The 71622-nt window shown below is 37.3% G+C and overlaps 7 protein-coding genes and 1 long non-coding RNA gene across 8 annotated transcripts; 5 read left to right on the top strand and 3 right to left on the bottom strand.

The window, feature by feature from the left end:
- Positions 1-6130: 6130 nt before the first annotated feature.
- LOC122639160 (NAC domain-containing protein 68-like) lies at positions 6131-6625 on the top strand. The gene has a single exon (XM_043831989.1). The coding sequence runs from the start codon at positions 6131-6133 to the stop codon at positions 6623-6625; it is 495 nt and encodes a 164-aa protein (XP_043687924.1).
- Positions 6626-14836: 8211 nt separating this feature from the next.
- On the top strand, positions 14837-15952 carry LOC122640793. Its single transcript, XM_043834039.1, has 4 exons — positions 14837-15183; positions 15256-15399; positions 15477-15629; positions 15758-15952. Exons 1-4 carry the CDS (start codon positions 14857-14859, stop codon positions 15854-15856), a joined length of 723 nt encoding a protein of 240 aa, XP_043689974.1. The 5' UTR covers positions 14837-14856; the 3' UTR covers positions 15857-15952.
- Positions 15953-25623: 9671 nt separating this feature from the next.
- On the bottom strand, positions 25624-28109 carry LOC122639467 (LOB domain-containing protein 4-like). The gene is made up of 2 exons (XM_043832337.1): positions 27788-28109; positions 25624-26178 (listed from the first exon to the last, which is right to left on the bottom strand). Exons 1-2 carry the CDS (start codon positions 27962-27964, stop codon positions 25852-25854), a joined length of 504 nt encoding a protein of 167 aa, XP_043688272.1. The 5' UTR covers positions 27965-28109; the 3' UTR covers positions 25624-25851.
- LOC122639468 lies at positions 26502-40499 on the top strand. The gene is made up of 3 exons (XR_006329514.1): positions 26502-26887; positions 37778-37779; positions 40484-40499. It is a non-coding gene; the product is annotated as an uncharacterized LOC122639468 (long non-coding RNA).
- Positions 40500-51620: 11121 nt separating this feature from the next.
- Positions 51621-52367, bottom strand: LOC122640999. The gene is made up of 2 exons (XM_043834308.1): positions 52294-52367; positions 51621-52199 (listed from the first exon to the last, which is right to left on the bottom strand). The coding sequence occupies exons 1-2, from the start codon at positions 52299-52301 to the stop codon at positions 51632-51634; spliced, it is 576 nt and encodes a 191-aa protein (XP_043690243.1). The 5' UTR covers positions 52302-52367; the 3' UTR covers positions 51621-51631.
- A 223-nt stretch (positions 52368-52590) lies between these two features.
- LOC122641000 (proteasome assembly chaperone 4-like) lies at positions 52591-66422 on the top strand. The gene is made up of 7 exons (XM_043834309.1): positions 52591-52595; positions 56818-56829; positions 64831-65014; positions 65721-65789; positions 65888-65963; positions 66043-66107; positions 66267-66422. Exons 3-7 carry the CDS (start codon positions 64877-64879, stop codon positions 66348-66350), a joined length of 432 nt encoding a protein of 143 aa, XP_043690244.1. The 5' UTR covers positions 52591-52595; positions 56818-56829; positions 64831-64876; the 3' UTR covers positions 66351-66422.
- Positions 58928-59604, top strand: LOC122639159 (zinc transporter 6, chloroplastic-like). The gene is made up of 3 exons (XM_043831987.1): positions 58928-59194; positions 59279-59428; positions 59542-59604. Exons 1-3 carry the CDS (start codon positions 58928-58930, stop codon positions 59602-59604), a joined length of 480 nt encoding a protein of 159 aa, XP_043687922.1.
- A 2792-nt stretch (positions 66423-69214) lies between the features above and the next one.
- On the bottom strand, positions 69215-71131 carry LOC122639477 (pentatricopeptide repeat-containing protein At1g62350-like). The gene is made up of 3 exons (XM_043832347.1): positions 70737-71131; positions 69383-69810; positions 69215-69232 (listed from the first exon to the last, which is right to left on the bottom strand). Exons 1-2 carry the CDS (start codon positions 71100-71102, stop codon positions 69394-69396), a joined length of 783 nt encoding a protein of 260 aa, XP_043688282.1. The 5' UTR covers positions 71103-71131; the 3' UTR covers positions 69215-69232; positions 69383-69393.
- Between the last annotated feature and the right edge of the window lie 491 nt (positions 71132-71622).

Genomic DNA, 71622 nt, shown 5'->3' with positions numbered 1-71622 from the left:
TTGGCAAGCTTAGGATTTTTTTTTTTAAAAAAAAATTTCTAATAAGTTTTTTTTTTTTTTTTGGTGAATAAATTTCTAATAAGTTGTCCATGGAATGGTTGGAAAACCAGGTTTTTTTATTCGACTCGTCTTTTAGAAAAACCTGGTGACTCGACCTTGTCAAACCCAGTCAAGACGAGTCATGTTTTTTAATTTTATAATGCAATAAAAATATGTATAAATTAGTAAAAAATATAAAAATACAGGAAAATATTGAAAAAACAAGCAATCACATTTCAATGCATTTTTGAGTTTATACCATTGAACAAGAGAAGGGAGTCGAGAAGTTGAGGCTTTCTTATTGATTTAGATTATGGATTTACTATTTAGTTAACTCCGTTTCTAAGTGAACTAGTTTTATAATTTTTTTAAAAACGACTAAACTCGTCGATTTTGTCATGAATCAGGTAAAAATTACCGAGTCTTATTTGACTCAGGACCATTTATGACTCAGTCTCGCCAATTTTTACCTTGGCCTAGTTTACATGACTCTTGACTAAGTTTTCAAAATTTTGACTCGACTCGGACGACTCACCCCAGTCAAAACCCAATTTTCCAACTATGATCCATGGATAAATTCCTCAGCCATTATCTTTGAGAGATTTTCATTTAGTATCATATTTGGAAGTTACCTTGTTTTTCTAAAATGCATGAGAAATTATGATAAGTCCTAATGGAATATTGTAACAACGGGGATACCAAACACATTTTTCATGCCTAATCCAATTACAAATTGTCCAAGCATGAATAGCTTTTATTTCTGATAATAAGTGGTTAAATTTTTTGGTCTCTGAATGGAATGATAGCCAAAAGCCGTGATTTATATAGGTTATTTTTTAAGCAAAGTATATGGGTTCTATCTTGAGATATATGTTTCCTTTGTTTATCTATCCGCAGGGTAATAGCTAGTTGGATCCTAAGCAGTTATGAAATAATGACTTCGGATGTACAAATTCTGAATTTGAGAACGATGATCAGTCACATAGAGACAATTAGTCCAACAAGAAGAGGAGACATTTATAGAGAGCTTCCCTTGTTTATGGAAGCCTTTATTCAAACATTTTTTTCTCTTATCCCTTAAGCTAACTACTATACTTCAAGTAGCAGTTGGTAAACAGTATAAAAAATTTACCAGGTCAAGACAAATTGAGGTCTTCAATAGTTCTGTAGTTGATAAGAATCTACAATGGATATTAATGACCGCAAAGTTATTCATTATGCCATCCAGGCATTGGTTCTACGATTTAAATCAGTATAGAGATCCCCTTTTAACTAAAATAACTATAGGTAACTAATTACCAAATATGAATCTGTTGGAATTTTCAAATAATAGATGTGGGACTTTTCGGTTATGGAAAAGATTTTCACTTGGCGTATATATGATTGTGAGCTTTTATCACATGTTATGTTTGGAAAAGATTGTTCGGTGCACTTGCGAGCGAGGACGGTGACCGTCCGAGCGCGTGCGTGTACGCGTGGCAATGTGACGCTTTGATGGCGCACTTTGCACTGCGCATCGTCGCCATTGGGCGCCTTAATCTTTTCGGGATCAACGGTCTATGATCCAGTGCGATGGTTAGGTTCCAACCATTGGATCGTGTCTGATCAAAGGGATGGTTATGATCCGACTGTAGGATCAGTGACCGGTTAAAGGGGGGGGGTGCAACCCTTGGAATAGTCACTAAGCCTAATAGTTTTACCCATCAGAAGTTCAGAACAAGCCATATGAGCCATTGGATGTGACCCATCCGAACATCTTCATGGGTCTATAAATAGCCCACGAATTCTGTCAATCAATAATATTGCAAATTCTCATAGTTTCAAGGTGATTACTGTCTCTGCAAAACAATAGTCAAGTCCAGGCTTGTTTTATCTTGGGAGGCAGATTTGTTGCAACCCAGTACAGTAGTAAGGGTGCAAATATTGTCTTAAGGACAGAGCGTTCTCGTTCCACTCAGGCTGCCTCTCCGTCCTCTCCTTTTTGTATCAGATTTTTCACAATCTAACATGGATAACCTTAAAGGTTAGGCACGGCTTCAAACCTCACTTCTTTCTCAGATCTCTTTGTTCATCTACTGATCCACACAAGTGCAGCAAGACTGACCTGATCAGTTGATCTATGGTGAAAAGAGATTTTCTTATTCCATGGGTTATGGTGGTTGGATGGGATTCCTAAAATAGTGTCAAGGACATTTTCAACTTTATACAATAAATGACATGTCTTGGAGCTTACAATGGACTGTGGAATGTATATGGATTAATTTTGGATGTTACAATTGTTTTGAACATTAAATAGAAGCATATATTTTAAATAAAAATTCATCAATTTATTTGAGAATAGTGTCGTTTTTTTTGTTTTATGTTTTTTCTTTTTTTAAATATATACGTTTAAAACCCGTACCATCCGTTTTCCGTTTTTTTGACCGTCAATTTACAATTTTTTACCGTTTAAAACCTATACCATTAGACTCCATTTTTTTTTCCATTCCCGTTTTTGCTAACTATATCCCAGCCTAAATCCATTTCTATCAATTTTGGATGAACATGGTTTCAAAACTTGGACCGGAATCAGTGAAAATCACATGAATGTGCAGATGAGATGCATGGCTTGATATGAATATGAAGATGGTATGCATGAGAGATGTATGATGGGCATGCTGATGGATGCATGGATGTTGATATTATAGATGCATTAATAGTATCATGTCACAGCAGCATGGGCAGCATCATCACTCATAAGGCTACACTATTGCACTGGGTCACCATGGCTTGGTCAGCTATCAGGGTCAATGGTCGTGGGCTCGTGGCATCCCAGAAACTTCACTTGTGTTGGCACGGGGGCAAGGCCCTCCCTCGCGCTGGGCGGTAATGCCAGCAAAGGTCACCGCGCGCGAGTGGCATGTCGGGCCAGCACCTTGTGGCAAGGCCGTGGTGTTCACGTTTTGTAATTCAAAAAATTTCCAAGCCCTTGAGCTCGCACATGATGTTCGATCCTATGTCTGGGAAAAGATAAAAATCTTGTAGCTCTCTGTTAGTAAATAGTGTTGAAAATTTTCTCAAGATTTGCAAATGTGATATTGAAAATTGGCAGGGTAAGAAAAGAAAATTAAGTTTAAAAAGCAGAGTGGGCTAATTTGCGAATTTCAAATTCGCTAGAGTCATGAATGGCCTGGTGCAATGACCTCCATTAACGGACGACACATGGATCTTTCAAGTTAAATTAGCACATGCGTAAATATTCATTTAAAGATTCCAAATGAATTAATCTCAATTGTCAAAGCCGATCGAGTTGTTACGGTTCTCTAATAGTGATACAGGAAATGTCACGACCCTCCAAATGGACAGATTAGACAATTGCCATATCTTTGTCATTTGGGGTCCAAATGAGGTTAGGTTTTTTGAATTGTGTTGCCGCTTAAGGTGGGTGACCTATAAGAAAGATAGAGAATGGCCAGATGGATCCGAGGTTAACTAATGGTAACTTCGATGATTAAGTTAGAATCGAACAATGATAAATATGAGTGAAATACGATAAGAGTAATAAATGCGAATTCCTATCTGGATAAATGATCCCATACTTTTTTGTTTTTTTGTTTTTTCGGATAAATAAATGATCCCATATTTTATGAATACCTTATAGAGAGTTCTAATAATTGATCGATGAATTGAATTGAAAAGGTAGTTTGACTTTTTTAATTTTAATCTGTTTGATTGTAGTTTAGACAGTTTGATTGAATAAAAAAGAGGGGCAATTATTATCACTACCCTATACTTAGCCTATATTTATTAAAACTATCCTACCTTAAACTTCTTTTCTGAAACTACGTTGCTTTTAAACTTTTACATCTCCTTTTACCCTCATGTTTTTAAATACCCAGACTACCATTCCTTTTCACCTAGTAACCTTTAACCTACCATTCTTCTTTTATTTTTTACTATTTTTGTCATTAAAATAGTAAAAAATGAAAGCACTCACCCAGTTCTTCTCTCTCCCATTTTTTACTCCATTCTTTTTTATTTATTTTTTGTTTTTCTTCAATTTTTCTATTTAATTAATTTTTTATTCAACATTTCATCCTCATCGTTCTTCTTCGAATAGATCATGGTTCTAAGTATCGGTAACGTATCGTCCATATCAAGCGATATGTACCATGCCGATACTGTATCGATAGCACGGTACAGACAAGGGGTAAAATGGTTAGAAAATTCATTTTTAAGGAGATTCAGGGGTAATTTTGTCCAATACAGCCGATCCAGGCCGAGTATCAGTTTTGCAGGTTACCGATACCCATTCCGATACCGTGCACTAAAACCATGGAACAGATCGACTCTCTTCAAAACACCCCACTTCTTCTCTCTCTTCCTCTTTTATTCAATTTACCTTTCCGTGTTTTTAATTTTTCATTAACTTACAACGCGATTCTCGAGTCTTCACTCTTCTTCTCCCTCTTCATATTCGTAGAAGCAAAAGGTAACCCTCCGTCCCTCCCTCTCCATTACAATTGATCTTTGCACGATCATCTTCATCTCTCCTCAACCTCGCAGCCATGGGATAGAACGGCATAAGATCAATCATCGGATTCTCTCTGCCTTCTTGGCGATTTCAATTGAGAATCCATGAAAGATGGATCAGTTTCAAAGAAGGGAATGCACCTATAACGGAGACAAAGGAGAAGAACTGGATCACGGTGAGGATCAGGTCGCTCTGTTCGAAGAAGAACGATGAGGATGAAATGTTGAATAAAAAATTGATTAAATAGAAGAATTGAAGAAAAAAAACGAATGGAGTAAAAAACGGGAGAGAGAAGAAGCGGGTGGGTGCTTTCATTTTTTACTATTTTAATGACAAAAATAGTAAAAATAGAAGATGACTAGTAGGTTAAATAGATTAGCTGGTTACTAGGTGAGAAGGAAGGATAATCTGGGTATTTAAAAACATGAGGGTAGAAGGAGATGTAAACGTTTAAATGCAGGGTAGTTTCAGAAAAAAAGTTTAAGATAGGATAGTTTTAATAAATATAGGCTCAGTCATACCAAATAAAATTATACATTCTAAAGTCAAAACCAATGATTTTTGGTCTATAACCAATGATTTTTGGTCTAAAACCAAAATTAAATCCTACCAAATAAAATTTTACATTCTAAAGTCAAGACCGAACCTAATTATTTGGTTCAATTTAATTTAGTTTTAAATGGCCAATTTGGAAATTTTTGATAAAATTTTTCAATCTAGTTCTAAATTGACACTTTTACTGACAGTTCCGGCCAAGGTTCGTAATCTCAATATCGATTGAATCGGACCATATTGGATTGGATCGGTTGGATCAAATCTAGATCGCCCAAACTCGGGTAAATATGAAACTTTTGCCCCTGTTTTCTTATTTAAAAAGAAAAGAAAAAAAAAACTGATTTTTTTTTTACCTTTTTACCCTTATTTGTATAGGTAGATCGGATCGATCTCGGCCGATACCGATCTGATCTGAGATTCCGGACCTTGTTTCCGACCAATATTTTTATATTCTTTATTTTTCACTAGACTATGCCTCATGGGTCATAGTATTGACCAAAGATCACGTTGGATTAACAGATGAGATTTTAATTAGTAGTTTGTTACGGTTACAAATGTAAGACCAAAGTCGAGATTAGGTAAAATTCCAAGAAGTTATCTTCTCTTGCACTGGTTAGGATTAACTACGCTATTCACAACACATTTGCAAGAATCTGACCATCCATTGTTTTAATCTCCCAACACTATAAAAATCCGACGTTTCATAATGATTCCTAGTACATCTTGGGGAACACGCATATTTTATTTTTTTTATTTTTAATTAAAATTTTCTTCTCTTGCGATGGTTAGGATTAACCTCGCTAATCACAATACATGGCAAGAATCTGACCATCCATTGTTTTAATCTCCCAACACTATAAAAATCAGACGTTTCATAATGATTCCTAATTCAATTAAGATTACTAAAAAGCGTTTTAGTAATATACAAGTATATAAGAATAGGTAGGTTTTCCGACCAGTTTGCTGAGAAAAAATTTTAATCAAGAAAAAGACGGGAGGAGATTGAAAGAAGAAATTTTTAAGATGCCAGAGAGTTCAGAAATTAATATTCCAGTTGGGTTTAGATTCAACCCAACTGAAAAGGAGCTTGTTTGTGATTATTTAGCCAAGAAGGTTTGGAGTTGTTCAGGCAACCCTAATTATATTTATAAGCAGTTCTCTTCAACGGCGGTGATTGAGTGTAGTGAAGTATACAACAAGCATCCATGGCTTCTTATGGTTTCTACTGAAGGTGCTGCTTATAGAATGGAGAGAGATGGAGCTGTTTACTTTTTTGTTCGAATGACGAAAAAGAACGCAAATGGTTGGAGACCTAATCGGAGGATTAATGGTGATATGGGTTTTTGGAAATCAACTTCTTCGGGGAAACCAGTGGTGGATAAGCATGGAAATGTGTTAGGTATGAAGAAAAGTCTTGTTTATTATGTCCTCAAGGAAGGTGCTGATGATGAGGATAAGAAAACCTGCAGTTCCCATCAAAATGGCGGGTCTAAAACAAGTTGGATAATGCATGAATAGAACTTAGTGGATCCTAAAAACCCTAATAAGAAAGAGTTTCAAGAGTGGACATTGTGTAGGATCAGCAACAGTGGAAGAAAAAGTAGTTCTTGCAATACTACTACTACTTATGGTTCAACATTAATGGAGGAGGAGATTCTTACACACCAACCCGGAAAACAAAACAACCTATCTCAGCATCAACAAGTTGATGAAGCCATAGTTTCATTTGAAACTAACCAACAACAACAACAACAACATGAGCAGCAGCAGCAGCAGCAAGATGATGAAGGCATAGTTTTCTTTGAAACTGACCAACAACAACAGCATGAGCAGCAGCAGCAGCAAGTAGTAGCAGTTCCACCTTTGATGAGCTCAGAAGAGTTGTGGTTAAAAGACAATGAGTTTATTCAGTCATGGGAAACAGCAGCACCAGAGAGCTGGAACTGTTCTTCATTAATGTCTATTGAATCTTCTGAATCAGGAAATAAACTCTTCACTGATGAAGACAATGAGTTTATTCAGTCATGGGAAACAATGGAGGAGGGGATTCATCAGCAACAACAACATGAACAGCAACACCAAGATGATGAAGGCATAGTTTCGGTTGAAACTAACCAACAACAACAACAACATGAGCAGCAGCAGCAAGTACCTGACCAGCAAGTCTTAGCAGTTTCACCTTTGTTGAGCTCAGAAGAGTTGTGGTTAAAAGACAATGAGTTTATTCAGTCATGGGCAACAGCAGCACCAGAGAGCTGGAACTGTTCTTCATTAATGTTTATTGAATCTTCTGAATCAGGAAATAAACTCTTCACTGATGAAGACAATGAGTTTCTTCAGTTTTCAAATGATGCTCTTGTTGATGATGACAAGTTCTTACCTGACAAGGAAGAATCCCAATTACCTGCGTCCAAGAGGATGAAGACTGTTCCATGATCGAGGAGAGATCATCTTTGTTCAAAGATCCCTTTTGTTAATTTGAAGAAATGAAAGCTATTTAGTTCCAAATCCCTACTTGTACCTCCTAATAGTACCCTTATTTTTTATAATTCTTTTAAAAAGAGCGTACCTACTGCATGAGGCTCCCGCCACTGTAGGATCTGGGAAGGGTCATAATGTAAGCAGCCTTACATAAAGGTCAAAGGATTTCAACTGATTAAGCATGGGAAATCTATTGCCATTGCTGGCCTTATGTAGAGGTCAAAAGATCATCCTTTTGAGTGAAAGAACTGTATTGCCACAAGGAGCATGGAAATCATGCTCGAGTCAGAAAAAAGAAACAAAAACAATGGTTACCATTAAGGCACAAGATTCTATTTTAGATAAACTCCATTAATTTCTATTGATTGATCAAGATCAGTACATGAAATGAAGTGATAACAAAAATGGGAAAAAAATAATAATAAATGGAAACACCTAAGAAAATGAGCTTGTATAATCAAGCAAAACTGTAGTGGGCGAGCCTCAGTGCAATGGTTAAGTTGCGCTATTGCATATTATTGATTGCGGATTCAAAACTTGGAATCTCACCTAGAGCCTATAGTAGCAAGAGCCTTGTGCATTGGGCTCTTTTTAATCAAGCAAAATTGTTCCAAAAAAAAGGCTCATGACGAATCTCGGGACGCAATAGCTGTTGGAATATATGTCCATCAAACCCGAATTTCATTTGAATAAATAATTTTATTTCTATTTGGCATGAATTTATTTAATGGGATTATAAGTTTGTTTTATGGGGTTTTCACCCAAAACCATTCTTGATTAGGGATAGGACCGGAAATCCTATTTATATGGTCATTACATTGCATGTCACTAGAAATGATGATTTCAAGCATAAATGTAATTATACATTGTGTATATGTATAGAATAGAATCTGCTACAAATCACACATGTGTTACAGCTTGTAATATAAAGACGAGATGTGTACCTGTCACCGATTGACCCTTTAACCTGAGAGATCCTTATCGTTACAGTGTTACATTATGAGTTTTGGTAGACCAAAAGGTTGATATCTCTCGGACTACATATCGGTGTGTTGGATTTGTGATGGCGCATTGTGAACAAAAGAAATGTTCAGCATGGAATCCACTACCCTTAATTGTGTGTGTGGGTGTGGTTTTGGGTTTTTTGAACCCTGATTTTTTGTGATAGTTGATCTTCAACAGTTTGCATTGAATTAAGGGCTCAAGAGTTGATTGCGTCAACTCCAATCGTTGCTCACGTGTGGAAGAGCTATTATCTGGGTTGATTTCAAATTTGAATGCTAAGGTTCTATACTCAATCTAAATCTACTACACAATCAAGTCCAATTCCCAAGAATAGCTATTAGGGTTGCAACAGGGTCGGGTTGGGCCAGGCCTTATAAAACCCCAGCCCAACCCTGAGTCCCCTTAGCTGGGCCTAGGCCCAACCCGGCCCTGACTCAGGGCCAGAAAAATCCAACACTGACCAGCCCTCAGGGTCGGGTCAGGCTGACCTTGATTGGTCCTGATCTGAGGGAAGGGAGATGCATGGGCTGGCCAATCTAGGAAAGGGAGATGAATGGGCTTGGAAAAGGGAGATGCATGGGTTGGCCAGGCTAAGAAGAAGAAGAAGAAAAACAAAAAAAAAAAAAAAACCAAAAAAAAAAAAAAAAACCAAAAAAAAAAAAAGAAAAAAAAAAAGAAAGAAAAGAAAGAAAAGCAAAAAGATCATGAAGAAGAAGACATGGTCGGGTTGGGACAGGCTGGGCTCAGCCCAATGCCTCAACCCTGACCCGGCCTGGCCTTGACTCAGGGCCGGAAATTCCTGACCTTGACCCACCCTCAGGGCCAAGGTATCTCAACCCAGGCCGTGTTCGGGCTCAGGGGGGGCCAGGTCAGGCTGAGGCTGGGCCAGCGAGGGCTCAGGCCGTTAGGTCAAACTAGCACCCCTAATAACTGTTATGAAAATAAAACGTATGAGCTGAAACTGAAGGGGTACATTAGCCCATTAATGGTAAAATAGTCCATAGATCACACTTAAGCCCAGCTCATTTTCCATAACTTCGGATGCAACAGCAGTCCTAACCGAATCTGGCACTACACATGCAAGTTTTATCCTCAAATTTGTGGTGTGGGTTTGAAATTTGAGTTTCTTCACTTAGTACTTAAGATTGGATTTAATGTGTACTAATCCTTAATGATATGTATGAAAAAAAATATGAATCTGCTTTCTTTGTTTACAGAGACTGGCTTTGACCAACTTGCATCTTAAAGGATAGTACGTGTTGGACAAAGACTAGACAAAACCCATGAAGAGATGAACCCCAAGGGAACCTCTGTGATAACAAGAATATTTGTAGATGAGAAGAAAGCAACAACACAAAATCTGTAGTGATCTTATGCCAAAAAATTAACAACTTTTAGATCAGAGATTCACTTCTAGGCAACATGCATGCACATGAGCCTAAGTGAACATAAAACCCACTTGAGGAATCTTGTCAGGTTTGAGATTACATTCTCATCTCTTTGGGTTTCTCTAATTTTAGTAGCTGGAAAATGTAATAAATATGCAGCTCTTCCCTAAAAGCATAGTTTTCTCAAATTTTCCTCCAAACAAGGAAATTCAAGAATTCCATATCACTATAGAGAGAGAGAGAGAGAGGGGGGGGGTTATATCTTGGAAATAGGCTTCTTATGCAAGTCCAGTTTCTCTGCACGTACGTGTAAGAGGTAACCACCTGTCCCATTTTTTTCCATTTTCAAGGGGAGGAGAGGTATTTATGAAAACAAAAAGGACAAGTGATTACCACTCACATGTACGTTCACCTGCACGTACGTGCAGATGATCCATACTCTTCCTATGATACCAGTAATCAAATGGTTTTTAGTAGTTGTGTTTTTAAAAATAATTTTATTTTTTAAATAATTCTTGAAATATAATTTTGACAAATGATCGACTGATTTTAGATTGAAAATTAACACATGATTAAATGATGTGATTTAAAACATGTATTGAAGTTTAAATGCTAATCAGACTGACTTGTGATGGATATAGAGAATTCGATATGGATTGAGGTGTGGAAATTCGATCGATATGGATTTGAGGTAGTAACTCTTATTTCTATTGCAATCCAAATCCAACTTGAATTATCATTGGTTGGAATAATGGGACTCAAATCCAACCCAAAACCCACTTGGAACAAACCAAATATGCCCTATATAATCTGGCCCCATTGCCATCCTTAATGGGTGATCTAAGTAAAGGTATGTTGAAAAGGCATAGAAGTTCTATTGACTGGATAACTAAGAATGAAATGAAAAAACCTAATTACATGACTCCAAAGTTATCTTTTCTTTTATAGGTAGGGTCTTTTATTTTTTTGGAGGGTGATTATATTTTTTGCCCTGGTTATAGATGAAACCAAGGGCACCTGATGCCAAGGGGTTTGAACCAAATCTTCCACTCCTCTGATTTGGTTTTGCCTTTTGAAGCAAATGGTGAGACAAAAAAAAAATTTGGTGCGCCAAGAATCAAAACTGCCCTTGTCTCTATTACATGAATCCCTAATTTATCCTATTTTGTAATACATTTTGAAAGTTTAGTTAGAAGGTGCTTTGTTATAATCCCTAGTAATAAAACTTAATGAATCAAACTACAAACTCACAAAACCAGTTTAATGCGATTGAAGAACTCATAACAAATTGTGAAAAATATATTGGGTTGCACGGGAGGATGAATTTTCCATCCTACTTTGTAATGAGTGTTGACAAAACTGTTTGAAAACTTGTAACATAACCTGGTTTTTCCTATTAATTTGTTTTGGGACCAAGTTTCCCTTCACCCGATCCCATTCATCGCAGGGCGGGAGAAGGCGGGAAAGGGTATCAGGAGGGTATTTTGGAATATACTGATGAACTATAAAAGCAACCGCCAATCAGAGAACGACACGTGGTGAGACCAAGGCTGGTGGAGGAACCCGATCGGACCAGGTTCGGCATCGACCAAACAAGGTCGGACAAGACAGAAATAGAGGCACATGTGGTCGAGAGGTAAGGACAACCCATATAGGGTCAGTTGAGGCCAAATTGTTGTGGATCCGAGTGCTTCACACTCGGGCGGTGAGTCGTCACCTAGTGAGCTCGGCGTCGGAAAGTCCTTGGCCAAAGTCACACCGGCTCTCTTGTGCTAACCTGATTTTTGTAGGCTCACCAGGGTCACACTGGCATCGGAGAGTCCTTGGCCAGAATCACACTGGCTCTCTTGTGCTAACCTGGTTTTTGCAGGCTCATCTGTGAGTGGACCAGACAACGAAGGTTTCCAAACGCAACACACATGTACGTGAACCTTATGATGGTGGGTGCATGAACCGTCCTCTATGGGTGGAGGTAAACTCTAGTCCTTTGTTTGCCATGTTGTTTTTAGAAGTATGAAGGATGAAACTTTCATCCTACCACAGGATATGCGCTTGCACAACTCTCTTGATAGAAGTCCAGGGTCCAACCGGCTGGTCCAACTGTTTAGTGCATATATCGTTATGGGTTGGGTCAACCTTCAAAATGCCCAAACCTGAAAACCCCCCTTGAAAAATCCTAACGGTTGAACCATTTAACATGAGGCAATTAATTAATCCAAGTTTTATTTTCAAATCGCTCTATCGAGTCAAACCTGATCAACCAGCGGCCAAATGGGGTCAGTTTTTGGTTCAGATTTGGTACTTAATTACTTTGGTTAATACCTTTCAAATGATTAAAGGAAATTCTTTGTGAGGAGAGTCTTGTCATTTCATCTTAGGGCTTTAAAATACCCGTCATTTCATCTTAGGCCCTCAAAAGTGGCCGCAAAGTTGGAAGGGATACTTATTGTAGTGATAGTCTCAGCCCAAATCTAGCAACCCATGTGTTAGATTCTTTGAGATATATATAGGACTCATCATCTTTGATTTGGTTTTCCTCTTTTGTTTTTTATGTTTTTTTTGGGGGTAATTGTGAGATATGCGATTATTAAAGGCTCATCTTTGAGTTTATGTGGTTACCTTCCTTAAGAGCTGCATAGTGTACATTTTTTCCCCACTTGTGTGTAAATTGATTTTTACGGATCACATTTTTAGGAATCAGTCTCAGATATGAGATCGGTCTTGACTGATATTGATCTGGGTCACCATATAACGAATAGATTTATCTGTGTCTTTTATTTAAAAAATGTTTTTTTTTTTTTTTTTTTTTTACATTTTTACCATTTATCTATAATATCCATCGGGGACCATCGATATTGGTCTAGATCGAGTGATTCCACCAATCTACTATCGATCCCTTAAACCATGGTCAATATGTCAACCTAATGATCGATACCATCTAGTTGACTTTTCTCCAATTTTATGACCAACAATATAGTGAATGAACCGTACAACTATCAATAGACACATAAACTCCATTATTGAACGATACACTTCCCTGGGGAATCGTAGTGTTTGGGTCAAAGAATTCTCCCTTGACCATGACTAAAGGAAAATTTGGTGCAAAAAGAAAATTTTCACATCTGAATTGGTCTTGGGGAGGGAGGTGGGTGTCAATCACCCCCAAAGAAGTTACTCTTTACTCCCAACAAGCAGTACCATGAGCTGCCCATTAAAGTCCTTTTCCTCAAGGACTGCCCTGATTCTAGACATGGTAGGTCTAGGGGTGGTCTATAGCTACTAAAGTGGTCTCCTTAGCATTTCTCTTAAAGATGATATGCTTTATGGCCTGTTTGTTAGCAAGAAATATAACAGTTTTCTGTTTGGAAATGTGGCTATGGGATTGTCAAGCGAAGTATAGCCTACCAAAGTGAGAAGTAAAAGCTTAATGCGTAAGCAATAAGTGAGTAACAAGTACAACTAAAGTTAACCACTTTTTGTTACTAGCTTCTTGATTTAACCATGGTGCGAATCTCTCTCTCTCTCTCTCTCTCTCTCTCTCTCTCTCTCTTACTTTTCTTTTGTGGCAAAAATGCAAACATTTAAGTAGCTTAAAGTTTTGCAATTCAAAGATATCATATGAAATTAAATTATTGGACAAAATTTACTTTTACCGCACATTAAAGGTTTACCCCACCATCCTAAGCTTCACAAATCCCTATCGGGTTTTAGTATAAGTATAAAAATACTCTTTTTATAGCCTCTTTCGCGCTATCTAAAGCCCACTGTGAATGGTGATCCATTCACTCACACTGGTTGAAAGAAAATTTGATCTTAAATCATTTTGTACATCCAAACAGTCCCTAAATAAAATTCTGTTATGTATAAAAATCTAGAAAGAACTACAGTACTACTTTCCTAGTTTTTATCCAAAAGAAAAAAAAAATTAAGAGAAGGGGAAACCCTCTAGATTATTCCTATTTCGAAAGCCCTCAAAATATGGCATAAATATATGCTATGTTGAAGATCATGTAGGGTCTGAAATTTTGGACCAACAGATCTGAGATCTCTTGTTTACATGTCAAATTTTAGTTTGAATAGAATTTGCGAAGTGACAAAATAAGTTTTAAAATTTTAGGGACTACATGAGGATTCGTGCACGAATATATACAGATAATTTTAAAAAATTATAATAAAGATGCAGGGATATACAGGATCTTTATCCCCTCCAGTTCCCAGTACCCCTAACAAAGGGGGTGCAATGACCATTCCACCCCTGCTTGATTGGGGTCAACCCCCCTACTTATTAGAGTCACTAGGGAACTGGGCTGGGCAAGAAACTGTAGGAGATAATTTTCCAAGATATACATGCGAAGTATTTAAACGAAATTTGACAAGTGACTAATCCATAAGGTTTACAACTTATCCAGAAATTAATTGAATAAAACTAACCCTTCATGTGGCTCAAAATATTGGTGCACCATTTTGGAATTTCCGGAACAGGTTCATAGAAAGAGAACAAATACATGTTGAAAATGCCAAGTCATTGGTTCTTTGTATACGCGCTTACAGGCTAAACATAACAATTAGTCAATAATGTGGATTAGTGCTGGTTAAGCTATCTAGCTAGTTACACTGTTACACAAGTAGCTGCCCCAACAGCACAAAAAAGCTAATTATGGTAAGGGACTAACCAGTGATGGTTGCGTTGGTTAAAAAGCTGCTCAAGAAAGTTAATTATATCCCATGGACCCACAAAAGCCCAACTATACCAAACCATGCACAATGGTTAATTATTTCCACAAGCCTATATATTTCAAGCCAAAACCCTCACTCACATATAGAAACACAAACCAAACACAAACCCAATACAACCTTTAATTTCTCTTATCTTCTATGGCTTCCATTCCTGAATTCTATTCTGATTATAATTTCTCCACTGGATGCTGTGGGACCTTGCCTTACATTCCGGTACAAAACGTCGCCGGCGGCGAAGTAATGTTAGGGGAAGAAAGCTTTCCTTTCTTTGGAAATGAAGCTATCATCAATGTAACCAAGCCTGAAACTTACACCATTTCACCATTACTAGGGATGTCATACCAAGAACAGCTTGGAATTCCAACCATAGATGTCACCCAACCTGGTGGTCTAGAGCAATTTCACATAGGATCTGAAGGTGGATATAGACAAGTGGTCTCAGATTTCAAGCCTGTCTATGCTTTGGTAAATTTCTTTATGGCCTTAAATCTCTGTAGAAATGGATTATGAAATTAATTATTTTTTTTAATTTTGTAGGGAGTGAGAGATAATTCACCTTCATCAACAACAGAAGAAGAATCAAATGGAAAAGTTGGTCGATACACAGTAGAAGAAAGGAAGAAAAGAATCCTCAAGTACCTGAAGAAAAAAAATAGAAGGAATTTCAATAAGACTATTAAGGTAAGCTCTTTAAAAAAACATATAATTTGGAGTTAATTTTTCTTAAACACCCTTTAATTATATATACATTATTACAGTATGCTTGTCGAAAAACCCTAGCTGATAGGAGGGTTCGAGTTCGAGGTAGGTTTGCAAGGAACAATGAATTGAATGAAGCATGCCAAGAAGCCCCAACCATGCAAAACAGCAACTGTGGATATGAAGAAGGCTGGTGTGATGATGGTGAACAGGTATTTTTTCTCCATATAGGAAATTTAGGGCTCTGTTTGGTATGCATTCTTGGAATGTATTCTAGGTCGATTTTGAATTCTTGGACTATTTTTATCATGCTTTTGTTGGATTTGGGTTGTGTTTGCAGATGAAACTTAATGGGGAGGAATGGATGCAAGAAGCTGTGGCAAGTCTTATGTACTTCCCAATTTTCACTGATAATCTTGGGGAGCTAATCTCAAGTTGAAATTGGAGTTAGAGTGCTCTTGAGAGAGATACTTAATTGTCATTTTTTTTCTAGATATCCCTAGCACAGCTAGAACTCATTTGATATTCTAGGAGTGATTGTGGGGATTATGTACTATTACTTCATTAATTAGTAAATGATTAGAGAAAGTAACCTTAAGCAGTTTATGTAAGAACTTGAATAATATATTTTGTTCCAAGAGTATATATGTTGTAATGTTTGCATGCACTAAAAAAGGGGGTATCCAATGCACGAGGCTTCCGTCATTGCGGGGTTTGGGGAGGGTCATAATGTATGCAGACTTCCTCTGCTTTGCGGAGAAGTTGTTTTCTGACTGGAACCTGCCTCCATCAGGTTGCAATGGAGCAACCTTACCATTGCACCAACGTCTGCATCCATTACATCACAATGTTTACATGCAATAAAATTGTTTTAGTTTGAACTTCAATAAAAGTGGGGGGAGGGGGGGAGAAGAAAAATGGAAGTTTATCCTCTCAAGTGCGATGTATTGCCCAGTACACCTTTAAAGTGCATCGTACGGTGCATTTTTAAAGTGTATAAATTTTTTTCATAAGTGTAATGGCTACTGTTCGATACGCTTTAAAGATGCACTAGATAGTGCACCACACTTGAGAGGATGAAAATCCATGAAAAACTACAATTCACTATGCTTGGTGATGTGTTATGATTTACTATCTGCCATATAGTATATGGGCTGGGCCCACGTGGCAGATAGTGTGAAGTGTTTAGATATATGTATAGTGAAGCTTATGAGGACCCACCCTAAGGGGGGGGGGAAAAAGGTATTTTGAACTTTAAAGGGTAAATACAAGATTTTTCTCTCTAGTGGGCAACCATCAAAGGTTTTATCAAGAAAACAAAGGCAACCCATCAAAGGTATAATAATTAAGGAGACCCTATTCGCTAGTTCTCAATTATTTCACTTAGAAAGAAAGATGCTAGCCTTGTCAAAAATGTACTTCTTTATTCTATTCTCTTTAACTAGCCCAAGTACAACAAGAGCCAAGCAAGAACAATCCAAAATAGTCTTTTTCAGATATGAAGATCATATCTTGTCTAAAACAATAAAATGGCAACAAAAAAATTTGTTCATATACAAGGATCAAATTAACCTATATTAGCTGTTGCTAGAAAGAAAAATTTGCAATTCATCTTGATCATAATCTCTCTTGGGGAAAAAGGTAGCAGTGAGTCCATCAATCTGTCATTGATTTTTTTGGGCAGGAGACAATATCTCTGCCATTGATCTCTGCATTTATGTTTTCAAGATCTTGTCTCATGCATTAATATGGTAATTTCTCTGCCTGGGAGTGCACGGGGGTACAGACTGCGCCCAAACACATAGGGTGAAATGGGATGATCATTTCGGTCATTTGGAGGGATGGGACGGTCATTTTGATCATTCAAAGAATTTAGTCTTCTACAAATTTTCATTATGAAAGATAAGTGGCTAGGGTTTCTTATGCAAGACCTAATCCCATTGATTTGATGTCACAAAAGTTACATGGAATGAGTACATGATACTAGTATGACCTGATCCCTAGAGCATATGTATGGCAAATAATGCAGTTGACTGTGGAATCTTGCACATGGTAACTAAATTGATACCTCAAAAGGCTTTGAATGGTGTCACCAATATAATGGCCCCTTTCTCTGGTGGCTTGTGGAATTATCTTGCAAGAAGCTGGTCTTATGTTCTCTAGGAACCTAAAATCTATCATATCACAATTACACCGATACACCGAAAGTTTATGTAGTTGAGTTAGATTAACTGCACATCTATGGTGAGATGAAAACTATTTCACTGACAATGGAGAATATGGTTATAAACGTACAACCATTTATTTTCATGTCTCTTATTGTTTAAAGAATTACCTCACTATAAATGATAGCGAAACAAACATAAATACAATTTATCAAAATACCCATATAACCCTAACAAATACAAAGACAAACCATTGGCAAGACATCCTACCCCAAACAGATTCTAGTCCTGTTATAGTGAGACAATGTTGATGCCCTGCTCTCTCTCTCTCTCTCTCTCCCCCCCCCCCTTTAAAGTTGCAACCCCTGTGATTATTGTATTGTACTATTGTTCTTCTCCAACCCTCTAGATGTAGCCCATGTGACACTGTTTTGTACTTCCTTTCCTTGAACCTCAAGGACACCCCCCCCCAATCATGGTTTTAGTGCACGGTATCGGAATAGGTATTGATGACCTGCAAAATCGATATAATATCGATACGGTATCAGCCTAGATCGATTGTATCGGACAAAAATACCCTTCAATTTCTTTTAAAAATGAGTTTTTTGACCATTTTACCCTTTGTCCATACCGTGTTATCGATATGATACTGGCACGATATCGATATCGGTGACTAGTAAAACCGATACGAACGATACGATACCAATACTTAGAACCATGCCCCCAACCCAAAAAAAAAAAAAACTTCAAATATTGGCCGTACTGTCTCCTAAGCACGTGCTAGAATTAAAAAAAAAACTTCAAATGTTGGCCGTACTGTCCTCTAAGCACGTGCTAGAATAAATTTAAAAAAAATTCAAATGTTGGCCACACTATCCCCTAAACACACAGAATTTAGCTCAAAAGTATTTAATCTAATATGACAATAGATACGTTTTCTTTTGAATATTATTTTAGAATCAAATTTAAATGAATTTTAGTGGGATATCAAAGAACTTTTTCTTGTCCTGGTAATGGAATTATGGTATTTGAAATAGTATCTAATGTAGAATAGATTATCTTTTATTTGTATATTGATTGAGATAAAGAGGGGAAATATTCCAGACACAAGGATATAAGTGGTTTGTTTCCATGCATGGGAATATAAGTTCTTTCCAATTTCAACTTTTAAAACATAGGAAAAGAAGTAGTGAATCTGATCAATAAAAATAGATAAATAATTAAGAAGTGGGTCATATTATTGAGAAGGATTAAGAAATTCTGTTTTATGGCCACCTATGCGAACAATTATTTTTTTCTGCAAAAAGGAAAAAAATCCTTATATTTTCAAATATAATCACCTCCTAGGTATGATCTAGCTAGGACCCAAAGTATTAATTTTTTTTTTATGAATAACTAATAGGGATGTCAATTGGTCCGGTTCTAGGTTATTTATTTGGTTCATTAACGGTTCCGGTCCTAATGGCTCAGGGCTAGAACCTGACCAATAAGCTAATCAGTTCCAAACTTGATATCCATGACCATTAACTAATTGGTGGGCAGGTTCCGGTTCCTAAATGGTTCCAAGCAGTCTAAAACAATAAAAAACAATTCTTCTAACACTTGTTACATATATTAAATAATATTACAATAAGATATTAAGTTCATTCACATGAGATGCAACTTACCATTATTTTTTATTCTCAAATCTCGGAACTAGTCTATATTACCTCTTGTTCAATTAATAAGTAAGAACACCACCACGCTCATAAGTTAGGATTATTTTAAGATATGTTCTTAAGTTAGCATTTGCAAATGGACCTTTAAATTAACAACCAAATCTTTGGTAAAATAGCATATGAGAGACAAGTGGTACCAATCAAACTTTAAGATTAAAAATAAAGGGTTTGACCTTAGCTCTCATGACCTTAAGTCATAAGAATTATATAAGATATAGGGTTAGGATGTGAATTTGTTTCGATTCCAACAGTTCCTAATTGATCTATCGCTTCTAGAATCATTGGGAGACCAATAATTTATTAGATAGATCCGAAACCGGACCACCAACTTATCGATAGATCCAGAACCGGACCAATAAATTATTGGGTGGGTCGATTCGGACTCCAATCTGATTCCTGGTTCCAACCCAAAATTGATACCCTTAATAACCAATATATTCAACGAAGTGTAAATAAAACAAGAACAAATAAGTAATTGCAGAAAAAATAGGTTTACCATGGAGGATGAATTTATCTTGTTAAGCAAGTTGACCTAATCAATCATCTGATCAGATCGGGAACAAGGGAGAAGGTCCTCTATAGACTCTATGATCCGAATACTATGAATGAGTGATATTAGGTATAACATTTGTAAAATGTAGTTCTCTCTCTCTCTCTCTCTCTCTCCCCCTCCTAAATTCTAGCAAAGGAAGGTTTCCTACAACAAAACATTCATACCTACCATGTTTGATCCAAATCAAACCCGACCAAATGTGAACATTCTAAAACACTAAAATGGGGTAAGAAAAGTGACATGGGATACACCTCCTGACCACGGAAAGGTGGGACAATCATGGAGGGAAACAAATGTGTATATATATCAGCTGATAACAACGGCTAGTTTTGTGGTTGAAAGATAGCTTAGGAATTTCAAAATTTTTACCATGAATATGTTATTGGTGAAGCCTGTTCTCAGTCCAGAAAGTGTTGTGGTGATTTTTTGGCGATCCATTTCACCTTCGAAACACACTAGAATGGTCAAAAATTACATACATCCGTATCATAAGCACTATTTATTATAGAACTCGTCGAAATCTTTGATTTGATATGTATTTTGACATATGTTGATTCAGGTTCAAACTAGGCAGGTGAATCTCTAGGGGTAGTTCTATACTTTTGTTTCACAGAAGTAATGAAATCATTCTATCACTCGACCGTGGATGTAGCCTTCCTTCTTAAAAGTGAACCACGTAAATCTTATCCCGTGCTTGTTGTTCTCTTTCACTTCATATTTCTTTGGCAAAATCGCCATTTCTAGCGTTGTGTTTAGATCCCTTTTTTAACAGAATAGTCAACATGAACATGGCAGAGGTAAGAGAAAGAGATGTCTTATCATTTTCATTTTTTATTTATTTTTTCTTTGCATTATCTCCCTCCACAATTAAGACTTTCGGTAAAGGGTTGAAGTAAAGAGTGTTACAAGCACACATTCCTCCTTCCGTAAGAAAACACTATGGTAAAGTGAATGAAACATCCTTCTCATCATGAAGGTGAGCCCCCACAGTGCAAGTGATAATGTTTTGACTTTTCGATAACCTTTTAGCTGATTATAAAGGAACTGTAGTGTCCTTTGAAGGGAGGAAGAGCTACAGCTCTAGTGCCAACAAGATATTCAAGTCAATAAATATGGTTTTTGATCCTCTTAAAAAGGCGGTAAACGCTTTATCAATTCAAAATCCAAGTCATGATCGATCAAAGGACCCGGAGAAAGATTTGTCGGGTTTGAAGGATTAGTCATTTGGGAGATGTTAATATCCACATACTAAGGAAATCGATAATGGTAATCTACATTGGTTGACCATGTCTCTTCAATTGGATATTGAGGAAACCATTTCTCTATCAATCACTACATTGAATCCTAGTTATTTCTTTTCGGAGAGAACTTAGTAGTAGTTTAATGATTCATTATTAGTCAAACCATCCTAATAAATAATTAATGACATAGATGTCAATTACATCTTCAAAATGCGATATATAGTTCTTATCCAAAAAAGAAAATGAAAAATGGAAAATGGGAAAATATATGGTTTCTATGAAGTAGTTGGAGAAGGGCATTTTGCTAATTAATGACTTTAGTGAGTAGTTACAAGAAGTTTGACCTACTCTATTCGTAATGGATGGGAAATCATACATGAGGTCTATTTGGATAAAAAGATGATGAGTGATGTTTCATCACCTTAGTTTTCTCTTAGATAATAATGTACCCTACTGATTACACTCATACTGTTCCTTCTTTAAGGCATCCTCTCTCTCTCTCTCTCTCTCTCCATTTAGGTCAATAATTTACCAATTCTTTTTTAATGATTAAAAAAAGTCATAGGTGTCACTATGCCTAGTAAAATATAATGTTTCACTATTTGATACTGGGTAGTACATGAGTTAATCCATATGATAGAGGACTCCACGTACATCTTAATAGTCAAATTTAAATCCAAAGTAGGCAAAGAAAGTTGCTCAAACTCTGAGTCAACGTTTTAGTAAAATTACCAAAATTCTATCAAATGGAGATGAATATAAAATACAAAATGACATCTTTTGTAATTTTATTTTCTCTTCATTAAGCTAAAATTATATTGTACCAATGAGATGTTTGTCTGGTTTTCTATCACATGGACTAACGTATGTACTGTCATGTGGCAAATAGTGAAGCGTTATACTTCATTCGGCATAGTGATGGGGAAGAAAATCCATAAAAAACTATCCCTTCAATTATTTTACTAATCAATAATTAAAATATTATAATGCGAAGTGATTAGTCCATCAGTTACTACAAAATTAAACCCCCATAAGCATAATGAAGAGCAACCAAAATTTAAGATGTCTAGAAAGTGCAGATATTTTGTATCGCAGATACCCCAAGGGCAGTGATTAGATCCTAATGTTTATCCTAACTTGACATCCTAATCTATATATCCATTATACGCAACTCTATGGAACATAGAGACTTTATCTTATATTTCTCTAATACTCTCCTAAGTACGAATCTTGCTCATAACAAGGGGGCAAAGATGTCTTTCCATATTAGGAAGAGAGAGATAGACTCATGGGAGTGTTGGCGTAGGCCACACTCCGGAACAGAGAACTTTCTTCCATTTATCAATTAAAGCCTCTTTTAATAATCCTTTTAAGTGTGGTTCTAGGCGAGCCCATAATCTTTTTATTAGAGGAGGTTCTCTACTTCTAAGTGGAAAAGATTACAAATGTCAGCCTCTCATTGGATCTGTATTTTGAAGCTTTTGAAGATGTGAAGCTAAGCCCGAGAAGCCTAGCATAAGCCCGAACAACTTAGCCAAATATACATCAAGTGAAACCTTGGTAGGTTCCTTACGAGTAATATTTTATTGGGATAAATTTCTCTGCACTAGGGGTACAGGGTACACTCAGACACATGGGGTGAGCAAAATGACCAACCTGCCACCCTAATGACCCGAACCCCCCCTGTCCCACCCCATGTGGCTGCACCCAGATGTGCTCTTGACAGAAAACGTGCACCCTATTTTATTATTAGAGGTTTTTTTTTTTTTGATAATTAAATCAATTTTATCGCGAAAATAGAAAAGGTTCTACAGAGGTACGAAAGAAACCCTACAAGCCTCACAAGGACAGACCCAAGGAGAGCAAGAGAGCTTCATCCCCCATAGCCAGTAGCCCAGACAACTCAATTTCTAATACATTCAGCATGATCATAAAAAATCATGCCTCATCCTAGCATAGTTTAAATTTGGGTATTGTCATCGCATGATAAAAATCCTCTACAATATCGGCGAGGTGGCAGTGCACATCCGAAGGTACAGCAGAGGCCATGTGTGCCACATGGCTTCTACTGTGCCGTCGGATGCGCACTGCAGCCCCGCTGGTACTGTAGAGGATCCTGGTCTGTCATCGCGTCATCGGTATAATTCAGTATGATCATAAAAAATACGTCGAAAGATCTGGCATTACATATTATATATTTATGTACAATAACAATCTTTAAATACCAAATATATACTTAGAATAAAAATAAGGAAAAAATTCCAATTAGTGGAATAATTCAGAATTAAAAGTACTCAAATAATACATAATTTTCTTGTGTATCATAAAAATTTTCAAATTTGGATCTTGATTTTCAATTTCAAAACATTAGGTAAAGGACTAAATCAACTAAGATGACTGGCCTACAATTTTTGGCTTTGAACTAACCATTAATAATGGTTCAAGACTTTTGGGCTGGGCTACAAAGAAGATCAATCCAACCTAAATTAAAATTATAGTCCTTTATTGCAGTTTCCTTGTTTGATTGATGGTTCTATGCCAAAAAGAGCTGGACAATACAGCTAGCAATGAATCCAAATTGGATATCTAAACAAAGATAACCTTACAGAATGAGAGAGCTTACCAACCAAATATAATTGGTTTTCTTTCACCTTTCATACTTCATGAGTCCAGCTCTTTCTTTCCTTTCGATTTGGTTTCACTATCAAGTCATATAGGGATGTCAACCGATCAGGCCCAGTCGGTTTCAGTCGAGCCTAATCAATCCCCACCAATTAAAGGTGCCGCACTGTTTCTGCTCATTTAGGTAATTGGGCATCTTAATTAGGCCAGGGCTTGGACACGTTTCTAACCGGTTGGTCGGTTACCAGTTCATAATTGGGCTCAAGGTAATCCGGCCAATTGACTAATCGGACTATAAATGGCCATAAACAGGCTATAATTGGGCTAAATGGGCTTAAACAAGCTAATCGAGCTTTAAATGGTTGGTTATTCGTTGGTCATAGTGTTTGGTTGGTCCCAATCGGGCGACCATCGCACTAGTACCTTCACCAAGAACGTCCAATTATTAATCGGTTGATGCTTGAGCCCGACACATTTAGTAATCGGTCGGGCTGATCTTGGGCCTCAATAAAAGCTGTGGTTTTGTCAAGAGTAGCAGTTGGCTGGAGTAGGTTCAAATATAGTTCAAACTGTGAGTACTTATTTTTGTTTAATGTACCAATTTTTTTTTTTTCAAACTAGTATTGATTCTTCAAAACCAAGTTTAAACTATTTCATACCAGATTTGATCAACCCCGGCCAGTTTCTGATCCTTTTCCTTTCAAAATATGAGCAAGAATTCACAAAATAGTGGGGAGGTTATCAGTTGGGCTGGGCCAAATTTATTACAGGTTACCAGGAACTGAAACATTGGCCTGCCCAACTTGAAGTTTCAATGGGTTGGGCTCCAAAAATCAATATGAGAAGTGGTTTGTTCATGTTACATGTTAGATCTCTTGACTTTAAGATGATACAAATGTTTAACATGTTTCAAGTCCTGGTTGCCAAAATGGTAAAAGCAGGCATGGTCCTGCAGAACCAGATCCTCTCCAGCGCGCATCCAACAGCTGGAGAGGCGTGATGCATACCCAGGCATACATCCCGGTGCACATCATGCCTCTCAAGATGTTGGATACGCGCTGGAGAAGATCTGAATCCATAGTCTTGCCTGATGATAAAAATAGTTGTTTTTATCGTCCAATAATGCAAAATCGACCTAGAATGCATCCCAAGAATGCATACCAAACACAGCCTTGATGAAATTTCTAGTACATATTTACTACAGTAAGACTTTAATGTAGTTACATAATCATGATTTAAAAACTTGCCTTATTGTCAAGGTGTGGAATTTGTGTTGATCAGGTATCAACCTGAACCTAACCCAAACCTACTAAATCAAGCACAGACTTAGTGGGTTGTGTTTATGTTGACTTTGTGAGTTTTTCTTCAGAATTATCACCCTTGAATAGAATTAGAATCCTTTTGCGATATTTTTTATTGTTTTCTTGTTGCTTAGACTTTCATTGCCTTCTTTTGTAAGTATGTTTAAAGGCTTCATTTTTTTTTCGATGAAAGTGTAATCACACAAACCACACACCAATCTCAAAAGGTTAACCGACCTTTAAGACCATGGAATGGCGGATATATTTTTAAAGGTTGTGTTTTAGCCAGTACAGGAAAATGATCAATTGCTTCAAAAACTTAGGTTGTGTTTGGTATGCACTTTCGGAATAGATTGTAGGTCTAGAACCCAGTCTGGAACCTAATTCTTCTCTATTCTCTCAGTTTAGAATGTATTCGACCTAGAATCTATTCCGAGAACAAATACTAAACACAACTGCTGCATGTTGCTTTATATGTTTGGTCATATTCTTTTTTGCATAGGCATCAACAGCAAAATCATGTCCTTTAAGGGGAGGAGAGAGAGAGAGAGAGAACAAAACTATCACCACAAAATTATGGAAAGACAACAAAGCTGAAGGGAAATCTTCACTTACAATAGCTATGTAATAACTCATACCCATAAGTTAAATATATTTACAATATGGTTATATGATAGTAATAGGATCACTGTCACAAGGAGATGTATTGTAAGGATGTATAGGAGAACAGGGGATGAGAAAGAAAAGGGTATAACAAGTAATAGGAGGCAAGCCACAAAAAAAGGAAAGAAAAAAAAAACCAATAGTAGTATAGAAAGAAGACATGCTCCAATGCTAGCATGACCACAAGGACTCCCCTAAGTTGGCCTGATCAACCATATCCAAAGCAAAGAAAGACTTGGTGTGTTGGTTAATTAACTTGGAGGATGGCGAAGCACAATCACTCGAATTACCAGCGAGATTCGATGTCGTTGCTGCCTGGTGCATTTTCATGTGAACCACCTCAGCCTGTGCTAGGGCCAATTGGGTTTGGAGGACATCAATCTGTTGTTGTAGGGATGAAATGGCACCCACACAACCATAAACAGGGTCTCGCACCCTTGCATTCGCTTCGTAAACCATGCTACTGACAGCATCGCCGCGTTGGTGTGCTGGTAATTCCTGCAATATCCAACCCAACAGACTCAGAGGCTACAAATCATACCATCTGTGCCATCATCAAATGATTTCATATCAGATTCATTCAAATTTAAGATCATAAATATTTCCTAATCACCACATTCTAATACTGTATGTTTTATCTTCCATCTGGAATAGTTTTGCAAGCTGCTATTGAGTTAACCCCCTAGAACACAAGGTGTGTCATGGAAGTATTGAAACATCTTAATCAGAGGCTATAAACCATACCAGTTTGTGATAAATGTAATTTAAAACCAAATTAGCAAATCTAATCAAATAACTATGCTGCTACTATCTACTCATACCTCAACAGTAAATGTACATAGTTTTTCTTCCTGTGAATCAACATAAACTCCAAATTATGGAAGATTGAGGAAATTTCTTGTAGGATTTAGGCCCTAACCTTGAGCTAAGAGTGACATTGGAGCTGATGTAATGACTGTGTCACTAACGTTTAATTTAAAGTAGAAACCGTAATAAAACTCTTTACTTTTCGGTCAGTTACATGGTACCAACCCCCTGTTTTGGACTTATTTGAGGAATCAGTCTCTATCATTAAGGTCCCATTTCTAAAGAAACAATTCAAATGATCCACAAGCACTTCTTTTTGAAAATTCACTAAAAAGGTTAAACATTTGCCTCTTGTTTTCTTCGTAAAAGAAGTTGCCAGAGTAGAAAAGTAGAAACTAAAGTAGAAAATAAGCCATTCTAGAACCCTTGAAGATACCTTCAACTATGATCAAAATGGAGGATACAAGACACTTTTTATTTAGGGAAGGTATCACCTAGATGTATTAAAAGAAGAGGAGCCTTCACCATTCTTTCCTAAGGACAGTGGATTTCATTTTTAGCATAAAGTGAGAATAGAACTATTTGAGGTGTTTGAAATGACTTAGATACCTAAGGATCTCTACTTTCTTCAACAATAGTTAAGGGAATTACTATGTCAAGTACAAGTCCTCCAAGAGAATTACTTTTTGACAGATCAGGGTGGCTCAATTGAGAATTTTGATGGTGCACTGTGAATCTAAAAGAAGTAGGGGCTTTGTAGGCTTGTAGAAATTTCAACTAGTGAAGTGAGATTTATGCTTCTTTGATTTAACTGTTTCATGACAAAATTGACAGAAACCACAAGAGAATCTCTTCCTCACCCATCAACAGCTTTGCAAGACATTATATAAGACAAGGTTGATCTGATAGGCTTGATAGCAAATAGTGGAATTTTGGTATTCCCACTATCTTAGCTACACTTCCTATTCCCATTCAGTAACCATGAAGTCCATTACTGTAACCTCAATTCAGAAGATACCCATATGAAGAAATCCTAAAAACCCAAAATATTGAAACACACATTGTCATAAATGGCCAGCCACCCTTAAACATCAAGTCAGACAGAGTGAGAGAGCCCTGCATTCACTACAAAACCCAAATCAACATAATCTGAAAGACCCATTATTAATGCAGACAGAGAGAGAGAGAGAGAGAACCCAGTATTAAACACAGAGCAAATGAACAAAATCTGAAGGACCCATTATCATAAAATAGCCAACTATGCATTAATGTCTAGAGAGAAAGAAAGAGTAAGCTAAACCTGTAACATCTTGTTGACATTACTAGCACCAAACACCTTGTGGACATTAGCAAACTTCTGTGGCTCATCGGCTGGGAAGTAAGGGGCAAAGACACAATCTTGGGCACACCGTCTTCTAAGAAGCTTGCAGGCAGCACAAGGCGATGGTGCCCCTTGTTTCCTGCCTGTCTCCTTCATGCTGACTCAAAGGATGGTCAAGATTGGGTAACCTTCACGCTCCTTTTATACAGGACGGTTTATCCTATCAGTGTAGGGCACTGTGCTTTAAAAAAGACTGAAAATTGCAATATTGGGTAATAGGTAAGTAGTAATTGTGGTGGTATTAGTGAAAGTTGGAGCAGAAGAAGATATTGCAGCAGTAGAAGGGAGAGAGAACAAAGAAAGAGGAAAAAAGTGACACTAAAGAATAGAGAAGAGAGTTTTTTTTTTTTTGGTAATGAATAGAGAAGAAGAGAGTGAGAGGAAGGAATTGAAAGATAGAAGAGAGTGAGGACTGAGGAGAGGAGGGGGGAGAGGTAGTGATGGCCTGATGGGTATTAAATAACCATTTTGAGGAGGATCTTATGTGGGTCCTACAAAAGAAGGTCTTTAGATTTTGCTAGACAAAACCATCGCTATTGACAAGATCTCTCATGTTCCAGCCGTTTTATATTATTTTATTCTATTTTGCAATTATATCTTTTCACCAAAAAATATTATGGAATGGATCTTCCCTTTTAATTTCCAAGGATTATAATAATTTATTAATATTGCCCTCTATTAGCTTTTCTTTCTTCCTTTTCCTTCTTTTTCCTCCCTTTTTGGCCTTTCATGTTGCTCAATTCAACTTGGCTTAGCTCAGCTTGGTTTGCTTGTCAAGGCTTGTTTTGTTGAATTTCACTCGTCTTCAGGGAGCCCCGTATGTTTAGGGTGCTGCTAGTCATTGGGCTGTGTCGCACACATCCCTAGGCATGCATCGAGATGTGTGCGATACAGCTCAATCGTTGGATGCCCTCTGGCAGCGCCCTAGGCACTGAGCTCCCTTGAAACCATCCTGATCTTGTTTTGTTTCATTTTTTGAAAAGAAAATTTTAATTTGCTAATTTGTTATGTGTGTCTCGAATTCTTGTACTCGTTTTGAAGATTGACCGGCTCCGACATTTTGTGGTGGCAATTCGAATGAGACTTTTTCTGAAATCTGTGATGGTAGTAGATAGGCCAAGCTCGAAGCCCCTGACCTGATGGAGGAGTATTTTATGTCTTACCCGTCTTGTTGTAAAGAGAGTGAGATTTGGGTGTTTTCGACTTAGAGTTTCTAGGTGAGAGCTTGCAGTGCCATTTTGACTGTTCTTGAGAGATCTCCACATTGTAACTTTCTTCCATTGCATAGTGAAACATCTTCAGCTTCGCCCATGAACGTAGCACATCATATTGGTGTGTGAACCACGTTAAATCTTTATGTCATCTTGCTCTGTTTTTTGTTTTCTGTTCATAAATTATTGGTGTTTGCTTTAACATAATCTTTTAAGGTTCATCTTCATTTGGTGTAGTTGATCTGTCAATACGATGTACAATGTTTCTAGGGCTAAGTGAAGAAGTAGACAAATATAAGGTCAATTAAGAACTTTAAGTTATTTTTTTAACTTGTATTAAAATGTAGATTTCCTCTAGTAAAATGTCCACATTAATTGATTCCAATTAATCCTTTGGTCATAATCTTTGAAACCAGCTAGATCAATATGTCCTAATCATCCAATAAGTAGATTTGTTCTTTCTTATTTCAATCATCAACAATTATTGATCTAGAGTACATAATAATAAGCTGTTTGTCATAAGGTCTAAATCATCCTACTAGACTAATTTTAATACAATGGTTTTGATATATAACCAGTCTTATCAATCTCACAATCTAAACATCTTAAATTATTAAGTGATGGGTAAGTACCCAATAAAAATCTAGGTTTTATCACCAAAAAATAGTATCTCTGTTTTAGAGAATTGAGATTTCTTGTCCAGCCATTATCAAGATATGGGTAGGACTACATAATCAATGAGGGAGTAGAGAGATAGCCCTTTTGTTTTTAGGAATGTCTTGGTAATGTTAGCCTTGCAGGAATACCTAGAATGAGAGGAGAGTAGAAGCAAGGTCGGTTTCGATTAGCCAGGAAACCAAGATTTCCTAGGTTTAGATTGAAACCAGGTCGAAACCTGGTATTTTTGGGTAAAACTCAACGACATGTTATGTGCTGTCAAAATTGGTCGAAACTTCAGTAATGTACGAAATATGGTCGAAACTTGACTTGTACTAAATTTCATCTCAGTGTCTTAAAAAATCGAGATATCTCTGTCGAAATCACAAATTCCAACCAAGTTCTTGAACCATGAATAGAAGTATTAATCACATAGGGGATGCACCATGGCAAAGTAACCACAAGTGTAATAGCAAGGAAGACTAAGCATATGATAAGAGACAAAGGAAGAGATCGAGATGATTTGATACCAACTCCCAAATACATTACATCAATATGTTGAATGGCATCTTATTCATACTTGCACCTTGTAGTTTAAATTCCATCCTTCTAGCTTTTTATTAAAAAGGAGAAGACGTGGATGGATTTAACATCACACAATTAACAAAGTAAGACTACGTGAGCATGTCCACTTAAATAGCAAAGTTGATGAAGAGATACCTTTGAGAGATCTTAGGAAGACTTCAGCAAATCTTTTGGAAGGTTAACTTGGGCATCTTTAGTTATTTTAATGGGAGAATGTTTTTCTGAGTGGGACGCAGGGTCACGCCCACCCAGAACAGGGGTTAGAATGATCGACATGCCCCCATGTATGGCAGAAATTCTACCCCTTTTTGTGCCACCGCGTGTTCTCTCATTGGCTGGCGTGCGCAGCGTAACCCTTGCATCCCATCCAGAAATATAGTTTCTTAAGTTTATAAAAAAGAGATTATTAGATTAATGGGTAATTGGGTAAGTTAAATCATAGCCCATCATATAAGACTTTCACTCCAAGATCTTGGTTGTTTCTTATAAGAAAACTTAATTGTTTTAATACTATCATTGATGAATAAAACATGTTGGTAATGGGATGATTAGGCATCTGTTGACACCCATGAAATAATGTGTATGTTTGCAGTGGTAAGACCAAATGACTGATTGACATTATAGTTATTGATCAAGCTTTTCAATATACTTGGAACCTTTAGTGCAGAATCAAAAGCTTGATTGTTTTTAGACTAAAAACCAACATAATCATGGATCAAATTCTGATTTAAGTGTATGTATCTTGACATGATGGGTCACATCTCTCTCTCTCTCTCTCTCTCTCTCTCTCATTGGTGTAGGTATTTGTGCTCTTGAAAATGATGGCCACTTTATGGGTCTCTTTGTCATTAAGCAGTTTTCTTTCTCAATACTCAATACATGAAGATACTCTCTCTCCCCTGGTAATTGATGTAAGGATACATGCTCTTCAACATGATAGGAGCAAGTGGTTCATCCCATAATGAAATATTTTTCATTGTCAACCAAGGAATCTCTCTCTCTCTCTCTCTCTCTCTCTCTCTCTTATTCACTCAATGTTGCACCTCCTTTGTGTTTAAGGGAGGAGTTTTCCTTTGGGAGTTCTCCTTTCCTGAGGATCTTCTCTTTATTGTAAAGCAGTTCTTGTCATTTTCGGTTTAATATATCTCCCCTTTTATTGGGGGTCTTTGTAAAAAAAAAAAAAGAAAAGACATAATATTATTGTTAGATTTGAATTCAACCATCATCTGAGTAATTTAAGCCATACAATCTCCTAGTTATATTCAAAATAAGTTTACATGTTTTTGGATTGACCAATTTGTTTGAGAATCAAACAATATTGATCTACTTATAGTATTCTGATACTCTTGAAGTATATATCAGCCAAAGATCAAGTCATACCATAGCCCATGCAAATTGTGTTTTTTGGGGACCAATGTGATCTCTAATCCCAAGTTCTTAATCCTTGATTTAAACTAGATAGTAAATACGTAATAGATTTTAAATTCCTGGTACAAGAAAACCATAGTGCGAGATAAGTATATGTATAATTTGGTATTATAATTGAATTGAAAATACCACAAAGATTTAGTTTATATAAAATACTAGGGGGAAAACTCCTTTGAATGTCAAGCCTTGATAATTTTTTCAAAGTGACAATTTTGATAGTTAGATAGTTAGTACATATTTTGATTAATCACGTGTCAAATTTCAAAATTTAATTTAATCAAATATCTTTAGTGTGTATTGGCATGCATCCTCATATATGCATGCGCGCTTATTACACTTATTGTACTCAAACAAATACCTTGCACTTTCTCAGGTTCTTGATTTTCAAGTTAGTTGAAAAACTATTTCAGATAAAGTTTTATATGTGAACAGAGACCCTTGGCATCTATCTGTCCATAAATTTGGGCCTCATTGATTCTACCACGAGGAAAATGGTTGGACCGCCTTGATAAGCTTATCAAGGTACGTAGGCCCATTTTGATATCTTTAATTGGCCCAAAATATTGATATATGTTGCATAGGATTTATTTTGGTTGATAATTTTTAAAGGAAAAACTCATTTTGAATGATATGTACTTGATAAGTTGATCAAGGCTTTCCATCTCAGTGAATTTCATGGACTGATGATGTGACAATTTTGAGTGTTGACTGCTCTTACATGACTAGGATTAGCCACGTGTCAAATTTTAGAGTCAAATTCAATTCAAATATATCTTCATGCTAACTGACATGCATCCCCATGTATGTTCATGTTGGTTTACAATATTTCTCTTCGGAACTCTATTTGTCATCCAATAGTACTCTTAGTCTCTTATAATACATACATCAAAAGTTCAAAAATGATAGATGGCCATTGAACAAAATATTTCAATTTTTTATTACATAAATTACAATATTTAAAACATATCTCTCAATAGTTCGATAAGAATTCACAAATAACACATCAGATTAGTAACTATGGCTCTAAGTAGAACTACATATGGCAATAGATTAGGTCCTTGTAAGAAGGAAATGTTATCAGATTTCGATTTAGGGTCACGCAAGTTGGTATAGGCAAAGTTGTAAATGTTGTTTCATCTGAGCTAAGATTTCCAAATGTTGAAAACTAGGTCATAGTTGAAAACCAAATTTTGACTCAAACGAATGACCCGAATCGAGTAAAAAAAAACCATGAAACCTAGTCAGGAGTCATGAATACTCACCTAGATTTAAGAAAATGATCTAACCAGGTCTGAGTCAGTCCGAGTTTTTATTGACTTGGTGTTTTTGTCCGAGTCATAGACCATAAGTTGAGTCTATAACTAAATAAAACCCTAGAATTTTTGTTTGTTGTCTTAAATATTATTCCCGTTTTCCTTCTCACCTATGAAGTTATAGACCCAATCACTACTCTCTCAGAGAATGATAAGAAAAAATAATTTAAAAAATAAGACAAAAAATGTGATTCACCTTGATCAGGTTTAACTCGCCCAACTCACCAGGTTTTGAAAAGGGTGAGTCGAGTGGAAAAACTTAGTTTTCCAACTATTGTTTAAATATCAATTTTTTATTTTTTAATAAATTTTAACCAAAGTTTATGAAATTTCATAATTGGTTTTGATAAATTTCTCAAAATGAGTCTAGAATATTAGTTCACAAAATCCAAAAAGGGATAAAAGACCCCACCCTCACAAAAGTAATTTTTTTTCATCTAGACCAAGGTGAATTTTACACACACACCCACCCACCAACTCACTTACACTGAAAATTTTGGTCTCCAAATTTCTTGATATTCTATGATTATGTTTGTATTAGGAAAAGTGAAAAACTTTTTATTAGAGGAATAGAAAGCTACCCGTAGTGCGCCTTGCGTGGCAACCACGCCTATACATAGAAACCACCTTAGCGTGGAAATGATCGATGCAAGGTGGTCATTTCCATGCACCCAAGGCGGTTTGTGTGTCTAGGCATGGTTGCCATGCAAGGTGCACGACCGGGTAGTGTTTTTTCTCCCCTTTTATTATTAACATATTTCACTTTTTTTTGCTAATGATCAACAAGGTTTGTATTAATAAAATGAAAATATGATACGATCAAGAACCCTCTAGCTGGGCTTGCCTTTCATTACATTCACAAAAGACCAGTTCCACATCTAGCCAACCGTTGAAGGTGATAAACCTCTAGGTGAATCTGTAGTAAGGACGATTCATCGCTTCCCACGCTATTCTACTTGCGATGAAACGCTATTAACATATTTCACTTATAAGTAAACTTAGGGGAGTTTTTAGCTTGTGATCCCACAATTATGGTTAAATATCTTAAAATAATTATAATTTGTAAATGGGATTTTCTTATTGACAGTTTGACACCCTTAGTGTCATAAAATTTGTAATTGTCCTTTTAGTATAATATACTTTGTTACAATAAGGATAAATATTATCATTTCACAATATTAAATACTCCATTAAAACAATTTTTTTTATTTTTTAAGAACCCTTTTTAACCCTTGCTTTAAATACTAATTAAATAATTTTTAAACATGAAACAAGGGCAATTAAAAAGATGTGTCAAGTTCTAAACACACATATAGAGGTGTCATTCTACTCTCTTTGTAAATTATAAAAAAAAAAAAAGGAGGGTAGCATGGTTTGAGGAATCAGTATCAAATCAATGGAATCGATCAGATCCGATCAGTGGAATCAACCAAAGTTGATACCGATTCTAAGCCAATCCCATATCAATGTATCAATACGGACCACGGGTCATATGGTACAAAACCTGATTTTTTAATGAAATCAAGGGCAAATCCGTCCAATATGGGCGATATGGATTGGTATCACTCCCTTACCGATTACTAAAGCCCTGAGGGGGATGGGAAAGAATACATTCCTTTATTTCATTTTACTTATCCATCGGCATTTTCCCTCAAAACAAACAGAGCAAGAGAGAGATGGGGTCATGGATTTGGAAAAAAATCCTCTTACGTTTTGGTACCGTATTGGCTGTGTACGTGTCAAATCATGACGGCTAAAGCAACTGGACAAGAGTCACAAGACTACCTACGAGCTGCGGAAGAATCTTCTTATCTGTTGCACAGTAACAGTAACGGTTTTACTTATCAAAAAGAAAAGGTAACGGTTTAATAATAACAAATGAACATATGACACGTGGATCCACTGGTTGCTCCGTGCGAGTAACATAAAAGAAGTCAACCGCCAATGGTTTTGAGGAGAGTGACTAGTTGGTGTGGTGCACTGGTGCAGCTGCAGCAAATTTGAAAACTCATCCGATTTATAGAAATAAGGAAAACTGTTTTTTAACATGAGGTGTAAGAAACGCCTACACATTTAATTTTTGATTTTTGAGTAAGAGATCATTGTCTGATCGGGCAGTGTTGAAATCAGTGCGGGGCCATTGATAATACACATAAAGGGATCTAATTGAATGAGAATTTTTATTTTATTGGAAACTAAATGATACATTATTGCAATCCAGTGTCTGGCGCAGGAACCATGCGATGGATTAGTGTTTTTTAAATGTTATTTTTTTTTCCTTTCACTATCAAAAAATGAATAAAAAATAAGTATTAATTAATGTATCCTTCCCCATAAAAATAATCATTAAAAATATAAGGCATTTAGAATGGAAAAAAAAAACACAGTTTACCTTGTCAAGTGGATCGAAGAATCTAGGGAGGACAGTTGCTAACATAGCTTGCTTGAGGCTATTGTAGTTGTATCCAAGAGGTTTCGAGCAAGCTCGAGTCATCCTCTTCCTCATCTAATCTAGGACCCCACCACCACCCCCACAAAACAAAAAAAATCTAAGGTTTCAATAGTTAATTTTGGGATTAAAAAGAGGTTGGTTTGGTGTGTTCCTCGCTTGCCTAACATCCTTTGAAACTCTCCCTACTCCCTAGCCATGTAGGTTCTCATGTATGTGAATCGTGACAAACTCCCTTCCATGTGCACATTGGTTTGGAGTAGGAGATGCCAACATATATGTGGGGGTGGCTTGTAGATCCTTCCCCTTTTTATATAATAATGGGGAAAGATTATCACCTCCTTCCCTTTTTTTTATATAATAATGGGAAAAGGTTATCGTTTTTAGGAGATTGGTATATATGTCTTTAGCATGCACATACGTGTTGCCACTTGGTTGGTTACATTACAGTATAATTTCTTGCACACAATGGTGTTTTTTTAAGTAATATTTGCAAACAAGGGTTTTTTTTTTTTTTTGGGTGGTAAAAGCAACTTCTATTGGAAAGAACGGATAACACTCATGGGCTCTGAAACATATTCAATAGAGACATAGGGATCGAAATTGGGTCAAACTATCTATCCGTAACAAATAGAGCCCTAGCTCCTTGCAAGGGAGTCTGCAACAATGTTAACATCTCTTGAAATAAAATAAAAAGAAACATCATCAAGATAGGAGACCAGCTGTCTAATATCAGCCACTACAGATCTAATAATCAGCGGTACTTCCTTTGAAGCATCATATAGATAGTGAATGACTTCTTGGTTTTTGCTCTCCACCATCAAAGAGTAGGTACCCTCAAAGACTGCTTCGAGAAGACCTTCCCGTATAGCTAAGGCCTCCTTTACTAAGATATCCGTGAAAGAAATCGGATCAGAAAGCAAACAAAGGTTATCAAGCAAGAAATCAAGCATTGAAAAATATTTTATCACAAAGAGGCAGAATGGATACCGAGAGGGTGCAAGCCAATATATGAAATAGTATAACATGCATGGGTATATGATTGAATTTGATTCCAAATTTGATACATAATCAATACAAATTATTTCTTAAATATCCAACGATAAGAATTACCAAATCACTCTTCGACAAGGCATTTCTCAATGTATAATCAAGTACACCATTAAAACTCTTGCCAGCTTAAAGATCGCTGCCAACCTACACGGGGGAATTTGTTTTCCTACTAATTAGCTATTTTTGGATTTATAAAATATTTTTTAAAATTTGTTGCATGCAATGTTTCCAAAATTAAGCATCAGGGCAGCACATTGTTTAATTAATTGAATCACAAATTATCGTTGGCATTCTATTTTTAGTAATTAATCAGAATTTCATGTGTGCCAGGGTGCGCATCATGCTAACCCAATCGTTGGATACGCATTGGAGAGGCACCCGCGCAGGAGAGCATATGTTTCCTCTGTACCCGAAAAAAAAATTCAAAATACCAAGGAAATTAACAAAAGGGGGGAAAGGGAAATCCCAAATTCGAAAATGGCTCTATAGATTGATTTGGACACTGTAGGAGTATAGATCGGCCAAAACTAAAAAGAGAAAACTCTCCCAAAGTTTCAAAATTGAGGTGGCCAAACAGGTAAGAAATCCAAGTTAGCTTGATCACAATATCATTTTGCAGGTTTATTGGAGTTACTCAAAATGAATCAGTAAATTGATCCCATCGAACTGTAGAAATCAGTATTAGTCAGAATTGGGATTGGATTCTTTAATCCATTTTTGTAAACTATTTCGGAAAACTATGGCTGGAAGCCTGGAATTGATAATGGGTGTCCGTGAGTTCAAGTGGGTCCCACCAGACAAGGAGTCCTCAGATAATGGACGACGGGGATTTTCGGTGAAAAGACAAGACAAGACAAGTAACGGCAAGGATCTAGTCCAGTCATATCTCACCGTATTACCCACCGTCCAATACTCAATCTGAATCATGGTTTTAGGTATCGGTTATTTCGGTCGACATGTTTCGGTAGTGCCCGACACCGATATCAATATGGGTGATTGACACGTGTAAAAAATCCCAGAAATGCCTTTAGTCCTAAGAGTATGGTTATTATGGTATCGATATCTTTGAGGGTCAAAATCGTCTAATATGTTGATATAGACCAATATTGAACACATCCTTTTTTCATATTGGCTGTGGAACTATATCAGAAATTTCTACTCTCCGACTCTGATATCACTTGTTAGGAACTTGAGTCTCATTCTCAAAAGCTAGTCGTTAAGGAGAGGCCATCCAATTACCTATTAACCCATCAACATCCCCTTTCATATCCGATGTGGGACTATTTTTTTTTGCCTTATACGTAGATATCCCAACACCAATACCAATACTACCCTGAACCAAAAACAATACTGAAAACCTGATCTGAATATGCTTTGGTTGGTAATGAAGCCACCGGAAGCAAAGAAAGGTCTAGGATTTGAAAAAAGAAAGAGACCACAAGAACTAAAAATTCAAACCAAGGGTCCATCTTAGTAAGAAATAAATGCCTTTTGTTCCTCACCAGGTGCTCCATTTAATTAAAATGAAAGAGGATTATAAGCTATCTCAGCCAAGAGGGAGCACGTAATCTAATTTTAGATTTGGGAGATAGCTTAACCCCACCTAATATTAGCTGCCTCATGCTGACTAAAAATGTATTTTGTTGCCACAAAAAGCCAATCTTGGGGTCCCAAAAGTCATTCATTAGAAAGGGTTGATGATGATTAGGATATTGGTAATTTGGAAATGACTCGACCCGTGATCATGATCCGACATGGCTTTCTACGTTGGCATTAGATGGGAAGAAAATTTTATTATGTTGACATGTTAGGAGTTATATAGATATCGTTCCACATCAGTTATCTGAGACCTTAAATGTATTTAGAATATATATACCCTTGAGTTGTCTTCACATAATGCCTTAGGGTTTTGGGTTGGACCTCCAATTGTATTTCGTGTGCTTTCCCACTTTATTCAATATATTAACGTTCATTTTAACTATCGAAGAATTACATTTACATGAATGGATAATTTCAAGCACTCATTTCCTTTTATGGTAACTATGAATATAGTTTATATTGTGATCACAATTAACCTTAACTTTAGAGAGATGTCATCTTCATTGCACTTTTCTTCTGCATATTAATCTATAAAAAGCAATGCTTCTAAGTGGTTAAGCTAGGGTTATGTCTTAACCATGTAAGATCTTGCCTGGAGCTATCTTGACATACACAAGAACAGAATCAATCTCATGTGATGCATGAGAGTGACATAGAAAGCTCTTAGAGCTGTTAACAATAGAAAGTGATAGGATGTGATTGATTAGAAAGATTAAAATTACAAAATGGATTAATATTGAATTAGAAAATTTGATTAGTGGACATGGTTGCCTCAAGGAAAAGCTCAAATTGGATGGTTTCATAGAGGGAATATCTTTGTAGCTAGGCAGGTAACATCATTGAGATTAAGTGTCTTGATACTTAAGCAAATTATTAAGACCTCACTCACCATTACGCGACAATAGAGTGATTAGACTTAATTTTTCTTAATTAATCAACTAAGTATTACATTACTAAGCAAGCTTGTAAAACAATATTAAGATTTGTTTGCTCAATTAAGTGGATCTTATAGTCTATTTTATTGTCAAGGGCTACATTTTCTCTTAAACAATTAATACAAAACAGTGTGATGAGTTTAAATCAAAGAGATTAATCCAAAATGTCATATCTCATAATTGGTAAGCTTGTCTGTGGTTCTCGTAGGCATCTCCGTTGTCCGGAACGTCCAAAAGATCGTAGGTGATCGACCTACGATTAATCCAAATCTATGCGGGTAATTAGTCTAAATCTATGTTCTCATGCATGTCAGTTTATGAACTAGTGAGGGGACAAATTGAATACCTTTAATCCAACTTAAGCCCTAATCTCTCTGCTTTTCTCTCCGTCTCTGGAGGTTACTAGGCATATTGAGGGTTATCTTGATTACTGTAAGATTAGTTTGACTTTGGAGAAATTTCTTATTCTTGGTGGACTTTATCCAAGGAAATTAAACAAAAGGAGGGTCTTGAAACATCTTCCATTATTAAATTTGTTGAAGTAAAGCAGGTTTGATTTGTTTTTTTTTTTGTTTTTAAAGTAATGGGTTTCTTTCACTTATTAGGTAAAATCTTCCTTTTTAAAGCAATAATCCATTTGGTGGGAGGAGCAAATGGGGTTGGCACTGCAAAGAAGACATCTCAAGTGCTCTAAGGTCACAAGCCTCTTTAATTAAAATATAGAGTTTTAAGAAACATTGGACCCTAGTTACCATTCCTTGCAATGCATTTCTCACTACAAAACAAGCACGCATGGCCAACAAGAAGACCATATATCCTTGTCAAAGAAGAGAAAGGAGAGTAGTGGAGAGGAGTGGAGAGGTTTCTTCACATAAAGGTAACTTTGGAGAATCCTCAAGAAAAGTGGAAGGATCTATAAGACTAGGAATGAACTTTCAAAAGAAACCCATGAGGTTCCCATGATGGGCAGCAATATTCATTAAGCTAAGCCATGCAGCAAGCATAACTAGTGTAGTGGTCACTGAAATCTTTGCTTCTTAAACACTCTTCATGGCTTAACATGTAATAGTTGACTCTTTATCTCTTGCACTTGGCAAAACCTAGTTTTAAGAAGTTGGAGTCTCTTCCACTCACCATTGTCTTTAGTCAAACACTTCTTTTTGTTAAGCTGTGTTTTGCCTTATAATGTCATTTGCAGACTCAACATGATGGGTATGTATTCGAATTCACCAATTCAGAGAAAACAACTCACCACTCCAAGTAGGGAATTAACTTATTATTAATTGGGGAGTGAGGGAAGCATTAAATTTGCCTTTGTCAACCTCAAGGTAATTATAATGTTTTTCTGTTATTTTATTGGCAAATACCCTATTACATGCAAGGAGACATTTTTTATGATCAAATTTTGATTTGGCATTCTGCATCCACAACAAGAAAAGGTTCTCTAAGCCAACTGCGGAGGCTACACTAACAACCTCTCTCTGTCTCTTTCTCTCTCTCTCTCTCATAAAATGATCTCTCTACCCCCTTATATACAAAACCATTTCGTCGTTCCTTAATGGTACAACTCGAAGAACCGTCTCCCTTTCTTAATTTAGTTTTTTAAAAGATCACTAGAATGAATTTATGAATCATCATACATAAAGTTCAATCATGCCTTCCCAATTGAACCTAGCTGAGTCCTAGGCTGAACCATTGAGTTTGAAGGGGTGCTAAAACAACTTGTATCACATTGTTTGTTGTAATATTCATTAGAGGAAGATGGTGCAAAATATTGAGAGACACAGAGAGAGATTTTCTGACTGGTAGAGATGATAGTAATAAAAGCTTATTGGCTATCCTGAAAGATGGTGCCAAGCCAAGGCTTCAAAAGTCTACTACTTTAATTTTATTTAAAAAAATAAAGAGAGAGAGAGAGAGATAGAGAGAGAATTAATTTTGGCGCCTAAAGGCCGGAGGGCGGGAAGAAAAGTCTAAAGACAATGGCAAAATCTTTATGAAAGAAGTATCAATGCATCTTACTTTCCTACTCTACTGAATGTTCTTGTCGAGGGAGATAACTGAGATGGTGGGGTCAGGTGGGAAATGTCCAATCACAATCCGCTTTAAAAATGAAAGGGATTGGGATGTTGGGACCCGTTACCCCAATGTTGTTTCTACTATAAAAACAAATAAAATAAAGGAAAATGTTCTCTGTGGGGTTGGCGGCCATACCCAGAAACAGTGGAGGGCGAAATGACCATGCGCCCCTTGTGAAAGGTAGAAATTCTGTTTATGAGATGTCAGTGTGCGTTCGTATTGGCTGCTGTATGCGCATGGCCCATGTGCTCTCCTACAAAGAACACTCCCCCATAAAATAAAATAAAAGAAAAATCTAACTTTCTCAGTTTTTTTTTCTTGATTCACTACTCTAAACAATTTGTCCATGGTAAAAACCAACAATTAAAAAAAAATTAAAACTTTCAAAATTGTCTTTATTTATTAGGTCTTTTTAGATGTCATTATGCCTAGTGAAATATAACACTTCACTATTTATCACATGATAGTAAATGGGTTAATCCATGTGCTAGAGAACGAGGCAAGTATCTCGTTGGTAAAAGCTTAAACTAAGCAGTAGTAGCCAAAATTAAAAAAGATATAATTTTGTATTTTATATTCATCTCCATCTGATGGCATTTTGTTAATTTTACAAAAACTTTGATTCAGAGTTTGAAGCAATTTTCTTTGCTTACTTAGGACTAAAATTTGGCCCAGATACACGCAGGCCAGGCTTAGATTAAGGAATCAGTAAATTTGGAACCAAATTGAGTCCAATGAGCCCAATTTTGGCCCAATTTGCTCTCTCTGTTGAACATAAGGTCATATGATAGAGAAACCTAAAGTCATCTCAGTGGTCAAAAATACATGATTTGAGATTTTAACCCAGACTTAAGTCCCACTTTTGTAGATTCCCCCCAAGAAGTGGATTAATTGAAGTGATCTTAACCTTTAACCCGACTCCAGCCCAAGCTTTTTTACTTCTATAATAATTGAATTGTTTAAAGGCAAAAGGTTCCGTGTATGATCGTGCACCATGCACAGCCCTGTCCCCTTGGGTAAGATCATTGTGGCTTGCTAGAGTGCTACACAATACTTGTTCTTAACATCATCAGTAGATTAAGAGTAAAAGCCTCAAGATTCAACCAAGTAGGTGAAATCTTTGAACTTTGAAGCTGAGCAGTTGTTTTAATGTTGAAATTAGGACTGGAAATCCCTGTACCTTTACATCAGTCAATGACTCTAGGCCTACCAACTCAACTAACACAGGTTCAGGCACTCAAAATTACAAGAAGTTCCAGGAAGTAAGAACTCACATTGGACCTTTCTAGTATTTCATGGAAGTTCTCACTCAAAAACTAAACTAAGCTGAGATATATTAATGAGCTATAAAATTGCAGTCACTCCAACAAGAAAGAGACATCCAGAGAGTATCACCAATAATATCACTAACAGAATGCTTTCTACATAGTTCCAGTAACTGCTTTGGTATCCGAAAGTATTAAAACTCTATTATTCCTTGCAAGTAAACTCACAAGTGATTGTTGGGATGCAGGACCCCCTAATGAAAACAAAGGCTAATGGATTAAATTCCTTGCATTTAAAGTTCCCAACACAGAGCCAAAAATAAATATTACTTGGAAGCATCAATGTCAAGAGATTTAAGAGGATCCACTCACTTATGCTGTTATGAAAACATTACCTATCCCTGCAGCATCTCATTGTGATTTGTGGTGAGGCAAGGCCTGTTCCAATTAAAGCAGTATGAAATCATAACAATAGAGTAAATATGCTACAGTTTAGCTAGAACCAAGTGCCGAATAACCAAAACTAAAATTCAAAATTTTGAATCTCAAAATATAAAATAATGGAGAAGCTCAGAGAGTTTCCCTAGTTGGATCATAAGAAAAAGGATTTGAACATTATGCTTAACTGCCGCAGTTATCCACAAATTAACACGACCTGTATATCACAATGACCACAAATAAGATTGAATTTCGGTATATCTGAAGCATTATGAAGAATAAGTACTCTACACACACAACTCATAAAGCTCTTCCTATGCTCTGGACCTTTAACCAGATTTGACACCATCTTATCACAAAAGTCAAGATTTTGAAGCTGAAGGTCCACAGGTACTCCAATCTTCTTGATAATAGACTGGCTGCCACAGCACATATAATGGGCAAGAAGGAGAGAATATACTAAAGAATAGAGTCAGGCAATTTGCTGATGTAGTCCTTGACCTCACCAAGAATCATCCTTTTTTTCAATATTGGACACCAAAGCAACTGCTTCCATGATTTCAATGCTCCTTCCTTTCCTAAAAGATTGAATAAAAGCAAATCATGAGAAAAAAGAAGAATATCAACTACTTAAAAAAACTGGTTTGTAGAAAAAATGAAACTTAAGACGACAATATTGAACCAAAATAAAAAAGAGAGAAGTCAAAGGAATCAACTATCATCATCCCTATTCAACAACAACAGCCACTAAGCCTTATCCCATCTAAATGGGGACGGCTACATAGATCCTTGCAAATCAAAGTAAGAAAAAAGAAGAAATGAAGACATAAGAGATAAGAGGTATAAAAAGAAAAATGAAAGCAAGAGAAAAGAAGCCCAGCCCAGGAAGTCAGGGAAATCTCAGCTATATGGGGTCGGCAACATGGATCTTTGCTCTCCAAAAGGTTCTATCCGTATTCATACTTAGGCTATGCATGCCATTCCTCACAACCACTCCTATGGTCATTTTAGGCCTGCCCCTAGCTCTTTTAGCTCCTTCAATCAGGATCAAATCACCCCTCCGTAGTCTGTACTGGGGCATCCTCAGGCCTCCGTTGAACATGGCCATACCACCTCAAACGACATTCTCAGAGCTTGTCATTCATCGGGGAAATTCCCAAATCAGCTCTAATACGTCCATTTCTTACTTTATCCTTCATAATTTTGCCCCACATCCATCTTAGCATCCTCATCTCTGCTACACATAGCTTCTCTATATGACACTTCTTAACTGCGCAACATTCCGGCCCATACACCATGGCCGGTAGGACAACAGTCCTATAGAATTTTCTTTTAAGCTTTAAAGAAATACGTCGGTCACATAGTACTCTGGTCGCACCTCTCCAATTCATCCATCCCGACTTAATTCTCTGTAAAACATCATCATCTATGTCACCTTCTTTATTTATGGTTGACCCCAAATATCTAAAATAGTCACTTTGCGGTATCTCTCTCTCCTCAATTGTCACCATGTTATTATCCATCGTAGTGTTACTAAAATTACACATCATATACTCTTCTTTGATCTACTAATCTTAAAGCCTCTTGTCATCATCCCTATTCCCTACCAAGAAGTACCGTAACAATGAAAATAAAAAATCCATAATTGATAGAAAATTGAAAAGAAATGTCTATTAAGACTTCAATATCTCCCCCATTGTCAATTAAGCCAATGCCACTTTTAAAATCTCATCTTCCTGGGACAGATGCGACAGGGATTATTGTTACTTCCAGTGTGAAGAGGAAACAGACTTGCTACCTAGAGTGCCCAACATGGATGCAGAAGCAACATGTTTTCAACACATTTGAATAGCTCATTTTGGTTCTCTTTATCTCATAACTTTATTACTAATGATAGTTTAGTTTAGTTTTTTGCCATGCCCAACTTACATAAGGAGAGCATGATAAAGCCTTCCCATATTCATATTATTGGACTCACTACTACTGCTGAAAAATATCAGTGTTCCCAACTGATTCATGATTGAAATCATAAAGTCTTTGTGTTGTACAGGGTACACTCCAGGTGACAGTGTTCGCAGATTCAATTGCTATAAATGGGTGAACACAGAATCATGACACAACCCTAATTTCCACCCTTCCAAGCTATCTCATGCAATCAATGCCCTTGCGACATGCTTATTTATTAGCCAGAGAGAGAGAGAGAGAGAGAGAGGGAGAAAGAGGAGAAGTTTTCCATGGAATGACTCTTCTCAGTTTCCTATGCTTCATGATATTTACTAGCATACAGTTTGTCAACAAAATTGCTGTTGGGAACCAATGCATTAAAAGTATGAAAACCAAAAAGTTGGCATTTCTCACCAAGCTAGCCTATTCTGTCCTCTATGGCCTCACTCCTAGCTGTCTAGCTTAACTAAAGCCAAAAATTTTAAACATACTTCTTGGACATTAAAATTAGGGAAGTAGTTCTCTATCCAGAAGTGTGGCCTACGCTAGCACTCCGATGTGTCTATCTCTCTCTTCCTTAAAGCAAGGGGGCAGAGTTGTCTTTTCATATGGGGAAGAGAGATAGATCATGGGAGTGCTGGCATAGGCCACACTCCCAGACAGAGAACATACTTTCTCCCTTAAAATTATGTCTTGACATTCCTTGTACTGGTAGAACATTCTAAGGATCAACTACTTCTAAAGAAATGCCTAATCTGGAAACTTGGGGTGGGTATCCTATTCAAATCCAGGATGATATCTGAGAATCAGATTTTCTTATCATACGCATCACCTCCCTAACCATGGAGACTGCCAACACCAGCATCTTTTTACTTCATGGATCCAAAAATCAAAGAATCCAAGGCAATTGGCCAGTCAAAGATTACTAATGGAAATAGTTAATCAGATCAAAAGCTACTCTACAGGGGATTACTGTCACTGATGCTGATTAAAGAAATCCACACATTATTCACAAGTGGTGTCAGAGTTAAAAGTGCTTTTCAGCTCATCAGCAATGAGCTCCCATCACCACCTGATCTTAGTTGGATTAAGGTTTGGAAAATCCCAGTTTTAAATAAAATCAAATATTTCCTATGGAATCCTGACAAAAAATGTCATATGCAACCACGTCTTGCACATCAACCATCTCTGCCTTCAACACGGGGATCATGGAGAAACAATTGATCATCTTTATTTTTAGGCTTAATGGTACAGATGGTACAACTACCACCTCTGTATTCTTTTGATCCGACTCCTCAGACCTCAAGTTCTCATTTGGAAGCTGGATCTAGAACTCTTGATCAGACACTTATTTACCAGCAGACAGAGTTGAAAAAATGTGAAAGCTATTTGTCCCCAGATCCTACGTGCAACGTAAATGAACTGTACTGCAAGAGTCTCTAACAAAAAGGCCATTTATCCTCAGGCCCTGTTCAAATTTATATCCCTGGGGGGTGAGTTCCTGACACTAACAGGACCAAATGGTTTCTGGAAACAACAGTTTTTTTTTTTTTTTTTTTTTGTGACTGCAGTGTCTATTGGTGCCCAAACTTTGTAGATGTGGTGTCTTCATACTCATCTAATCACTAATTTTGCTCCCAACTGACATTGTCGTGTGTTAGAATAATGCTTAGAAAATTCTTTGAAATGACATAAAAGAAACAAGAGAAAACCTTAATACACGGTCAGTGGTCATGGTAGAGATAAGCCACTAAATTTGACATGTCATCATCTATCCAATCATTAGAATGAGTGAACGAACAACAAACATTGCCATGTGGAAGAAATACTAGTTGGTACTAGAAACCATCAGGCACTATTGTTGTAGACACATCTATGTTTAAGAAGTGCTGAAGAATTCTTCAGGCCAGCATATTAATGGAGACAAACAAAATATACGGGCCAGCAAAATAGCACTGGTCAGTTCCTAAAAATACCGATTTGGATTGTTCCAACTTGGAAATCAGCCAATATAAGGAGAAAATAACTAATGCACATAGTGGATAAGAAAATTTGCATTGTATGTCTTTTCCGACTTCGATCTTTGAAACCACACTGTAGACCATCCAGTCTTCTGGCCTCATAGCCAAGGAACAATGGCATCTTCCACCTCCAGGATATTTTGCTTTAAACAGTGATGGCATTGTTCCCCTCTTTCCATAACATGAAGGAAGAGGGGACCGAGTCAGAGACCACACGAAACAGTTCATTTCGGTGTTTCCCCATAAAAAATAAAATTGAAGTTCAGCACTTGAAACCATATTGAGGGCAATTCCCTCGGCTATCAACTTGGCTCTTGAAAACAAATTTGAGAGGACTAGAACTCTAGTGTTTCTCTACCTAAGCCATCAGTTTGTCAAGGCTAACACCATCAAGGGTGGCAATTCAACCAATTAGTAGAAAACTTAAGAGAACAAGTAGGCCATTGTAGGTATGCCATTTTTGCGTTGTGGTCCCACAGCCCATAAAAATGTAATTATTAGTATAATCCTCCAACAAACAGGGATTTTAGAGCGTAAATGATAAATCAACAATCTTGCAGGATATTTTAACTTTTACTCTGTTTTTATCTTTCAGGGAGATCTTTTCACAAACAGCTCATCAGCATTCCACAACAAATCATTTCATACTATCAAAATCAACAAGGGAAGTAGGGAACAATGGAAGCGTCCCCTCAATCAAGAATCCCATGATAAAGTTACAGAGAATAAAACGCATCTTTCATTAAGTACAGGCACTACTGAAAATATAAACAGTAAAGAAATAATAAAAAGCCACCCAACTGATAGCTCATATAGGTATGTTCTACCAGTCAATGCTCTAATGACAAGCTCCAACACAATTAAGTTGGAAGCGAGTTTTCATGTAAGTCATCATTTCTCACATGAATCCATTGAAGGACACAGGAAAAAACAAATAGAAGAAGTGCAATGGGTTAGAGATTGAGAAATTAAACCTATAAATGTCATCCAGTCAATCAGCGAGGAAGGCTTGAAGATACAGTTAAGGTTACGGTCTTACGGAGTAGTGAAAAGGTTTAGATCTTTCTCGGCTGGACTTGCTGGTGAACTGTCCCATCTCTCCTCTTTCCTGCTCCTGCCTATGAGGGTAGGGAAACACGTAAGAGTGTAGTGTAGAAGGTTGATCCCACGCTGCTTCTACATCTGTGACGTGGAGATTGGGGTGTCAAACAGTCGGTTTGGTCCGGTTTCGGCTCAATTTGATTTTGGTTTATTTTAGTTTTTCTTTATCAGGCTATTATCGGTTTGATATCGAACTTAGGCAGGTTTGGTTTCAATCTATCATGTATATATTTAAAAAATGGGTAAGAGAATGCCACCCCATTGCGTAGCAGATGGCGCCCCTGTGCATAGACACACTAGCACGTGTAATGACTAAAACACCCCTAATCATTTCCATCTTTCCAAGAGATACGATGGTCATTACGAGCGGGCCCTATGTCTGAACGTAGGGGCGGCGTGCATTGCGTGACCGGGTGGCATTCTTTCTCCCTTAAGAAATTATGCAAAAAAAAATATGATTTTTCTTGTTTTTATCAGTTTGGCTTTGGTTTTCAGTCCAATTTTTAACTAGTGTCATAATACCCTAAACCAAAGCCAGCCCAATAACTTGATCAATCAGTTTGACTGCTTCAATTTAGGGTTGGACACCCCCTATGTGGAAAGTTTCAAACTCTTTGGATATGTTGTTCAAATTATCTAGTAATACGTGAATGTTTAAATAAATTGAGGGGAATGTGAAAAAAAATAAAATCAAGGTTGTGTTTTATATGCATTTTAGGTCGATTTTACGTTATCAAATAATAAAAATAATTATTTTTATCATTCGAGAATGCAAAATTGACTTGGAATGCATTCCAAGAATGCATACCAAACGCAATCTAAGTCTTCGCCTCACCCTATTATTCATAGTCCGAAATACCCTTCTGCAGTCTAACCAGATGTCAAATGAGGTGGATGAAGGGATTCACTCCTATGAAAAATGAAACTTATATGTCTCATATATTTTGTCATGTGGCAAGGCAACTGAACAATTTATAAGCGACTGAAAAGGTAAAAGAACACCACCTATGATTGGTCCGAAATAACCTTCCCCTTATGAGTGCTTGTACAGATGGTGCTGCTTGGAATTCATTCTACATCTCAAGACTTCCAATTGGACTGAAGACCTAAGTTTAGAATGTTTCTATGGAGATTCCTTCTTGGGGTTTAACCCTCTCTTCCATGGATACTAATGTTGTTGTGGAAGTGAAACAAGAAATATATATATACATAGATGGCTTCACCCAAGATGGAACGACAGACTCTCTCTCTCTCTCTCTCTCTCTCTCTCTCTCTCTCTCTCTCATAGTTTCTGCAATTGAAAGAAGATAAATACGGATCAAGATCTTCTACGGTGTGGGTTGCCCCGTCCTGCCATGCTACGTAGACACAAGGCGATGCAAATTGACAGTTTTACCCCTGCCCGAGCGCCTTGCCTGAGTAGGGGTAAGGCGGTCAATGCACGCCACCTTGTGTCTGCGCAGCACAGGCAAGACAGGACAACGCGCCGTAGAAGATGTGTGTTGGATAAATACATAGATGGCCTCACCCAAGAAGGGTCGATATACTCTCTCATTTTATAGGTGTTTTTTGTAACTTGGCCTTAATGGCAAGCTTGTTAACTCAACTAGCTAGATTTCTTCAATGGTCTTGATTTTTTGCCCATAAGATAAGACCCATTATTCACCCACTTGGCAGGCCCATTAGATCTGAAATTTGTTGGAAACTTGGGTTTAGGAATTGGTATCTGACCAATCCGTAGACAATATCGATATCTGGCCGATACCAGAACGGTGGTACAAAATTTTGGAAGAGAAATAAAAAAGAGGGGGAGGGGGAGGGGGAGGGGGAGGGGGAGGTATTTTGTACATGGGAGATTCTCCCATCAACTACATCAAATATGAGTGGGGCTCGGGGTAAGGGTGTATGTATCATTTCTCCCACGTTAACTGATTCTGTGGTTAGTGTGGTTCTTTCAATACAAATCAATGCGTTTGTGCATAAAAAGATCGTTCAACCACCAATGAAATAAAAAATCAAACCAATGCCTCTATGAATACTTTCATTGGGTACCGCACGAATGCAAGGGCTGGAATTCATTGGCTACCGCCCTATTGCAGGGTTACACAACCGGTTTGGGTTCTATTGCATTTTTTTTTATTATTTTATGTATAGCATTGAAGACCTACCTTGACCAGCGTACTTCACTTTAAACTTATTTTTAATGGCAGGGACGAGTGAAAGGCAGACGAACATCAATTAAATATGGACCTGCCGGTACCCTTAAGAATAAAAGAATAAAAGGCCAAAGACCTTGAGACAATCAACCAACATTAAATGCATTTAAGAAGGAGAAAAAGGTTTTCTGAGCTGACCTCATATGAAATGACCTCTTTACCCCTCAAGAATTTTCTCCCATAATTATATTGGCCTTTTTAGATGGATCTGTGATAATCTCATACCACCAAAAAACAAAAAAAGAAAATGTTCTGTAATCATCTAATCTCATTTATAACCATAGTTATCATATGGTTATAAAAAAAAACCATAGTTATCATATATGGAATCGGGACAGAAACAGTCTCCAATGATTCCCAAATCGGTTGGAATCGATACAGATCAATCAATTCTCTACCCCGAACTACCACACTGCACACGTTTAGGGAATTGGAGAGAAACATTTTCAAACTTCCCCTCCCTCTACGTATGGAGAATTCAATCTATTTTTTCTATTTTCACAATATCTGAGAAATAACACGTGGCAAACATGCATTAGATGTATCCCGGTAGGATCGGCCAATCTATTGTTTTGGATCTTCTACGGCCTATGGTTGAGCAGTCATCGTGCTGCACTCAACCCACAAGCCACCACGTGGATTTTAATGTCGATCTAATGGTTGGCAGATGGTGGTCTAGCATTTTTTAATTTTGAGCGGCAATCTTGACTTTTGAATTGTTGTCATCTACAAACCATTGGATTGGCATTAATTCCACATGACAGCCTGTGAGTTGAGCATGGCACAATGGCCACTCAATCTCAAGCCACATGATCCAAATCCCCAATCCTCCAATGCTTGAAGTGCGAAGTGGGAGGAATCAGGTCAATCCGATTCCAATCCAATTCGATCGAAATCGTCGATTCTTAGAACCGTGGTTGTAACATAACTTAAATGCAATTTAATAAAGGATAAATTACACATCACCCCCTAATTTTCAAACGAAACTCAAATCACCCCCTGATTTTTTAAAATCCTTAAATCACCCCCTGCATTAGACCCTCATATAACAAATTAGTCCCTACCGTTAGTTTTATGCCATTAAGTGATGATGTCAGCCAGTTAAATAAATTTAATTCCCTAAACTACCCTTGAAGATGAAGGAATGATAGTATTGTAAATTTAATTCTAATATGTTAATACAAAGGTAAAATAATCCTTTCACACCAATAACTAACAACAGCGTAACACGTTACTATAAAGAAGGACGGATGAGTATTTTCAAAAACCAAGGGAGGGTTGATTTGAGTTTCGTTTGAAAACCAGGGGTAACGTGTACAATTTACTAAATCCTAAAAAAACCTATGAATACAAAGCATAATCATGTATTTAAAGTCTTTAACTATAATAAAATACAGATTTCACCAATGTCCGTTATAGATAGCAGAAACTCAGCTAATTAAGGGTAGAGGTGCATTGCAGTAATTTCACTAGTGTGTGAAAGCATAAACAGCAGTGGAAATATACACCAGAAGAGCAGAAGAAACAAGTGTAACCAGAGCAGCTACTGAATTAACAGCATACTTACTACCACAAGAAAGCAATCCCAACCTGATTTGAATCACATTCACCATTGATAACATCAAGAACACACAACCCATCACTGACCCAATTGCAGATCCCAACATCCCAAACCTCAGAACCTTCAAATTGATATGAGCCCTAAATGCTTCATCCACATCCTTGCTATTGAGCAGATTAATGGCTAATTTCAATCCCTGAGCCACCAAACTTGAGAAGAGAAAGAAGCTGAAGGAAACAACTTCGAAGGCTAAGAGTCTTTTGGCAACATCAAGGCCTGCATCACACGCTCCCTTGTTTTCTAGACTGCGTTGGCCTGGTGTGGTTAGAGATAAACCAACGAAGACTGCTATGGTGAAGAGTGAGTTCACGTTTACGAGACCGTCTAGAGCTGTGACATGAACGCTTGTTGAGGATACGGAGGAGTAAGAGGTAGATGATGTAGTTCTTCTGTATGGTTTTGGGTATATCTCAGATCTGAAAATTTTTGAGAGAGAAATTAAATGGTTCGAATTAGATTAATGGATCAAGATCGAGACAGAGAGAGAGTGAGGGGGGTTTGAGAACTTACTCTTCCATGATCAGATGTTCTTCTGCAGCTGCTGATGGTTGTTTGCGCTGTGATACTTACCTAACATGAAACGAGAAGACGAAGGCGTTCTCGATTGTTCCTGCGAGTAAGAGAGAGACAGAGAGGCGGGGGGGGGGTGGAGAAGGTAAAGTTGATAATGTGATATAATATTCTTTGCTTTTCTCTTAATTTTTGGGAGTTTAATGAAGAGAGAGATGGGGAAAAAGTCTGTGTACGCGCTGTGTTAATGGACCATGGTGACTCAACGTTGAAGTGTCGAAATTATAAATATCTGTCCTGTTGTGCCTCATTGTTTTGAGGAGGAGAGAGATAGACACATGAGAGTGTTGACGTAGGCCACACTCCGATAGAGAACTATTTTCCATTATAAATATAGTGAAATGATAGAGTTAATTTCCCTATACGGATGTTCATCCTCTCAAATGCAGTTCACTCTAAAGTTGCACTGAACGTCTAAGCTTCTACAACCAAAAAAAAAATTTGTACAAAGCGATCCACCGTATTTAAGAGGATAAAAATTCTTCCTCCAATCACACCCAAATAGAGGGAGAGGGTTGAAAAGATATGAGGAGGTATTTTGAAACATATCAAAACCTTAGGGTGGAATTTGTGAACTCTAGAATGGTGGATAAATTGGAAAAATTATCCTCTCAGGTTCTCTGGCTTATATAGTTCCCTAGTACTTCTATTAAGAGGGGGTGGATTCCACCTAGGTAGTATGTTCAGGCGAGAATAAAGTTGTTATTTCTGCTTCCTATAAAAGGAACCGAACGATCAATACCAGAAAAGAAACCTAAGAGGATAAAGATTGAGTGAACTGTCATATGGACTTAGATAGTACTATAGTAGGGACATGGGATGAATCTAATTCTAAGAAGGTTCTGACTGAGTCATCAATAGTTTATGCCAACTGCAACAATTACTTGGACTGGGGTGGAGTCGGGGGATTGCATCTTAAAATGGCCCATTAATGCATTTTGTCGGTTGGTTGGGTAATATAGTAGGGTATGGTTAAGTGGAGCCTTCATTGTTGGTCTGAACTCTGAAGTCGAGTTTGGTGAGGTTGAGGACATATAAAATGTTTTGAGACCATGTACGGGTTAGAACTGGCCCAAATTTGGTTTAATTAAGAAAGAAATAGCAGTACAGATTGAGCCATTAAATAGTTCATAACAACTGTAACAGCTACTTGTGCCGGGTTGGCTTCCGTGGAATTGATCTTCAATGGCCCATTAATGCTATTTATCAATTGGTTGGGGTCATTTAAGTAGGATACGAATGTAAAATACTATGGTTAAGTTGAGTTAGGGTGAGGTTGGGGTCAGAGTGTTTTGAGACCAAGTTCAGATTAGAACTGACCCGAATTTGGTTTTAAGTAGAGAAGAGAAGTAATAGCAATTGAGATTGTAGGTATGAACTTGAGTTTGGGTGAGGTTAGGGCCAGAGTGTTTTTGAAACCAAATTCGGGTTAGAACTGGCCGGAACTTTGATTAAGTGGGGAAGTAAGACCAATTCAGATTCAACCATTAAATAGTTCACACCAACTGCAATAACTACTTACTCGGGTCGGATTGGATTATCTTAAATGGTCCATTAACGCATTTTGCCAGTTTGTTTGGTAATTTAGTAGGGTACGGTACTAACTATGGTTATGTTAAGCATGTGCATCGTAGGTCTGAAGTTGAGTGTGGGTGAAGTTGGGCTTGGGTCCTCTCTACCACGACAGGGAATGTAGCGTAGCATCCAATGGGCCACAGTGCTTGGGCACGTAGCCTAATACACAAACTGTGTGTTGGGCTGCATTACACTACCTGTCATGTTATAGAGGAGCCCAATGCCGGTGAGATTACTGCCAGAGTGTTTTGAGATCAAGTTTGGGTTAGAAACTTAGAATTTGCCCGAATTTGGTTGTGATTTTTTTTTGGGGGGGGGGGGGGGGGGGGAATTAAACTAATTTCAATAATTATAAGATGAAAAGGCAAATCCATGTATAGAAAAACATGTATCTATGTTCTATAATGAAGTAGAAAAAAATAAAACTTGCAAACAAACAATCACCCAATGAACACAAAAAAATTTATATGGTTTGGTAAGATTACCTGTGTCCACGGTGAGATGACATCTGTTTCACTATCAATAGAAAAATAAGATTGCATCCGCTCATCCTCATTACTCTTAGATTGATTATAGAGAAAGAACCCTCACCACAAAGTTATAGCGAAATCCTATATAGATAATTTATTAAAATACCCATATAGCCCTAAAAAAAATTTCCCATGACCTGTCACCCGAAACCCCACATGAGCCTGCCAATTCGTCAATACCCCGCCTACAACCTCTTAACAAACCTTTGGAATTAGCTCATTTATGCAAGTGATGGAATACAAAACATTGTACCCCACACCCTCAAAAGTTGCGTCTTTTGAGGTGTAAACTCGACTATAATACTAGTTAGAGTTAATAGTTTTAAACTTTAACCTGACCCAATATCCGAACTTAAATCATGCTAGAATGAACCCTATCAACCTATAAATGTTACATACTTTGGCAAACCATGCACCACAAGAAAATCTACTCCTTCAGTTTCAATACTGATGCTTTCAAAAGCATACTAATATACACATTGGATCATATCTTTTTTTAAATATAGAAAAGGATTTAATTTTTACATATGACCTTGTACGTACACGACCGTGTCTTATAATCATTGAATGAGGCGGGGTAAAAGTGTAATTGCACATCCCCTTTCTCCCTAATCCAACGATTGAAGGTGCGGCTGTCTACATACATGCATGCAATCACAAACGAAGGAAGGTAGAGATTAAATCATAATACAAAATAGCCATCAATTCTAAAAGCAAAATCAGACATAAAATTATGAGAAAACAGAGATGACATGAGCAAATAGAAAAATTAGAAGCAAAGTAAAGCTTCAAATCCTTCAATATGGGATGTTAGGTCCCGTTTGGTAATACTTCCGGAGAATACTTCTGGTGTTCATTTGTTCTACGAGAATACATATAGAATAGAAACACGTTTGGCATACATGGTCCAATCTTTTGTTCTCCTAGACTGGACCGGTTGAAAAATCATGAGAGGATCAGGAATTGAGAAACACCAATTTGGAGCTTCTTCGATGCTTCCACCCAAATGAAAGATCAAAAGGATAGAAAAATAAAAAGCTATTTCCGATTGCCATTCTCTCTTCTATGATTGAAAAGGGTGTCTCCTCTCACGCCATTCTCTCTTCCACAAGCTCTGCACAACCCTCTGCTACATCAGCTTTCCTCTCTAGCACGATCCCCTCTGCAACTGGACTTGACAACAACGAAGGTGACTCTCTCTCTCTCTCTCTCAAGCAGAATCTCTAAACCCTGAGATTTCGGGGAGTTTAGGGTTTCTTCCATGGAAAAGAAAATGAAATCCAAAACCTGCGTTCTTTCTTTATTTCTCTCTGAAAACCCCTACCTGAAATTTCCAAAAAAAAACTCTGTTGAAACTGGAAAATCCAAAACCCAAGAAAAGAAACGAAGAAGAAAACCCAGCCAAACTTTCTGATTCTATCTCTCTTCCTCTCTGCATAAAAAATAGAAGATCGCAGGGTTGCAGGGGAAACCTAAAAAACCCAAAAAATACCATACGATTCCTTGCAATGTCATATGATTTCTTGCAATTTTTTTTCTAATTTGAACTTATGGGATTTGATTTTATAGGAAAAACTAGAGAGAAAGTTCAATCATCAGTGAACCAAGTTTAGTTCATACCTGCAATCTCCAAAAAGTGAGTCGATTTTGGTGTTTACCTTTGTGCATTTTTTCTTATCTTCTTTCATGTTGCTTGGTTTCCATTCGAACTTCATAGTTAAAATAATATCTATTGATTTCTGGTCTTAAGCCTGAGGTTAATCTTTCATATATTACAAGTTCAAACGTTACTTGAAATATTCAGTTGCAGGCCTATTGCACCAACTAGAGTTACGGGAAACATAATATTTTTAGGTTTGAAAAGTCACCAGGGTGGGACTATACTGTTGTTGAAGTCCCTGTCCAGTTTACTTAATCTTTGAGAAGTTACAAGTCTTGTTTCAGCCTTCTTGGTCACCATCAGTTATCCTTTTTAATTTCTGAAAGTATTTACTCATAAATTCAACATCGGGGTTGTGTTTGGTAAATCTAGAATAATCCAATTTCTGGAAACTACATTAAATTTATGGAATCTGTTAAACTTCTCAGTCTTCCTCATTGCACCCAATTGATCCAGGTTACTACTGTGGTTTCAGAACTTCATTGTGATTCTAGATCCCATCCTAAAATCTGAACCACACCATATTAATATAGGTAATGTGACCTATCTTCTCTGTTTTCTAGTTGTTGATTGGGTTGTTCCATTCCTACTGAACTTGAACATAGTTAGGTTCACCCAACACAGTACCTACAGAAATCAGCTGCCTTGGTTACCAGGGGGTCTTTCTTGTCTTAGGTTGATTTGCTAACAAAGGTAGAGGCTGGATTGGGTGTTTTGGGGAGGGAAGGGGTGGGATAGGGGCATGGCCTTGGGTTGTGTTGATAAATCTGATTCCACTTAGGCCACATGCTCATGTGGGTGATTTGTAGTTATTTTTAAGTACTGATATCCCGAGAAAGGAGATTCAATCAATTGAGAAATCAAGAAAGCTTCAAGAGAGTTCTTTGTCTCCATCGTTAAGTTTTGGTGTTGCAGAGAGGGAAACCTTGCATTTTCAATAGTAGTTTTCTTTGTGCAACAGGTATTATAAATCAAATTCTAGATCATACCCAGCTGAGTCATGAAAATTTAAGGTGTAAATTACTCATACTAAAAATCATTAATTAAAAGAGTGTTTGGATGATCTTGACTTGGACTAGAGTGTTTATATTAGAATAAGAAAGAAAAAAAAAAAAAAAAAAAGAACAAAAGAAAGGAGAGAGCTGAACATGAGAAAAAGAGTTTCCGATGTTCCCATGTTCAAAAGAGAAGTGATGCTTGTGAGTGTGCTTTAGAAGGTAAATGCATGTTTTGTGTGTTGAGACAACACACTTTGGAGTTTGTATTGTTTGAACTTTGAAGGTTGAAGCCCTTCTCTCTCTCTCTCTTTTTCTTCTTTTGTGAGTTCAGAAAAGAGAAAATTTGCCAGCAGTGGGTGTGCTGCTACTTGACTCTTGTTATTAATGGTAGCTTATTTAGGACATGGATACTCAAGTTAATGGATACTCAAGTTATGTTGGATTTATTTGTTTGAGTGATTAATGGTAGTTCATTGAGGACATGGATACATTGCTTGTTGATTTTTATCAAAATAAGTATAAATAATTTTAAGTATTATAGTATTATTTATGATAATGAGTAATATAATCATAATTATTATGGATTAATAATGAACATAATGCCATTTATGTAATTTTTTTTGTATAAAAGAAGTGATTTTGTAAAATGTCTACCAAACACTATTTTTGTTCTCTTTCTATTCATGAAACAAAAATGTAACAGTTTTACCAAACATTGTTTTATTCCACGAGATTATTCTCACAGCATAGAATCGAAAAAGAGCACTTCTGTGAAAAGAGCATTCTCCCAGAACGAAAGTGTTACCAAATGGGACCTTAGTGTTACGGAAAAGCTCAAAAAGAGTACGGCATTCCAGTGAGGGGCACATCTTCTGAAAAAACTGTGTGGCAGTTTACTCACATGGGTTGTGGGCTTCAGTGGAACTTTATTTGAAAAGGTGTGTGCTTGCTCAATCAAAACTTTAGTGAGGCATTTTACTCACGTGGTTTGTGGGCTTCATTGGCACTTTATTTGAAAAGATTTGTGCTTGCTCGACCCCATAATCTTGGTCATATGTTTTTCAAAAAACAAAAAATGTTATTTAAAAATTGGGTAATAGAATGCTACCCAATTGTGCGCAAAGTGTGGTGACCATGCCTACACACAAAAGTACCTCAGGCGGTTTTGTGTATAGGCATGGTGGCCACACCTTTCACACGATTAGTTACGGTCTTTTCCCCTCAAGAATTAGTCCAAATTAGGCACAATGTTGCAAGAACAAGGAAGACGGAAACAAAGGCACCACTTGATAACCTTCCCATAATCAGTTTCTGGTGTTTTTTTATGCTGAGAAACACAAAAACAGTAGAAAACTGCTTGATAACCATTGTTCTGTATAAATTGTTCTCTGGTGGATAAATCATTATTTCTATTCTCCAGAAGACTTTTTACAGAACATGTAATACATGTTCTGCTTGCTCAGCACAAATTGATGAAAAAGTGTGCCCAATAAATCTTTAACCCAAGCCCCCCAAAACCTAAACACTCCTTCACCCTTACGAAGTCTCACATTCTTCATGGCGGGAAACTCCTCCATCGCTCTGAGAAGACAACTCTAATGTCGAAGCCTCAAGCTGTCATTCTGTCTTTCTCTCTCTCTCACTACCTCTCTCGCTCTCTCTCCCTCTCTCTCTCGCTTCCTCTCTCGCAGGCTCTGCGATTCTCTCTCTCTCTCTCTCTTGCAGGCTCCGCAACTATCTCTCTCTTAGTCTCTGCAACTCATACCCTAAATCGAGTGAGAGAAGGAAACGAGCTTAGACAAGAGGAGGCAATGGTGGGTAGCGAGCATCACCCATGGAAGGACTTCCCCTTCGCAGGTCTCGTCACTTTGATCGGAGCTTTGTTAGCACTGCTCGTCGATGTTTCTGCGACTTCTCACGTCCATGGCAACAAACAGAGTAATTACACGCTGATTGGTACACAAGAAGTAGAGCTATCTCTTGATTCTTCTTCTTTGTCGAAGAATTCGAAATCAAAATCAAAATCAAAATCGAAATCGAGGGTAGAGCCCCAAATTGAGATTGGGGTAGTGGTACAGGCGAGTTGTCATATTGATTGTGAGAATTCGAATTGACATATGCCGGAGGAAATTGCAAAACTGAAGCAAAGATTGGTGTCGCAGGTTTTGGAGATTGGGATTATATTTCACTCTGTGATTATTGGAGTTACTATCGGGATGTCTCAGAATCAATGCACCATTAGACCTCTTGTTGCTGCACTGGCGTTCCACCAGATCATCGAAGGGATGGGACTCGGCGGTTGCATTGCACAGGTATCTATCTCCCTTCTTTGTTCTTTGTTTCAGTCACTTTGAATTTTGAACAGAAATTTTTTTTTTTGGCAAGAAAAATAACATTACTTGTGTAAATGGAAGTGAATCTACAGGAGCTCTCAGTCTCTCGCTCTCACGGTTGCAATCTCTCACTCTCCCTTCAATTTGTTTATTAGGTTTTAGCTTTGATTTTCACCATTATTGATGGTTCATAGAACACTTGCAGATGCTCTGATCAGCAAGAGGGGCGTGCAAAAAATAAAAAAGGTTGGTGCAAGGAGGAGTTGGGCTCTAGTTTCTATTGTTGTTGTTGAAGGGTTTGAGAGACGAAGGTGGAGGAGGGAGGAAGTTGGAGTGTAGGAGGGAGGGGAAAATTATCACCTCCAGTTTGCTGACCGGCCCAGTTCCCCAGTTCCTCTAATAGGGGGATGGTGGACCTCACCCGGGCAGGGTGTTTGGGCATGGGTAGAGAGGTCATTTCAGCCCCCCCTTTGTTAGAGGAACTGGGGAACTGGGCCGGTCAGCAAACTGGAGGTGATAAAGATCCAGGAGGGAGGTGGGTGTGTGTTTTGGGAGAGAAATTGGGCAAGCCAATGCCATTTTGGGGCTTATTTTGGAGTTGGGAGAAGCAGGCAAGAGGATAAGAAATTGCAGAGGGAGTCTCTTCCAGAATAAGTCTACTAAGCGGGTAAAAAAAGGTTTCTCAGCAAAGAAAATGAAAAAAAATGTGCTGCAAAACAAAAAAATGTTTTAATGTTTCGCAGCACACTTCCAGAACAGAAACACTAGGTAAGATTATCAAGCGGTGCCCAAGTTTTCAAACCTTTGGAGTAAATTTGAGTTTTTCTGGTAATATTAAAACAATATTTCGTCAATGTCAATATTAATTTCAAATTTAAAATACAGAATCTTCCATTGGTGTCATGCTCACCAAACAACATGAGAAGTGTGGAGAAAAAAAAAATTATACAATCTTTTCTTTTCTTTTCATGAAAAATAAATAAAACCTTAGAGCAAGAACTACAATTTGAAAATTGCCCAAATTTCACAAAATTGAGAATTAGAATTAGATCCAACTCTCGCCCATTGATATTTTCTAAATATGCTTATCATATGCATACTTTACCATATGTGTGAAAAAAAAAACATAATTTTTTTGTAGGGCAAGAGAATGTTAACTAGTCGTGTAGTATATACACCAACGTGGGGACCAATAACAACACGTGAATGAGCATTTAGTTGAATAAGATTTTTTTAATTTACTGGGCAGAGCGCTCGGGCAATGGGTAGGGCGATCATTGCGCCCCTGCCTGTCTGAAGAAGCACACCCGTAGTACGGACACAGGATAGTAGAGGATCCAAATTGACAACCTTTCCCTTCCGTTGTTTGTAGAGTGTTGTTCGAATCAGAATCAGACCTGTGGAATCGGCCAAGCTCGATTCCGATTCCTATTGATTTGGATCGGCCGATCCTTGCTGGATTTCTATGGTTAAGGTCGATTTCGCATTTCGGTAGATTCCAGACCGATTCCGATCAACTGGAAATCGGAATTGGCTGACGCCGATTCCACATATTTGAACCTTGGCTTGGCCTGACGGAAACCCCAAAACCCTTGCGAGTTTCGCCACTGGCTGTTCGTCATCGCCATTTTCCGTTCTCCTTCATCGCTCGCCGTCGCTGTTGACCGCTCTTCACTGCCTTCATCAGGCCACACAGTGAGGTTACTCTCGCTCTCTCCTGAATTTCCCTTCCTGTTTCCGGTTGTACGGGTTCTGTAACTTCTTTTGGTTTTCAATTATTTGGCCTATGAGATATTGAAAAATTATATTTTGTTTTTCTTACTAAGGTTCTTGTATACTGAGTATTGCTTGTACAGTGAGATATTTGTTTGGGCTTATGGGTTTTCAGATTATTGCTTGTTTACTGAGATTACATTGTATATTGAGATGTTGTTTGGCCTATGGGATTTTCACAGTATTGCTTGTATTTTGGGAATCTGAGATTGCTTGATTCTTGCAGACCTTTTTAACACCTTTGAAGTTTGAATCCTTCCAAACCAGGTCTGTTTTATTTGAGATTTAGGGTTTTTAATATTTCAACAAATATAATTGTGGAACCCCTTTATACACTAATTTATTGAGCTTTTCTGGGTTTCTGAATTGAAAACCTGTTGCTGTTGTGTGACTTTACCATTCATTGTAGCTCTTTGAATCTTAATAATTTCTCAGAGATCCATTTGAGTCCAACCTTTTTATTTTCAGGCGGCTGATGCTAGTTCTTCATTCCTATATCTATCAAATTTGATTACTTACTGAAATTTCTGCAAAATTTACTCTGTTTTTTTTTTTTTTTTTTTTTTGTTAATTGGGTAACAATAATAGTAGGAGGTGAAAATGTGAAGCAAAACATTGACATCGGTTATGAGCCTGAGCTGTTGAAGCATCTGCATTAAGAAGTTCTAGAACCCACTCAGGAAACTCATACTAGTTCTAACATTAAATAATTAATTCCATGTCACTTGTTACTACTAAATCATAAGCTACTAAGTTTGAAGATCTAGGATCATGAAATAATACAGTGAAAAGAAAGAAGCAAACTTCTAGAATCCAGTTGAAGGTCGAATTCCACCAATATCCAGTTCTCTATTGTATCATCTGATAGCCACATTACCACTTGATCTGCATCCATGTCAAATTAAATTTATCTTCCCCATTTATATTTTTTGTTGAACTGATTCTGGTCCTGAATGCTGGTACAAAAAATAAATCTTTTTTAATCTGTGGAAATCCATCTTACCACTCTCCTTGGTGGTTAGGTTAAAAGATCCTTCAGCATTTAGTAAGAGCCATCTTTCCTGATTTTAGAAAGAATACTACTACTAACTATGCTATTGGCTAGTGTAAAAACTGTACAATATGTGGGAAGCATTGGATCCTAAGTTATCATTTGAAAAAAAAAAACCAAAAAAACAAATTCGTATAAAACATAAGATCTGGCGGTGTGAAATTCAGAAGTGTGAACCCTACCTGTGAAGAAAACCGTGAAGATGAGCAAGATACCTCCGGCGTCTTCTTCCTCCAAGCTAGATATCTCCTGTGAAAGCTTCTCTCCGGCGGCATTCTCTACCGTAAGTTCTTCTTCAGTTCCTTATCTTCGTCAGTTCTTCTTCTTCATCTTCTTCACTGTTGCATTTTTTTCCTCTGTTCTTCTTCTCCACCTCCTTTGTTCCGACCTCAACTTCTCTGCTGTGTTCCCCCCCCCCTCCTCCTATGTTCCGACCTTGACTTCTCTGGATTGACTTACAATAAAGACAAAAGCTGTTCCAAAGAGTATGTGTGCTGGAGAATGTTATCTGGATGCACGGGAATATCATCCCAAAACCCATTTTTCTCAAAATAACTTTGATCAAAATGTTCTCATAAAAAAATAATCACTGGAATCTTTCGGTCATGATCTCCAGAATTTTCGGAAATAATGGCATATGCCCTTTTAAATTTTTTGAAACCTTCAATCTCCTTGCTCTGTTGTGGGTTTATCCCCTCCTTGTTCTTCTCATCTTCCTTCTTCTTCTCTGTCAGTGGCAGTAGTGGTGGCTGCTGGTGGTGTGGCCGGTGGCTGTAATTCTGTGGTATGTGATTTATTTATTCAAATCAAATTGTGCAACTATTAGTATAAATCATGTAATTTTGTCATTTTTGTGATTATATGATTATGTAATCTGAGATTATTTGATTTTATGTTTCACTTATTTTGTAATGCTGTGATTATATGATTATGTAATTTCTTGATAATGCAATTCAGTTGTGCAAATATAACCTTAACTGCAGCATCTAGGTTCAACCATTAATACATGCCCAGGGCACCTATGCTGTAAAGTGTAATGAGCTGTTAAATTAGCATATATTGATTGAATTTGCTATTACCATAAACTATAATGGGCTGTTTATTTATTCATGTATGTGTAGCATACTCATTTTTGCATCAATAAAAAATAATTTAATACTGAAACGCTTAGGTCGCCTAGGTGCCTCTTAGCGGCCGTCTAAGCGCTTAGGAAGGATCTCGCACGCCTTGGATCGCCTAGCGCCTTGACAACTATGTATCAAGGTGTTATCTAGTCTTTATTCTCTATATCATGGTGGTACTCTGTTTTTTGGAATTTATTCTGCTTCAAACCACTTATCTATATTCAATATTTTGGGGTCTTATTGGCCCTCATACAGATGTCCTTAGATAGATTATTCAGGATAATACATGCATCTGAGGGGGTGCTATTAATCATCTCAAACGTCCTGGCAATATGCAGCTATTATCGATCTCACCTTCAGATCAAGTACTACTTTTGGGGATTGAAAGATCACCCCTAAATTAATCTTCGATCAGAGTTTGGACCAGATCAGGTCCTCTGATCTCTTGGTTTCTGAAATCACTTCTTGTTCTGAATTTTTCTCAGTTACCTTAAATCCTTAATATTGTAACTGTGGCATCTGATCCTTCGATCAGATTTTTTATTATCTCTTTCAAGTCCAAACTGAGACACTTTTAACATGTAACAAGACTTGACATCATGTCCTTCAGGCAAAATTAGATGCAAGTCATTGTTTAAGTTATTTAGTTTCTCTTTAAGGAAAGCTTGATGTTAAGTCTCAACTTTGGTGTAAAAGTATAACGTTCAACTCCCGTTTCTAGCTACTAATGCAATAAAAAGTTGTTCATCCACGTTGGATTTGTTAATCAAGATGTTGATCGATGAAAGTGTGTAATGCTGGTATGTTAAATTGGTGACTCTGAATTACAACTATCCTGCTACTAAAGGTTTGACTTATAGTCGAGATTTATGTGGCACGAAGGATTCAAAGATTTAATAGTTGCAGAAATAAACATCTAGTATCTTTTTTTGTTCCATGAGAAAACCTTATTGACCATAAAGTGGGACCTAGAATTAGTGTTATGGTGCAGTATTTTGAGGGAGAAAAAGGATAATGGCATTATTCAACTACATTTGGGCTAGACTAGTTATATGGTGGGGAAAAGAATATGTTCTTAATTTAGGTTGCATTCTACTGTTAGACTTGAAATTTTGATACATAGAAAGCATTTTTTGGTATAAAACCTGCTGTCCATTGAGTTCACTTTCCTTCTAATCCATTATGATATATGAAACTGCTTCTTACTGTCCTGAATTTTCTTTCAAATGTTTTGCTTTCTGCAACTTTGTTTGACATTCTTATGTAAATTTTTATGACCTTAAACTTGGAGATATAATTATTCAAGCTCCAATGGCAAGGCACAAATTCCTAGAATAAAACCCTTATCCCTAAGGAATTCTGTTGGAGGGTTGAATGAATTCTATTGCTGATCTGGCTGTGAAGTATGACTAATGAAATTGGAACAGTTGCAGGTCGGTTGATGTTGTTGCACCTGCTGAAATCCTGCACAGAAAGGAAATGACCAGTGTTGGTAGTAGTTCAGTTAGTCCTCTTGATAGTCCACAAGTAGATGATGATAGTCTACAGGTCACTTGTTTCACTGAGGATCTTCATGATGTAACTTTCCATTTTCAGATAATACGGCTCAAGAAACAGGTGAGCAATCCATAATACAGTGTTAAGGTGTTTGGTTTTATAATTGACCTAGTTTCCCTTGACTGAGAGGTTCGGATGGTGCCATAGGGTATCACGCAACAGTGGGGGGTGTATTTTCAACTATTCGTAAATAGAGGGGGAGATATTTATGGCCATTGATGGCTGTACAGTTCCCTGACCTTGCATCAAAGAAAACTTTCTCCTATTATTAATCCTACAAAGTTTTCCGCTGTGCTTAAAAGTAATTAATGGCCAATGTAAATTTGTAAATTTTCAATTAGTACCCCCGATGACAATTTATTTTATTTTTATAGGGATAAGTGTTTCCAAGCCTGAGGCGTTTCTGTGCCCTCTCACCTAAGTATTTATTATTATTTAATACATTGTGAGATGGCGTAGGAAACACCTTAGGCTCAGAGAACCCTTCCCCACTTTTATATTACTCGAGGTTGTTCACCCTCGCTTCAAATTTGACAACTAGCTATCAATCTGCCTGATGCCCTTTAGTTGCTAATCATTGAACAAAAGCAAGCGAAGCTTGGAGATTTATTGGAAACAAAGCTTATACAATTGAGTATGGGGTCATGTGGAGTGTCATTGTGTAGATGCAGAATGCCTCATTATGTCAATTATGCGATTTTATGGCTAATTTGAGATGTGTGTCCCCCGAGTTTATTGACTAAATATTAGTAAATGATGACTGTAGATGTTTGCATGGATTGGATGCAACACTACCAAATTTGGGCATTTATATGCAGCTGCACCTACTCGACCTGTAAGTCTGCTGTTTTTCATCAGTCTTTCACCATTCTCTTTACCAATGGTTGTGTTTGGATGTTTCATTTTGTGCTCAATATTTGATGGTCCACACAGAACAATACGGTGAGTGTGACATCAATACTTGGAGGGACCTCTGACAACACAGGGTCAAGCATTGCTCGGCGATTAGGTAAAACTAATATTTTAATTTGTTTAGACTTGAGAGTACTCTTCTACTTACTGGGCTAATGTTCTACCAATCTCTTCAGTGTTAAAGACTGGTCTCAGTGTAATTGTGGCTTGCAACATTCCCAAGAACAGTCCCATGCTTGAGGTTTCCTCTCTCTCTCTCTCTCTCTCTCTCTCACACGCACACACACACACAAAAGTTGAACATACACAAGGACACTTACATAGTTACATGTATACCTTAGGTAGAATTCCTCTATATATATCACCTGAGGATTGCTCTTTTTTATTATTTTTTTCTTAGGCGGATGCAGAGAGAAAGTTAATAGAGAAGCTGACGGCTCTCGGGTACACGATACCAAAATCTCAGGGATTGGCCCTTACATAATCGAGAGTTTCTTTGGCAAACTTACATAGTTGATGATTGAAGCTAATATATTATGTATCAATAATTTATATGGAGTATTTTTCCAATCTGTGGACTGCATTCTTTAGTTAAAATTAGAAAAAGAAAAAGAATATTTTTAAATCCTTTATTTTCTTTTGGGTACTGCTTTTGTTTATCTGTCTTAATTGCTGATATAGCACTCAAGCTTTCCTATCAGTGGATTCTGCTGGAGATTGTTGCTCACAATTGTTTCCCTGAACTGAACTTGGTTAAGCATTTAAGGACTTAAGATTAATAGAGGCGCTCCCCACCCCCCCTCCCCCCTGAAAAAAAAAAAAAAAAAAAAAAAAAACCAATACTTCCTTTTCTGATTAATTAGGAATGATCGCCATATTAAATGTGAAGGATTAGTAGACGTACTATAGCAAGGAATCGACAAGTGGCCATGGGAGTTGTTCACCTTTTTTGTTGGATATTAGAGCTACTTTTAATCAGTTTAAATTAGTTATTGTTGTTAAATAAGATAGATGTTTTATTTCAGTAAACCCATCATCTAGCTATAATAGCTAAAACAAACATGAGACATGACACATTAGTGGTGTCAAAACTAGCCCGAACCGGCCAAAACCAAACCGAAACGAAGCCAATAGAGTATCTTTACAAAAATCAGGAGGTGAAAGAGATACTTTGCAAACTTTTAAAACAGTTTTTTACTTTCGATAAATGAGGTTGAGGTAATTTTGAAGTTTTACTTTTATTTTTTTTTGCAAGGTACATGGGTACCACATGAGTACTAACCAAGTAAATCTTTTCAAAATGAAAAGTAATGAATGTAAAATAAATTTGAAACCTAGTTTTATCTGCTCTAAGAGCTAGAATCAGTAGGCATGTTGATGAGATGAGGATGTTCTATCTTTTATCTCTAAATAGTAAAATATATTACACAAAAAAAGGTTAATTAATTCCTTCGCAGCCCGTGCATCCATCAATGCCATGGTTTGAGGAATTGGTATCTGATCAACGGATCCGGCCAATTCGTATTGGTATCAGGGGAAACCAATACCGATCCCGTATTGGTGGATCAGTACAAACGGGTAAAAATTAGGAAAAAAAAAACTATTTTTATAATGAAAACATAGTTGATCTAGAATGATATAGTCGATCCAGATCGGTATCGCTAGTTGATCCAGAATGATACAGTCGATCCAGATCGGTATCGCCATAGACCGATACCGAATACTAAAACCCTAATTAATACATGTCAAGCTAAGGAAGGTCATATAAGTTGACATGGTAGCTGGCTGACATAGGGGATTCAAGTTCCTATTTTGTTTGACATATATAACACTGTTAAATTCATAATGTCCACTTCATTAGAAAAAGATAAAAATGGGAAAAAGAACTCTGTCCGGGAGTGTAGCCTACGCCAGCACTCCCATGAATCTATCTCTCTCCTCCCCATATGAAAAGACACCTCTGGCCCTTGTTTTGAGGAAGAGAAATATAGACACATAGGGGTGTTGGTGTAGGCCACACACCCGGATAGAAAACTGCTTCCACCAAAAAAAATTTGATAATGACCTTCAAAAAATGACACTAGGCTAAGTCGATGGAACCTTTATATATTGAACGTTCCAAATTACACCTCTTTAAGTATTAGAACTTGGCACCTTCTTTTGATTATCCTTGTCTTATTTCTACAAATTCTTTAAGTTGGAGGTAAAAGAACAACATTTTAAAAAAAAAATTTCAATGTAACATTATTATATCATTATCAAAATATGTTATTTATCTTTCACATTTTTTGAATATACTTGTGAAATGACAAGATTTACCTTCAGTAGAAAAAAAAAAAAAAACTTAAGGCAAGAGATCGCTACCTAATCTTGTATCTCTGGCATCAGTGCAGGGACCAATGAGATTTTTTATCTTTTGCACACTCCTATGTCTAGGTATACGAACCAATGACCAAATACAAACACCACAAATTTTCTTCCTCTCAAATACTCTGTAGTACACCACACTTAAGAATCCAACCGAAAAAACATTGGACAGTGGCATCCTTTTATCCTCTCAAGTATTTGGTGGACGGTTGGATACACCACACTTGAGAGGATAAATTTCCCAAGAACCACACAACCAAACATCATTCCTTTTCCAAAATAAAAAATAAAAATGCCATATTAGAGGGCATGATTTGACACTTTGGGAGAGGTTAATAAGAAATTCCCCTTATAGATTGTAGTGCGAAGTGCTGAACTTGTGAAGGTTTTTCTATCAAGTCTCAGTTTGTGATATATACCAATTTTACGGATATATCCACATCTTCATATAATTAAACTATATGTGTCATTTTAGTGCTTTAAAGACATCTTCTGTATGAAATTTGGTACAGTATAAAACTACAAAAATAGCCAAGGGAAAACCCCCATACACAGTAGTCATATCATTGAGGTTAAATTCAAAACACCTAATTGTTCACTACAACATTCATCCCTTTTTTTTTGGGGGGGGTGGTTGGGGGGGGGGGGGAGAGGGGGAGTACTGAAAGTCTGAAACTATCATTTCTAACAATTAATAAATAAAGTCGTTAACAACTATTCATAATCCCAAAAAAAAAAAGGGTCTCCCATGCCCAATACATCTAAAGCTGAACCTTAACACCTAACCAAGCCAAGAGAGTTGCTGAACCTGCTAATAAAAACCCATTTACAGGAGAGAAAACTCAGGAATCAGCTTCCCCGCGAATGCAGAAGTAAAGCTGCATACATATGACCCTTCCTAGACCCTGCAGCAATGGGAGCCTCATGCACTAGTTACGTCCACTTTTTCTTTTGCATGAGAGAACTACCTTGCAGTTGGATACATTCAGTACATACAGGCTCCCTCTTTAATCATCTTCACTCCCCTTAATCGGTTGTTGGTCATTGAACAGCTCTTTGGGTGGATCATACACAATCATACTTGGGAACAATTCCAGGAAGTCCTCTTTTACCTTCTCTCTCAGTTCAGGGTATGGTATACGCTCACACAGGCTCCCTCTTTAATCATCTTCACTCTCCTTAATCGGTTGTTGGTCATCGAACAGGTCTTCGGGTGGATCATACACAATCATACTTGGGAACAATTCCAGGAAGTCCTCTTTTACCTTCTCTCTCAGTTCAGGGTATGGTATAAGCCCTTTCAGTATGACCCGATAAGGCAATGAAATGGGAGGGTCAGGAGATCGTCTCATCTCATCATATAACTCCATTGCTTCCAAAGGCAATCCACTATCCAAGAAACACCTAATTATGTCACCATAAGTGTGATGATCAAACAGAACTTCCTCCCTCCTCAAATCCTCCCAAACTCTCTTTGCCTCATCTACCTTTTTATTCCTTGCAAGCATCATAAGCATGTCCCTGTAAAGGAACATGTCAGGACGATACCATATTTCTTTCCGCACCACTTCGTATATCTGTAGAGGGGTGAAAGACAAGGGGATGGTCACTACTTACATATACACTAAAAATATGGTAAAACATCTTCAAACTTCATTCATGTCATGCTTGCTTCTCTAATGCATCCTCCCCATTTGGCAACCAGGAGTCATAATATAACGAGAAGATAGACATACAAGATCTAGGAGAAGTTAAGAAACCAAAACAAAAACAAAAACAGTACATAAAATAAACAAGAAACTAAAATTCCTTAATTTATACCGTCTTCAACAAGGCTTCAAGAACTAAACATCTTGTGAGAGTTTGAATTACTGAGCTAAGAGGGCACTATATAAAAAGAACAGTGTTCTCTGTCCGGGAGCGCCTGCACGAGATCCAATCAGCCCTCCCCGCCCCCCCCCCCCCTTTGGTTTAATCTATGGGGGTAGGGAGTTCATTTTATAGGAAGGAGGAGAAAGATAGACAGAAGGGTGCAAGCCATGCTCCCGGACATGAAACTTTCTTCCATAAAAAGATTACTGAATAAAACTACTCTATCTGAGTATAAAAGTTCATAGGAAGAGCATTTTATGCCTGAACATTAGCATATGTCCTAGAAAACCTGTGGCAAGACCAAACTGAAAACAGTAAAGCTTGGTTGTGTATCATTCCCCATGATATCACACATGCAAAGCCCTCTTAGAAGTTGGAACCATTGAAATGTTCAGTATATTTGTTCTTTCTTATTGGGGTTTTAGTGTGATTACAAGAGAAACATGAGCTGAGATGAGTTTGGACATCCTAATTTGCAATATGCAGAGTTGGTGAAAACCAGGTCATGATGTTAATGGAGACCTTTTTTTTAAAGCGTTTTATTTTCTGAGGGAGGAGGATGTTGCAAGCTACATATTCTAATTCAATTCTTTATTTGACAAAATTATCATAAGGGATGGAAGTCGTATACCTTCATAGCAAGAAAAACCTGATCTTGGCGCTGCAGCTCAGCAAGAACGGCGAAGAGATCAGTTTTAAGGAGGCGAGAGACATGTGAGTGCATAAATCGATTAAGCCGGATAGTGTTGGATTGTAACCGCTTCAGCTCCTTCACGACATTCAGACCTTCCTTTCCCATTTCCTTCTTTCGTCTCCATATTGACAAACTAGGGCTTGAAGCTGAACCAGAGAAGTGATGGATGAAACCTTCACCCCAGTGTTTTTGTGTTTGTTCTACATCTTTGGACTGCCACCATTGTTGCTGAAAAAGAGTCAGAGTGCGACCTCTAACTCCACTCGCTCTTTGCTTCAGTGAAATTGTAGCTAAGCGCAACATGGGTGACAGATCCTCTCAATCCATCAGGAGAAACCCAAAGATCCTATGCTGGTCCCAGGAACGTGGAGACCATGGAGGAACCCAGCTGTTCACCCTGGAATCCCTGAATACAGAGAGGTATACTATTTCAAGTTTTGAACCTTTTGGCAAGCATAGAAATAAATTTGAATAGGAAATCCCCCAACTGTATCAACAACTAACGATTTAGGATCGATTTTCGCTGCAAGAAGGCAGAGTGATTCTCCAGTTGTAACTAGTGAATGCTATTGTGTACGCTTTGGGACCATTGTTTGTAAATCTGGATTTCAGAATGAATGGGAAGGGGAAGACTTGGGATTTAATCGATTGTTCCAGTTTGAAAAAGAAGGGGTCAAAATACAGTAAAACCCTAAACCAACCCCACATTCTATCAACTTCCACTGAAACCAATCGAAAAATCACCCCACCCCTTCGCCCCTACCCCAAAAAAAAAAAAAAAAATGACTGTTGATTCCAGCGACAAACCCCACCGCCTTCTTCC

This window comes from Telopea speciosissima, chromosome 9 (assembly GCF_018873765.1).
Source record: "Telopea speciosissima isolate NSW1024214 ecotype Mountain lineage chromosome 9, Tspe_v1, whole genome shotgun sequence".
Taxonomy (NCBI): domain Eukaryota; kingdom Viridiplantae; phylum Streptophyta; class Magnoliopsida; order Proteales; family Proteaceae; genus Telopea; species Telopea speciosissima.
Note: the sequence above shows the minus strand (reverse complement) of the source record. Positions and strands in the feature narration are given on the sequence as shown.

Coding starts and splice junctions, on each gene's coding strand:
- LOC122639477 (XM_043832347.1), bottom strand. CDS start 71,102: ATGTTGCGCTTAGCTACAATTTCACTGAAGCAAAGAGCGAGTGGAGTT. Junction 69,811..70,736: donor AGGTTTTTCTTGCTATGAAG/GTATACGACTTC, acceptor ACCCCTCTACAG/ATATACGAAGTGGTGCGGAA.
- LOC122639160 (XM_043831989.1), top strand. CDS start 6,131: ATGCCAGAGAGTTCAGAAATTAATATTCCAGTTGGGTTTAGATTCAAC.
- LOC122641000 (XM_043834309.1), top strand. CDS start 64,877: ATGACCAGTGTTGGTAGTAGTTCAGTTAGTCCTCTTGATAGTCCACAA. Junction 65,790..65,887: donor CAGCTGCACCTACTCGACCT/GTAAGTCTGCTG, acceptor TGGTCCACACAG/AACAATACGGTGAGTGTGAC. Junction 65,964..66,042: donor AAGCATTGCTCGGCGATTAG/GTAAAACTAATA, acceptor CAATCTCTTCAG/TGTTAAAGACTGGTCTCAGT.
- LOC122640793 (XM_043834039.1), top strand. CDS start 14,857: ATGGCTTCCATTCCTGAATTCTATTCTGATTATAATTTCTCCACTGGA. Junction 15,184..15,255: donor TCAAGCCTGTCTATGCTTTG/GTAAATTTCTTT, acceptor TTAATTTTGTAG/GGAGTGAGAGATAATTCACC. Junction 15,400..15,476: donor ATTTCAATAAGACTATTAAG/GTAAGCTCTTTA, acceptor ACATTATTACAG/TATGCTTGTCGAAAAACCCT.
- LOC122639467 (XM_043832337.1), bottom strand. CDS start 27,964: ATGAAGGAGACAGGCAGGAAACAAGGGGCACCATCGCCTTGTGCTGCC. Junction 26,179..27,787: donor ATGTCAACAAGATGTTACAG/GTTTAGCTTACT, acceptor TGGATATTGCAG/GAATTACCAGCACACCAACG.
- LOC122639159 (XM_043831987.1), top strand. CDS start 58,928: ATGGTGGGTAGCGAGCATCACCCATGGAAGGACTTCCCCTTCGCAGGT. Junction 59,195..59,278: donor AGATTGGGGTAGTGGTACAG/GCGAGTTGTCAT, acceptor TTGGTGTCGCAG/GTTTTGGAGATTGGGATTAT. Junction 59,429..59,541: donor TCGGCGGTTGCATTGCACAG/GTATCTATCTCC, acceptor GTGAATCTACAG/GAGCTCTCAGTCTCTCGCTC.